This window comes from Rhododendron vialii, chromosome 2a (assembly GCF_030253575.1).
Source record: "Rhododendron vialii isolate Sample 1 chromosome 2a, ASM3025357v1".
In the NCBI taxonomy this organism is placed as follows: domain Eukaryota; kingdom Viridiplantae; phylum Streptophyta; class Magnoliopsida; order Ericales; family Ericaceae; genus Rhododendron; species Rhododendron vialii.
Window position 1 is genome coordinate 43,678,769 of NC_080558.1, and position 71,434 is coordinate 43,750,202.

General features: G+C 38.5%; 4 protein-coding genes and 1 non-coding gene across 8 annotated transcripts in view; 4 read left to right on the forward strand and 1 right to left on the reverse strand.

Moving 5' to 3' along the window:
• The first annotated feature begins 7,667 nt into the window (after positions 1-7,667).
• Positions 7,668-25,153, forward strand: LOC131317577 (uncharacterized). The gene is made up of 19 exons (XM_058347114.1): positions 7,668-7,805; positions 8,401-8,644; positions 8,753-8,785; positions 9,005-9,184; positions 9,801-10,173; positions 10,927-11,004; positions 12,310-12,533; positions 15,792-16,187; positions 16,322-16,396; positions 16,627-16,812; positions 17,123-17,497; positions 18,038-18,103; positions 18,358-18,449; positions 19,424-19,457; positions 20,929-20,966; positions 22,100-22,343; positions 22,455-22,529; positions 24,004-24,189; positions 24,582-25,153. The coding sequence occupies exons 1-19, from the start codon at positions 7,771-7,773 to the stop codon at positions 24,957-24,959; spliced, it is 3,312 nt and encodes a 1,103-aa protein (XP_058203097.1). The 5' UTR covers positions 7,668-7,770; the 3' UTR covers positions 24,960-25,153.
• Positions 25,154-35,039: 9,886 nt separating this feature from the next.
• On the forward strand, positions 35,040-57,915 carry LOC131316961 ((+)-neomenthol dehydrogenase-like). Of its 3 annotated transcripts, none has more exons than XM_058346543.1 (5): positions 35,040-35,310; positions 35,817-36,060; positions 36,209-36,283; positions 36,384-36,566; positions 37,093-37,609. In XM_058346543.1, exons 1-5 carry the CDS (start codon positions 35,276-35,278, stop codon positions 37,468-37,470), a joined length of 915 nt encoding a protein of 304 aa, XP_058202526.1. In that variant the 5' UTR covers positions 35,040-35,275; the 3' UTR covers positions 37,471-37,609. The 3 variants fall into 3 exon arrangements, with proteins under 3 accessions (XP_058202526.1, XP_058202525.1, XP_058202524.1); XM_058346542.1 differs by lacking the exons at positions 35,817-36,060; positions 36,209-36,283; positions 36,384-36,566; positions 37,093-37,609 and adding exons at positions 55,980-56,223; positions 56,364-56,438; positions 56,568-56,750; positions 57,388-57,915 and having other exon boundaries at positions 35,117-35,310; XM_058346541.1 differs by lacking the exons at positions 35,040-35,310; positions 35,817-36,060; positions 36,209-36,283; positions 36,384-36,566; positions 37,093-37,609 and adding exons at positions 55,210-55,401; positions 55,980-56,223; positions 56,364-56,438; positions 56,568-56,750; positions 57,388-57,915.
• Positions 57,916-63,156: 5,241 nt separating this feature from the next.
• LOC131316960 ((+)-neomenthol dehydrogenase-like) lies at positions 63,157-67,471 on the forward strand. The gene is made up of 5 exons (XM_058346540.1): positions 63,157-63,281; positions 65,510-65,753; positions 65,880-65,954; positions 66,082-66,264; positions 66,938-67,471. Exons 1-5 carry the CDS (start codon positions 63,247-63,249, stop codon positions 67,313-67,315), a joined length of 915 nt encoding a protein of 304 aa, XP_058202523.1. The 5' UTR covers positions 63,157-63,246; the 3' UTR covers positions 67,316-67,471.
• Positions 67,472-68,768: 1,297 nt separating this feature from the next.
• LOC131316962 (tetraspanin-10) overlaps positions 68,769-71,434 on the reverse strand; it is a 5,695-nt gene continuing 3,029 nt past the window's right edge. For both annotated transcript variants that reach the window (XM_058346545.1, XM_058346544.1), the window contains 7 exons: positions 70,897-70,944; positions 70,158-70,206; positions 69,971-70,054; positions 69,825-69,892; positions 69,421-69,546; positions 69,255-69,330; positions 68,769-69,178 (listed from right to left, as the gene is read on the reverse strand). In XM_058346545.1, the coding sequence (XP_058202528.1) occupies positions 69,113-69,178; positions 69,255-69,330; positions 69,421-69,546; positions 69,825-69,892; positions 69,971-70,054; positions 70,158-70,206; positions 70,897-70,944 (517 nt within the window). In that variant the 3' untranslated portion in view covers positions 68,769-69,112. The remainder of the gene's footprint in view (positions 69,179-69,254; positions 69,331-69,420; positions 69,547-69,824; positions 69,893-69,970; positions 70,055-70,157; positions 70,207-70,896; positions 70,945-71,434) is intronic.
• Positions 70,411-70,518, forward strand: LOC131318333 (small nucleolar RNA snoR100). Its single transcript, XR_009197656.1, has one exon. It is a non-coding gene; the product is annotated as a small nucleolar RNA snoR100 (small nucleolar RNA).

Genomic DNA, 71,434 nt, shown 5'->3' on the forward strand with positions numbered 1-71,434 from the left:
AACCAACCATGCACCCTACGATATACTTTACGGCCTAAGATATTCAATGACGACTCCATAGTACATTTCTTAATTCTCCAAACATCACATCATGTTATAATGCTTAACAAGTCTATATCGATCATTAATAAAAGCCACAAAATCTACTTCAGTCGACAAAGAGCATAAATAATGCACGAGTATCCTTACCATTCGATTCTACACTTTTCTAAGTTATGACGAGAGCCCAAGGAGATCGATTGGTCAACAAATCTTTCGAGGTACGAACAATCAAGTTTAGAAGCGATTCAAAAGTATTTAAAGCGTGCTAAAAGTGATCGGGGGTCAAACGAGTATGAGAAGAGCAAGACGTGTCAAAACTGTCCAGAAAACAGGGGGGGGGGGGGGGGGGGGGATCAATACCCCAAAATGAGGTATCGATACCTGGACGGTTGCTGTCCAGAAAAGGCTAGGGGATCAATACCCCGTTTTGGGGTATCAATATCCCGGAGTTTTTCAGCGAATTTTCAGACTTCGAAAGACAAAATCCCAACAACAACAACGAATCAAGGCACGATCTAAGCACATAATCACCTCATAAACACATAGAGAGAGTAAGAAATCCCTACCTAGAAGTCGGAAAGCAAACATGAAGAGAGATCGGGCCACTCAAGCTCTAGAACTCAAATCTCGAAATACGCCAAGCACTCTCGCTCCTTGCCGAGCCGAACCCAATGAACAACGAGCTCGTGAACACGCGACGAAGGTAGAATGATGGCTGGTTTTCATGGGTTTTGAGTTTGGGAGTGAGTTTGAGAGTGGAGGAGTGGAGAGAGAGAGAGGGCCGAAGGAGAGGGAGAGAGATCGGGAGAGAGAATGGATTGGGGATTTTAACCCCCCCCCCCCCCCCCCCCCCCCCCCCACACACACACACACACTAAGACACATACTAATCACACTTGCACTCCCTCCACTTTCAATCTTTATTACTTAAGATCCAAATTAAATAATTTCAACAAATTTCACATTTATTCAAAATTTTTAATATTAATACAACTTTTAAGCGATTTTAGAAGATACGGGTCTCTCCAGGTTGACTTTCTATCAAATGGTTTGAAAGATGTCATAAGTAGATCAAACAGTTTAGATTAATGTGTCTGGGGTTCCGCTTCTTAAAATAAGGTCCGACTTTTTTTCCATACGTAATCATAAGATATGTACCGAATTAGGATATGGCTATAAATCATAGGATATGCTGTCATATCGTAGGATTTCGATTCTGTACAACAAGGATACAGGGTGTGATATGTATCATTTATCGTAGGTTTTTAACAAATATATATGCTCTCGGCAGCCAGAATTAGTTCAGTAAGTTTCTTTCCCATTTTTTATTCTTTCTTTTATTCTTCTAATATTTGTTCTTTAATTGCCATAATTGTAAAACAATTTCTTGATTCGATTACCCAAACAAAACAAAAAAAGAAGGGATTTTTACTACTAGGTACAAAAAATAAAAAGTATTTCTCACTAAGTCACCTTCAATTAATGAAACACCAAAACCCTATGAAAGTACTTAAACCCCCAAACTCTGAAAGTGCCTAAACCTTAGGGTACCGTATGAAAGTGTCCAAACTCTAGGGTACTTTATGAAAATGCCTAAACCATAACATATCTTATGAAAATGCCTAAACCCTAGGGTACCTTATGAAAGTGCCTAAATCACTAAAATCCTATGATAAGAAAGTATACCTTAAAACCCTTATGAAAATGCCTAAATCTAAACCTTAGTGCTCTATGAAAGTGCATAAATTTAAATCCTAAGATACCCTAAACCCTAGGGTATCCTAGACCCTAAAATCCTAGGGCACTCTAAAACCCTAGAGTACCCTAAAATTCTATGATATCCTACAACCTTAAGGTACTCTAAGGTTTTAGGATACCCCAAAACCCTCGGGTGTCATAGGATGACACTTTCATTAATGATAAATATATTTTGTAAAAAATGAATCCAATAGTAATTAAGTATTCTATCTTATCTTAATGAAATTTTTTTTTCTGTACCCGGTATTAATAATCCTAAAAAAAATGATTTCTTGATTCTTGATGCAAATTGCCCCCTTGGATTGTGAGTGAGAAAGCCAGACCTGGAAGCACACATGGAAAATTGCAAAATTACACCCACTGAAGGAGTAATTCTTTTTGCCCCCAAAATTTTCAAGTTTCGTTCTTGTTTGTTGAATTTCTCTCTCTCTCTCTCTCTCTCTCTGTGTGTGCGTGTGTGTGTGTGTCGGTGTGGCAGACGGTGGTTGTGGTTTGGAAGGGTGGTGGAGGGTGGACAATGGATAGGTCCGTTCCTGTCTCGGGGTGGTTATTTACTGGCTCTAGGTTTGGGTGACCAAAAATGTGTCATTTTATCCATCTTTCCTCTTTGTCCAATTATCCCTCCCTCTGTACAATGATTTAACTGTTTTATTTTTCACAAGAAACACTAGAATGCCTCATTTGACCACTTATTGTTTGGCTGCAAGGAAGCCAGACAAGTCTGGAACATATCCTCCTAGTACCTTCAACCTTGCCGGGATTGGAGAGCAATGGAGTTTAGATAGTGTTGGTCCTCGTTATCACAGGGACTGCGCACAGCTGGGAAAAATAGTGAATTGCAAGCGCTTGCGGTTGCGGCCTCTATTTGCTGGTTTATTCGGAAAGGGGGAAACGCGGTTCAGTTCGAGCAACAACAGTGGTCTCCGGCCCTTGGTACTTGACAGTAGTTCATCAACAACATTTAAGAAAAGAGTAGTAATGGGAATTGTACACCCAATACTGCACCATTACAAAGGTGGATGCCCGCCCTCCCTCCCTTCGGGGCATCGTCAAATTTAATATGGACGGCGCTATTAGCAAGCAGAATGGTCCAGGAGGTATGGTTCTCGTGGCTCGAAATTCTAAAGGAATGGCTAGTGGAGCTGCTTTGTACTCTGTTCATGGGTCTTTCTCGTCACGGATTATTGAGGCTACGGGTTTCTGGCTTGCCTTGGCTACAGCGCTGGAATGGAATTTCTCTCATGTTATCGTGAAAGGGATGCAAAACAGGTATTTGACGCGATTAACGGGGCATCCAAGTCTGCAGGTTGGGATTCTATTACTCGACTGTGTAAAACTTGCGTCTAAGTTCTCATCTTGTTCTCATTATGTTCCCAGATGGGCCATAATTGAGTGGCTTTCTTTATTAGGCCGTTTGGCTACTAAAGATAAACTTCATACTTAGGGGGTGATCTCTCAAGATGCCTGTGTTTTCTGTGGTTCTGCCCAAGAAACACATGATCATCTTTTCTTTCACTGTGTCTATTTAGCTCAAGTCTGGGATTTCTTTTTACATGAGAATGGGATGCGCAGAGCAGGTCTGGGTGTGCTTGGTGAGGTTAATTGGATGATTCAGAATTGTGCTAATGCTAGCTTCAAAAATTCCGTGCTCAAGCTTTCATTGGCTGCTGTGGTTTATGGAGTATGGAGAGAGAGAAACTGCCGAATCTTCAAAAAGCAGAGAACTAGTCTACGGGACCTTATTGCCAAGATTAGGACAGATTTAAGGGCTAGCTTGCTTGCTTGAGAGGTGTTAAGAGGACTGAGAGAATCGGCTACTTTGCCTTGCTTGGCAGCTCCCCCCTCATGTTTTTGTTCAAGGACAGTGGTTGCCTTCTTTGTCTTGTCTGTTTGTTTTGCTAGTTAGTAACTAGCTGTAATTCAGACTACAAGGTAATACCCTTGGTCTTTGTTGTTGGTTGGTTTTTTCTCTATGGAAACTTAACTTACCCAAAAAAAAAAAGAAAAAAATTTCTCACCTTGTGTCTTTACTTTTGTAAAGCATGATTTTAACAGGGTCTCGCCCATTTGTTGGTGAAGCACTCCCTGTTAGTAGGTAGGAAAGAAAGATGGAGGGAGGGTGTTCCTTCCTGGCTCTCTGCCCTAACTCTTGAGGATTCTCGGGCCATTGTCCTTTCTATGAGTTAATTAAATTGCTACTGCTTCTTTCGGGGAGAAAAATAAAGATATAAAAGAAGTCGATTTCATTTTCGACCTTGCATTACTCAGCAACAAACAGAAAGATTTAGACATTTTGTTTTCCATTTGTGGCTTTCCCTTACGTCGACATAGGGGAATAGCTACAGTTACTTGGAACATTTGGAGCCTGCAATGCAGCCCACATGAGTGTGTGTTACATTGACATACCGGAATAGCTCATCCATTGTAGCATTGAAGTCTTGTGCGAGTGTGACCCTCTTTTCTTTCTCTCTATTATCGCGTGTTTCATTTTCTAAGTTCCATCGGTATTTGGCTCGTGATGATTTTGGTTCCATGGATTTTGGTTCTTGACTTTGAACATAGCGGTTTTGAAATAATGTTGCTCTCCCATCTTCTCCCTTCTTATGTCGAAGTTCTCAATTTCCTTTGCTTTTGTCTTATCATGTTTCCCGGGAAAGAGTTTCACAATAAATGAAAACCTAATTAACGGTGGTTGGAATCTTTAACGCGCGTGGTAATGTTTAAGTTGGATTACAGGAGCTATTCTTGGATGGAAGTCTCAAAATGTTACTTGTGTTTTCAATTCGGTCCGAGACACGGTTGGATTGGAAAAATAAAGAGTTAGGTGGTGTTCCAAATGAATAGTAAAAATAATTTTTAAAAGAAGAAGGTTTTTCAAACTCAAATATAATGGAAATGAAAAATAATTTTTTAATTTTTTTTGTACCGTTTAAAAGATCTCGATGAAATCTATCAAACAAGATCCATATTGGTAGGAAAATTATTTGTGTAAACACATCATTTTTTAGCTTGAAAAATCTTCTTTTTCTAAAAGTTATTTTTACTGTTCATTAAAAATACCACCTTACTCCCAAATATCTCAGTATTATGCATCTGTTTAATTTGGAGGAGTTTCGTATATTCACATGATCAAATCACTCTGTGTGATAGTTGCTCGCTTCCATTTTCATTTTTGTGGGGACATACTCTTTTGAAGTGCATATTTAGTTGGATCCAGATGTAGAATTTTTACTTGTCAATACAAGTTTAGGCACATTGCTAGGTAAGAAAAAGTTGTTGGATTAACTGCTGTAAAACAAGAACGTATTATCTCGGAATCTGCTACTGAAATATAGAACACCAAAATGAAGAACGACGGCTGGGTTGAGTCGCGGATTAGGTCGCTCTCTTTAAGACGTTTCACGGTTCTGCCTAGATTGTGCAAGCAGTTCGTTGAGTACCACGCCGTCCCCAAGATAAAACAGCTCAGAATTCACCACCTCTGCTCGGCTTTCTCTGCACAGAAGAAAATCGAAAAACAAAACACAATTCTACCTATTGCTCAAACTCAACAGAAGATGTTTTTTTTTCTGTATCAAAACCTATTCTGCAACTCTGAATTTATAGGAGTAGGAGGAGCCGGACGCGGGGGGGCTGCTGTCCCCGAGGGACAGCAGCGTGCTGCTGCCCCAATTTTGGGGTCCATCCCGGTCTCGCTCCGATGATCTGAATCGTTCACTTTGTAGAGCTCGTCGAGTAGAATAACTACGCAAAAAATCAGCTTAATTGGATATCATTAAGTACCTGATCGGAGCCCATATAACTCTTAGTCCATGGGTTACAGTGGATTTGATCCAGTGTTTCGGATCCATTCTTTTTAAGATAAAAAGGTTCCGATCAAGTACTTAATGATATTCAATTAAGCTGATTTTTTGCATAGTTGTTCTACTCGACGAGCTCTACGAAGTGAACGTTTCCGATCATCGGATCGAGACTGGAGTGGGCCCCGAATTCGGGGACAGCAGCCCCCCTCCCTCCAGGAGGAGCCACGGTTTTTGGAAAACAAAACAATCAAATCTCGCTAATTATGCACACGTTTTTAATCAATTCGTTAATCAGCAACAAATTAGATCCCACTGATTATGCATACGAATCAGCCAGAACTTTCCATTTAGAAAAGGATTTTTGATTGACTGAATATTTTGTAACAAACAAAAAAATGTGTTTCAGAATTTTAGCAAAAACGTGGGCTTAACTAATACGTGCGCGAGGCTCAAATCCTGGATTTGCATCCCCCCGGCTTGAATAATCCGTGACGCGCACCTGGTTAAATAGTTTCCGAATCAGTTTTCTAAATTGCCGTCCATTTTCTTGAGCGCACGAGACCTCTCCTTGGGTCCTTATTCACAAACTCATTTGTGTGCAAAGTCATTTAGAGTAGATAGAAGTTTTGTGACTTAGGCCCCGTTCCAGAACACCTTATTAAAAAATAAGTACTTATTTCAAATTCAAAAATAATGTAAATAAAAAACATATTTTTTAATTTTTTTTGCACCGTATTAAAAATCTCAATGAGATTTATCAAATAAGATTTATATTGATAGGCAAATTATTTGCGTAAGCACATAATTTTTTGAGCTTAAAATTGTCTTTTTAAAAAATAAGTACTTATTTTCCTTTCCGGAACGGAACCTTAGCAATGTGGGACTAGAGAAAACACAATGTTTTACAAATACAAACCAAAGTTCCAACAGTTCTATATTCACAGTTTCGAATGAGACTTGTTCGAACAGGAGTTTATAACTTGAAGAAGTTCGCCATCTGCTGTTCCAATAGCATTACCCAGAAGCTGCATTTACCTCGTTCAAGTTTATAATCGTTATATATGTGCTCCTTACGACATTAACTTGAAGAAGTTCACCATCTATTGTTCCAATAGCATTACCCAGAAGCTGCATTTACCTCGTTCCAGTTTATAATCGTTATATATGTGCTACTTACGACAACACCTCCTATTTGGAAGGCTATGATTATGAATGTTCCACAGTCTACGACAAGTCCACTTTCCACTGCGTTGTTCACCTGCGTATAATTTCTCCATGTTTATATCGTTTATCAAACAAGTCCACTTTCCACAGTCTCATAAAACAAACCATTTCAAATTTTCCTTCGAAAGCTGAACTAAGCATTTCAAAAGAATAGTTAATTTGCTTTTTTTTTTTTGGGATAAGTAATTTGCTGTTGATTCTTTAATTATTTTCATTCTTAATTCATCTCGTGAAATGTCGAAAATAATAAATAACGTGGAAAAGGGGCAATGAGCAAGAGTTTCCTAGAACTTTTCTAGTTCAAAGGCGACCAAAAATAGACTTTTTGGCTGAGAGAAAAAAAGAAGGGGTCAATTAAGGCTGTTTAGACTAGTTTATGTTGACTTTTGAATTTCCGATTGACCCAAAAACAATAAAATTATGTTGACCTTTTTAGTTTTCTTGAAAGAAGCGAGGCTTTTGCTTAATTGTTTTTTTTTTAACCAAACAATTAAGGTTGTCCTCAGGCTTCGTCCCGAAATTTTTGGGTGCCAAGTGGGTAACACACGGCCATGCTCTCATGATACCCGAACAATCTATTTGAGCCGTCCAAAAATGTGTTGGATGATCTAAATTAAAAACCCTCTCTCCTCTCACTCCACCAGTCTAGCTCTCTCATATTTATCTTTTCAAATCCGAATCGTCCAAAACCGAAATGGATGACCCGAATGTACCATTGCAGCCTTAAAGTAGGAGGGCCACCACAAAATTAAAAGGTTTTATATGGCCCAGTTTCTTAAGTACTCATGGCGTGCGTCTTATTTTTGTCATTTTTTCCCCCATTATGTCATGGCATACGTGACACTTAAACCACCACCAACTATATATATCTCTATGCCTTTCAAACAAAGTACGTATCCTAAACAAAAAACTACTTTCACTTCATACCATAATCACATCTCTAATGGAAGAAACAGGAATCACTCAGTCGACAAAGAGGTACTGTTAATCACTCCTTTAATCCATATTTCACAAAATGGATATATACTCCGTATTAGTGTTATGATACAATTCGATCTTTTCCTTTTTGTTGATTTTAAACACTCTTGGTTTTTTTTTTTTGGATATGAAGAGATAAAGAAGCCATTGCTATTGCCAGAAATACTTGGCACGAAAGTACAAAGAAAGTTGAAAGTTATCGTAGAATGAATATCTAGATTTACTATATTGTATTTTATACTTAATTCATATATTGTTGTAAAGATATCTTGTAATAATTATAATATATTTCATCGCTACGGCACCCGGTGCACTTCCCTAGGGGTTTAAATCTCAGATTTTATATACGAGAAAGCCATGGTGCCCATGGTGTGTACCATACTAATGTTTTGTATTTTCTTGGTTTATATGTTACTTATTTTTTGTGTTCATTTGTTACTTTACCAGGTATAGTCATGAATAGGTGAAATTGAAATTATGCATATTTAAGGTTACGTACAAATCTTTACGGAAAGTCTATGGCTTTGACTAATTAGGACAAGACATTATATATATTAGATTCTCGCTCTTTTACGTATGTTTATTTTGTATGCAGAATTGCCGTTGTAACCGGATCCAACAAAGGAATTGGGCTAGAGATATGTAGACAACTAGCTTCTAATGGTGTTACAGTAATATTAACAGCAAGAGATGAAAATCGGGGTCTTGAAGCTGTACGAAATCTCAAAGCTTCTGGGCTATTTGATATACTTTTCCATCAGCTTGATGTGACAAATCAAACCAGTATTGCTTTCTTGGCTGAGTTCATCAAAACCAAATTCAAGAAGCTTGACATATTGGTATTTCAAAAGCTACTTTTTCATGTCTTTTTTTTCCCATTTATTTCGTACTCTTAGTGCAATATTAATTCAAGAATCGTATCTAATAATCGTAAGATATTGGTGCAGATAAATAATGCAGGAGTTGGTGACTTTGATGCTGTTAGTATCCTCATATATCTTAACAATATTATTTTTTCTTATTTCATTTTATATCAGGCAAAATATAACACTTAATGCATGTGTTATATTGATGGATAAACATTAAGTGTTATATTTATGCGAAAACAGAAATATAACACTTAATGTTTATCAATCGATATTACTTTGAAACTCCGTGGGAAGAGAAAATGATTTAATATTCCGAATTTTATTGTCCAGCTTGTAGGTCCAAATGCAAAAAAGGGCGAAATATTCAAGCAAAGTTTGGAGGGGGCAGAAGCTTGCCTGAGAACAAACTATTATGGGGCAAAGCTTTTGACTGAAGAACTTATCCCACTGCTTCAACAATCAGACTCTCCCAAAATAGTTAATGTTTCTTCCTCCTTTGGAAAATTGCAGGTATAAAATTACTTACACTCGATAGATCGAAAAAGTAACACAATTGGATCACATAATTTTATTTTATTTTATCTATTTTCTCTTAGTTCTATCCCTCAACAACTATGGATGAAATAGATGTTTTCCTAGCTTGTTAGCTAATGTTTTCATTTTCACTAACCTGTTTCCATTTTGCGGAAAATAGATAAACTTGTTAAGCGAATTAGTATTTTGACAAACAGTATATGCAATATTTTAATTTGAAAACAACCCACTTTCCAAATCTAGCAAAAAGGGATTTCCAGATTCTCAAAGTCTGTTTTCTCTAAAAAATAAAAAATAAAAAAATATCAAGACTAAGAGTGTTGTCCGGATCTGGATTCATAAAAATTGAAGATCTCGATCAACACCATAGTACTGAAGTTGAGACCGTTGCGCATCCATTCCGATGACACTTTTGTACCGATGACACTTTTGTAATCGATCTGAATCATCCATGTGTCTTGTGGTATTTGCTGAATAAAGCATCTGTATATGTACTGACTTTTCCGTAACATGTTTTCCAAAGAAACCGCGCACACTAAACAGGGATCTTGCTTGTTTTATTCCAATAACGTTTGACTAAATTGCGTTGCAGTATGTTTCAAACGAAAAGGCTAAGGAAACGCTAAGCGAAATTGATGGCCTCACAGTAGAGAAGGTGGATGAGGTGGTTAAGTGGTATTATGAGGATTTGAGGGAAGATTTGCTGGAAACAAAAGGGTGGCCTCTCGAGTTTTCTGCTTACAAAGTGTCCAAAGCAGCTCTCATTGGCTACACTCGGGTTATGGCAAAGAATTATCCCAAGATTGCCATAAATGCGGTGTGTCCTGGTTACGTGAAAACAGACCTCAACTATAACACTGGGATCTATACTGTTGAGCAAGGTGCTAAAGGACAGGTGATGCTGGCTTTGCTTCCTCATGGTGGGCCCTCTGGCTTGTTTTATAGTCAGACGGAAGTATCAACTTTTTGAATGAAGGAATGCAATTGAGCTTAGGTGGTTTATATATTCACTTTTTTTTTTTTTTTGTAGCCGTGCAAAGAGAGCAAAGAATAAAGTTTGTAACTAGCTATACTCATCTGTGCAGTACATCCTTCGTATCCTTTTGTTAATTAGTCTCTTTTTAAAACCCGTGCATATAATCAAACAATAAATGATTTTCCATGCCTTTTTTTCAATTTTTTTTTTGCATAACTGATTAAATGATCTAATGTGCCTTTTCTGATTGGTGTAAAAAAAGAAAAGAAGAGATTTTGAAAAATTAGCCCAAGAAAATTCACCTTTTTTGTTCGAGAAAATGCACGTTTTTTAAAATGGATCAACGATAGAAAATGTAGGGACTTGGGAGTATATGTGTTGAATGAGAAAATAAAGTATCTCTTACATGAATTGTAGGTAATTGTAATAAGATTGTGGGCAATCAAAATCCTACGAGCATTATGTGAAGTTCACATAATGGACCTAAGATTAATTTTTTATAACTTTAACTTGTAATTAATTTTTTTGTGTCAACATAAGTCTCCTCTAGATGATTGAATTTTATAAGCCTTAACATAGGTGTTTAAGCACATCCAACTAATAAGTGATACATCACAAAGTAGCGACTCCAAAGAAGTAGAGGCCAACACTTTAGGTGGGTGAAAAAGGAGTGTCTGACACCTTTTTTTCATTATACCCTTAGCTTCCAAATCATAAGAATCTCATTAAAATGGTTTCTTAGTTTCTAAAATCAAGTGGCAACTCCAAAAATTTAAGATACGCCGCAATGGGTATCTCTTGAGCATGGTTGCCGCAATAGGTACGTACGTAGCATGAGTTCTCATAAAGGATGGACCGAATACAATAGAGAAAAATGTTGTGTGGGTCCTGCACCTCCACGGGAGATTTCAAATATCACGTGGTGGAGCGTCTCCAACGGGAGACTTTAAATCTCATTTGGCCAAGCACAAGCACGTTTGAAGCCACTACGGAGCATCTCCAGCCACGGAGGTTAAATGTGACACGACATGCTAAGTGGATGAATTGGCATTTAAACTAACTTCAACCCATATGTTAATTGCTTATATAGGTGTAATTTAACATCTCCTTTCTCATGTCAACTTTGACATGTGATGTTAATTGTTTTTTTTTTTTCCATTACTTTATTCCCCAAAACTTAAATTAAATTGGAAACATACCTAAATAAGAAATTGGGCATGAGATTTTGAAAATTCTATAGTATCAAATTGCCACATAAGCCTTTAAAATGATTTGACATTTTTACTTTTGACCTCTTTGGTTGGAGATGCTCAGCTCCAACTCAGTCGCCGTTTGGAAGGCTAAAATTCAATGTGGATTAATTTGGCATGACCTTCACTCATGCCATTTTTTTTTAAGACAGTGTCAAATCTCTTAATGTTAGAAAAAGTGACCATTTAAGAACAAAACCTTGAAAAAATATTGAAATGAAGCTAAGGTCGGGGAAAGAGGACTTGTAGGATGTCAAATTTGGAGATGTTATTTTGCGGCATAACCATTCTAAAATGTTGAAAATCGTATATAAAAGTTGGAGTGAATATTAAAGGCCAATTACAGATGGTATCCTAGAACTTTGGATTCTCTAGTTAAGAACCAAAAAGACTTTTTAGCCGGGGGAAAACCTTTTTGGAGACAAAACGTGAAAGCCTGTTTGTGCTATTTTAGTTAATTATATGTTGACTTTTTGAGTTATGTGAAAGAAGTAACGAAATGTTGTGCGGGAGATGAGAAAACGAGGGAAGTAGAGAGGGAGAAGGGGTTGAAATCGACCCAGCAAGGTTAAAGTATTTTGCCAAGAGCAGCTAGGTACTGTAGCATCACGCCAATCTGCCAACTGTGAAGCGAGTCTGCTGGGTTTGCCGTTTTTGTGCTTTAGCTAGCTATTATAGCTAAAAAAACTCCAATTGCTTAGGTAGTTGAAGATGCTCTAAGGTGGCGTTTTGTTAAGTTGTTATTTTGAGTTACTTTTGGCTAGCCGGATCTTACAGACTAGCATGCCTGCTCATCCTTCTTTGACTCAATATTTGAAAGTGGTGTTGATTGGGTTGTGCCTACAACTATAGGTTTCGATTCCTAGTCCATTAAGATTCCGATCCTGATCTTGATCTTGATGCTTGCCCATCTTCTTCCCCATTCCATTCCCCACGGAAATCATTGAAAATCGATTTGGAAAGCATCCAATCCCAAAGGGGCGTTTGTATACGGGGAGGAATCCAGTGCTTATGCCGGGCTTGCAGAGACGAAAGCTTGTGCCTCTTCAAACTACTAGAAAAATGGGCAGACTACAAGGAGAGTGAACGAGAGAAGAAAGTTAGAGAAGAATCAGAATCAATCTCCTCTAATTCATATGCTTTTTTAAAGCTAATTTCTTTAGCCATACCAAACAAAATCAAACGATCGATAAAAAAACTGCCCAAACCCGACCAGAGCTTTATAGGGTTGGGCTCGGGGTTGCCGTTGAAGCCTTAAAGCAGGAGGCCCACTACAATTAAAAAAGCATAGTCTAGCCCATCCCAAAACGATAATTAATGGAACAGTCCAGGCCCATACTTGATATGGCCCCATTCTAGCTTTTTTGCTTAGAATTAGCAAAAAAAACAGTGGGAAGACCATTTGAATAGTCATGGCATACGATGTCATTCTCATGCATGAGTACTTCACAAGCTAATCCAATTATCAAATTCAAAGTGGATTCGACTCCGGAAACGGTTTGATGACCCTTGTCAGACATGGTCATTGTTATTCAAATAGAGTTCCACTTGTTGAGCCGAGAGTTGCACTTGGATATGGACAGGCCGTTTGATTCACGAGAAGTATTACCGCAAGTGGGTTTCGATCGCGCCAGAACTTGGAGGGATAACATGCGTGTTGGGCTAATCCGAGCCGTCAATGAACGGCTCAGATTGCATTTGAGATCTGATCGGTTGAGATGCAATCTGAGCCGTCATCAATTACCAAGCATGGACGACGGCTCGAATTCGGCAATAGACGGCTCGAATTGGCCCAACATACATATTGTGCCTAAAGGGACAACAGGCACCCCAAGTTCGGCCATTTGATTCGCTCTCCACCTTGGTTTTAAAATATGTAGTGAACACAAGCAATTTCTCATAGTAGATGCATTAGCGAGAGAGAGGATTTGTCCCCGTAATAAATTACTAAGTCCTAGGCAGCATTATGTCATGGCATACGATGGAGTAGAAAATTTTAAAAAACTCAAACACCCTTTTTTTTCTGTCAACAATTAAGAAGGGCTGTTGATTTTGCCACTCTATTTTTTGTTAACGTCACTCCTCTGCAAGTGTATTTTTAGTGAAAAAACTAAAAATACACTTACAGAGGAATGATGTTAACAAAAAAGAGAGTGACGAAATCATTTTCTTAAGAAGATATATTAATAATTGTCTAAGTCCTAGGCAGCATTATGTCATGGCATACGACGGAGTAGAAAATTTTAAAAAATCAAACACCCTTCTTCTTCTTTTTTTTTCTGTCAACAATTAAGCCTAGGTGAGTTTGGTAGGTGAAATTACCCTCTTGTCCTCCCTAAAAAAAAAACAATTAAGAAGATATATTAATAATTGTCTAAGTCCTAGGCAGCATTATGTCATGGCATACGATGGAGTAGAAAATTTAAAAAAACTCAAACACCCTTTTTTTTCTGTCAACAATTAAGAAGATAGTATATTAATAATTGTCTAACGGCACTTAAATAACGAGTTTCTTATAAATATCTAAGAGAATGCCAAACTAATCATCAAACACCTATATGTAGGTCAAAGGCCGAAAATCAGAGCAACTAAACCAACATATCATCTAAACCAGTAGATTAAGTAACGAAACTATTCCTCTCTGGACACCATAATCACATCCAATGGAAGAAGCAGGGATCAGTACTCAACAAACAAAGAGGTAGGTGTGGTGTTTACTCTTTTGAATCTTAAATTCTTGGATTATATACATCTTCGATTTTTATTTCATTCCTACTTTTGTTCTTCTACGCATGTACGGGACATTGTAGTCACTCGTCCCCAGAAACGACAAAGCCTATTTGAGGCCGGTGCCGTTCCGGATGCGCAGTAAAAAGAACTTTAGGAAATGGAAGGTTTTTCGAACTCACATATGATGAAAATGAAAAATAATTTTTCGAATTTTTTTGTATTATTTAAAAGATCTTAATGAGATCTATCAAATAAGATCCATATGAGTAGGAAATTTTTTTGCGTAAATACATAATTTTTGAGTTTGAAAACCTTCATTTTCCTAAAGTTCCTTTTACTGTTCATTCGGAACACCCTAGAATGGCAAACTTGAGGCGACAAACACTTGCAATTTTATTGTACAGTCACTTGCTTCTCTTTTTTTTTTCTTTTTTTGACATCATTAGGGCACTTGGACACATAATTTTTTTGTGAACAAGTAAATTGTTCTTTCTTTTTGCATAGGCTATGGATATTGAAATTGAGTAGTGCTATTGGTACCGACGGTACCATAGGGAAAATGTACCGACGGCCACCGGACGGCCGTCTCCGGCCACCGGACGGCCGATCCGAGCCGTCCAAAAATTTTAAAAAATAAAACCGAGTGGGCCTACGCGGGAATCAATGGCATCCGAGGTGTGTAGAGTACTTGATCCGAGCACCCCTTTTTCGTGTATATACACGTATATACAAATATACACGAAAAATGGGTGCTCGGATCAAGTACCCTACACACCTCGGATGCCATTGATTCTCGCGTAAGCCCACTCGATTTTATTTTTTAAAATTTTTGGACGGCTCGGATCGGCCGTCCGGTGGCCGGAGACGGCCGTCCGGCGGCCGTCGGTACATTTTCCCTATGGTACCCGTCGGTACCAATAGGATTTCTGATTGAAATTTTATGTTACGATATTTTCGAAAAATTGTACTTTATAGATCTTCTAGCCTGGGCATGACTTTTAGGCATCTAGAGACTAATAATATGGAACATTAACCCATATTTTTGGTGTGAGAATCCCTATTATTTTCTAAGGTTTTCAAAAATCTAAAAAGAAATTACACAATAAGTAGCAAAATAGGATGGATCGGGAAGGCCATATTTAGGAGTGGCATGACCCACATGATGTTTTTCTTGGCTGTTGAAGTGTATGAATGTGGAGTGTTGGATCTCATTTTTTTCTACGTTCTTGATGGAGTGGTTTTGGTTGAGCTATATATGTACAACAGTACAAGTTCATCTGGGCTCACGAAATAATTTTGAACTGAACAAGGCTATAATTAGTTTATTTTTCCAGGCGCCTCGCATATTTTGATTCTAGATGGGGCTCGATCTACATGATACCGAGATGATTCGGGAACGACATCCCATATGATTAATCTGATATGTCGTGCACTAAGATATGAATTTATATTCCGTTGCTGTGCGAGTTATTCTTCTGCTATATTTTATAACTTCCATGTAATTTGTGGTTTCATGTTTGGGGCTGATTTAATGCCGGCCGAATTCGAGAATGGAACAATCATTTCATTCAACATGCATTTTGTATATATTTGGAAAATTTATGGCTTATTATTTAAAATCTTTTAGAGACTTACTTATTTTTTGCGGCATTGTAAGAATTTGACTACGTCTAGCCAGGACATCTTTAAAGTCGTAGGGCTTGTCCGATTAGGGTACAACCACGGTATGTTGGATTCCCTTCTTGGCTTATACATGCTTGTTTTTACTTTGTCTTTCAGGGTTGCTATTGTTACTGGATCCAACAAAGGAATTGGGCTTGAAATTTGCCAACAGTTAGCTTCTAATGGGATAACGGTGATATTAACAGCAAGAGATGAAAATCGGGGTCTTGAAGCCGTGCGAAATCTCAAAGCTTATGGGCTATCTGACATACTCTTTCATCAACTTGACGTCACAAACCAAGCCAGTGTTGCTTCCTTGGCTGAGTTCATCAAAACCAAATTCAACAAGCTCGACATATTGGTAATTTTAAAGGCTGGATTCATTAGTTTCTTTTTCATTTTTTTTTTCGGAATTGTACACAATGTGTCTGCTGAGTCATAAACCTAGTTTTTTCTCTGGCTTGGAAATGGAATAATCGAGAAACATGGGTGCAGGTGAATAATGCAGGAATTGGTGGAACTGTAATTGATCCAGAGGCTCGAAAGGGTATAAAAATTGGGATCCATCACGTAAGTTTCTCTATCTTGACAACAATATTATCTTTTCTTATTTCGAAATAAAGGGGCATGCAAAACATGACCCTATATGCTGTTTTTCTTTATCGGCAAAATTTTTTTTTTCAATAAACTCGACAAGGGTACATCGAGGGAAAAAGTACAAGCATCCGCTACAAGATATAGTTGAAACTACGTGGGCGAAACAAATTAAAATGGTTTACTATTTCCAGTTTTGATGCCAGCTTGTAGGTGGTCCAGATTCGAAACTAAAGAAAGAAATGTTCAAGAAAGATCTTGGAGTGGCGGAAGCTTGTCTGAAAACAAATTATTATGGAGTCAAGCTTGTGACGGAAGAGCTTATTCCACTTCTTCAACTATCGGACTCTCCTAGAATAGTCAATATCTCCTCCTCCATGGGACAATTGAAGGTACAAAATTACCCTATCTAGAAATAAATCACTCGGGACCTGAGGTGTGAACCTTGTTGGGATGTCAGGTTTTCCCCGTAGTGATGCCATTTTGTGCTTGTGTCCCTTTTAATCATTTTAACAACTTTCAACGATTAATAAATTCCTTTTACCGATCAAAAAAAAAAAAAAATCACTTTCCAAAACCAGCAAAAAAGACTTTCCAAATTCCCAAAAACTTGTGTTTTCAATAAAAAAAATTGAAAATATAAACATGGGCTATAGCTTGTCTACTTCTTCTAACACCAATTCATCAATTGTTCTATTTCAGCTTATTTCCCACGAAAATGCTAAGAAGGAGCTGACCAATGTTGATGGCCTCACAGTAGAGAAAGTGGATGAGTTGGTTGAGGAGTTTCTTGAGGATTATAAGGAGGATTTGGTTGAAACAAAAGGATGGCCCGCCAATTTTGCTCCTTACATCGTGTCCAAGGCAGCACTCAATGGCTACACAAGGGTTATGGCAAGGAATTACCCTCATATTCCCATAAATGCGGTGTGCCCTGGTTATGTGAAAACAGACCTTAACTATAATAGCGGCATATTGACTGTAGAACAGGGTGCAAAAGGGCCTATGATGTTGGCTTTGTTTTCTGGTCATGGGCCCTCTGGCTTGTTTTATAGTCAGATGAAAGTATCAACTTTTTGAATGTATTTGAGCTTAGGAAGTTAACATAATCATATATTCACCTTCATGTATCCAAGAACAGAGTGCCAAGAATAAAGCTTGTAACTATATATTCATCTATGAAATGCTCGAAACACATACTAGTACATCTTTTCAAGCGAAACAATATCTATTCTCACGACTATTTGTTTGAAGATTTTCGGCACCGATTTATACATCTATTTGAGATCTACCAATTACTTTGTTGCATCCAAATACGGTGAAGTCCATGACTCCATAACAACAAAAAAAATCCAAAACTAAGCTACAAAAACGGTGAAGTCCATAACAACTACAAAACCAAGCAGGAGTATCAATGCAACACATCAGAAATATAGTCTGACCCATCTTGGAGGGCAGATACGGCTATAAGACGCTCCTTTTCAACTCGACCTTGTAATCTTCTCCATAATATATATAATCTTCTCCATAATACTGTTAACTTTTTTAGGCCTTCAAACCTTTCTAAATACTCCAAGTCTAGGTCAACGTATCTGCCGCCTTTGTAGTTAAAAACAGACTGAGGACAGGGGTGGTGGCGGGAAGTCTCATCTTCTTGGGAGGGAGGTCCTGCAGTCTGAGAAGGTCTTTAACACTCATGTGAAAAAAAAATTATGTGGGAGAATCAAAATCAATACACATCAGAAAAATACTTACCTTCTGCCATAATGTTTAAGTCTTGAGAAGTTCGGAAACCATTTCAATCTTGCACCAATATGCTCCACTAACACAAACTCTTACTAATTGATTTCAAAGAGCAATGGGTAGGATTTTCAATCTAATCTATATAAATGTTTTTCATACATGTAACTCGATGGTAATCACATGCCTTTATATAGATAGATCAGGATCCTTTTCCAACGGATACAACTTTTCATACTTCCTTTCATCAAAGAAGTAATAAAGCATCTTACAACCTTACACTTGAATGGTCAGTAAATCCATTCATGGATAGTCACTATATCTATTTATGAATAGTTACCAATTATTTAGACAATGTTTCATATAAATCTAATACCCATGTTTTAATTATAAACATAAATACTATAAAATACAAATAAGATTGATGTGGCATGTGAGCCACATAAATAAATTCTAACATTCTTCCACTTGGCTCACTTGACAAATCAACCAAAAACCTGCTGGATAAAAAATACTAAGTATTGTATATGACAATACAACAACTGCCCAAATAACGGTCTATAGTAGAAAGATTGAGCACGAATCATGGCGGTTATGCTATATAAGTAAGCATTTCCTTCCATGTATTACAATGGACAAATCTCTCAAAATTTTATGTGGTATCACCTGTAAATCATGACTAACTAATAGTCACTTAATTAGGGTCCGCTTTATGTATCCCAACGGATAACTGTATACGTACGTCATACCTTATGTGCATATGTACGTTTTTATTCTCTAAGAACACTTATAGTGTGACAAAACTTTAATTGAGTATCAATATGAGAGAAAACAAATATGAAATGGGCTAAAATCCATGTATTCATTACATGACATTCACACTTTTGCCAGCAATAACTAGCTCAATACTTTATGCTCAATGGTCACGAATTGTGTTTATGAACACTTTTTCTCCCCTAATGAGATACTTTACGTCGATATTTTTTATTCGGCTTTCATCTTTATTTTAGAGAACAAAAAGTAGCCAAAGTAAACTTAATAATGGTTTCAACATAACATCGACAACTTGAGATCCATATTGCATGCTAGGCTAGTTTCATTGCTCCCACTAAATCTGCCATTCATAATAAACATCACTATGAATTAGATGTTAACACTGTGACAAGAGATTTATAGCTTAACCTCAGTCAATTACTCTTGATTAGCATGCATATACATATAGTTCTTGGTTCTTTATAAGTACCTCACAATCTTTATTTGTAGCTTTCTATACCATGTTTACTTGGATATTGATCCCGTAATTCCTTAGCCAATATCCATATAGTCCAGAAAAATGCTTTTACTCCTACTAACTTTAAGAAGCATATCTTTGTCTCTACTTATAAACAAAAGGCTTTTTCACAACTTTTTTCATGATGCTACCCAAAGTCAAAACTTTATTAATTTGATCTTCAATTGATCTCACTTTGAACATTAAGCCAAAAGGAATTAAACTTTAGAAGGCTATCTTTTTGCAAATTTCTTTTGGATGCCATCTGAAACTTTATTGGATCTTCATAACTCCCATTAATTTTGAGGAGTATACCTTTGTCTCTACTTATAAACAAACGGCTTTTTCAAAACTTTTTTCACGATGCTACCCAAAGTCAAAACTTTATTGGATCTTCAATTGATCTCACTTTGAACATTAAGCCTAAAGGAATTACTTAACTTTTGCCATGGTGTTTAAGTCTTGAGAAGTCCGGAAACTGTTTTGATCTTGAACCAATATGTTTCACAAACACAATGACATGAAAGTTTGCTCTAATACCAAATGAAAAAAAAAAACTATGTTGGAGAATCAAAATCAATACGCAGCGGAAAAATACTTACCTTCTGCCATGATGTTTAAGTCTTGAGAAGTTCGGAAACCATTTCAATCTTGCACCAATATGCTCCACCAACACAAACTCTCACTAATTGATTTCAGAGAGCAATGGGTCGGATTTCCAATCTAATCTATATAAATGTTTTTCACACATGTAACTCGATGGTAATCACATGCCTTTATATAGATAGATCGGGATCATTTTCCAACGGACACAATCCTTCATACTTCCTTCCATCAAAGACATAATAAAACGCCTATTCATTAATAGTTGCAACCTTTTTTTTTTGATCGACAAAAGATGAATTTTTATTAAAATCGGGGAAAAGGGGAAGGTAATCCAACAAAGAATTAGATGAACATCACAAGGGCAAAGCTCAAAACACCCAAAGGTCTACAGGGCCCACAACAAAACTCATTCATGGATAGTCACCATATCAATTTCTCATACTAGTAAATGCATTAAAGATCAAGGTGAGATGAGATTATATTGTTTTGTCAAAAAATGCATTAAAGATGAAACCATGCTTGGTGAGATGGATTACTCATGCCCCCTTCCGGGGAGATCAAGGTTCGAGTCTCACGAAGGGCTATAGATAACCTCTAATCGCGAGCCCCTCATTGACTAACTTCTCACTAACCCTCCAACTATAAAATATGACCAAAAAAAAATTCATTAAAGATAGAGGATTTGACTGTAATAAATTACTAAGTCCTAGGCCGCATTATGTCATGGCATGCGATGGAGTAGAAAATATAAGAAAAATCAAACACTCTGCGTACACCTATATGTAAGTCAAATTAAGGCGGCCGGAAATCAGAACAAAACCAACAAACATATCATCTAAACCAGCAGACTATAAGTACCAAAACAATTCCTCTCTGGAGACCATAATCACATCCAATGGAACAAGCAGGGATCGCTCAATCAACAAAGAGGTAGGTGATATGTGAACTGTGTTGCTGTTTTGAATCTAAATTCTCGGATTATATACATCTTTGATTCTTATTTCATTCCTACTTCTCTGTTCTTTTGCGTACGGGACATTGTAGTCACTCGTTCCAAGAAACGACGAAGCTTATTTGAGGCCTCATTAGTGTAGAATTTTGCAAACTTGAGGCCACAAACACTTGCAATTTTATTTGTGGTCGCTACAAAAGAGTATTGCTACAAACACAATTTTAAAACATGACTCTGGACACAATTGCGTTCGGAGCCGTTCAAAGGCCATTCACTCCGTCGTCATAAGAAAATTAAGTTCTAGCCTCTCTGCGTACATTTGCCTTCTTTCTTTTTCCTTTTTGACATCATTAGGGCACTTGGACACAAATTTTTCTGGGCTTCCGAATAAGTAAATTGTTCCTTCTTTTTGCATAGGCTATGGATATTGAAATTATATGCTCGAGATTTTCGAAAAGTTGTACTTTATAGATCTTCTGGACATGACTTTTAGGCATCTCTAGACTAACAATATGTAAACCACCTATATTTTGGGTGTGAAAATTCCTATTACTTTTCAAGGTTTTCAAAAAATCTAAAAAACTTACATAGCAAAATAGGATAGAGGGAAGGCCATATTTAAGAGTGGCATGACCCACATGATATGTCCGATTAGGGTATATGCATGTTTATTTTTTTGGTTGGCGCATATACATGTTTAGATTCTAGATGGGGCTCGACATGATACCGAGATGATTTGGGAACGAGATCCCATATAATTACTTTGATGTGTGGTTGACTAAGATAATTCCATTGCTTTGAGTTATTCTTTTGCCGTATTGTATTTATACTTTCTATGTAATTTGTGGTTTTAGGTTCTGGACGGATTTAGTAGTGGCCAAATTCACAATCAGTTCATTCGAGGCATTTTGCATATATTTGGAAAGTTTATCATTCATGGCCCATCATTTAAAATCTTTTAGGGACTTACTTATTTTTGCGGCATTGTAAGAATTTGAAGTTGGGCCAAGACATCTTTGAAGTCATAGGGTTTGTCCGATTAGGATACGACCATTGTATGTTGGATTCCCTTCTTGGCTTATACACATGTTTGTTTTTACATTGTCTTCAGGGTTGCTATTGTTACCGGATCCAACAAAGGAATTGGGCTTGAAATATGCAGACAGTTAGCTTCAAATGGGGTGACTGTGATATTAACAGCAAGAGATGAGAACCGGGGTCTTGAAGCCGTGCAAAATCTCAAAGCTTCTGGACTATCTGATATACTTTTTCATCAACTTGACGTCACAAACCAAGCCAGTGTTGCTTCCTTGGCAGAGTTCATCAAAACCAAATTCAACAAGCTCAACATATTGGTAATTCCAAAGGCTGGAGCAGTTACTTTTGGTGTATTTTTTTTTTCTTTCGGAATTATACCTAATCTTTCTCTGGCTTGGAAATTGAATAATCGACAAACATGGGTGCAGGTGAATAATGCAGGAATTAATGGAACTGTAATTGACCCAGAGTTTCGAAAGGATATAAAAATTGGGATCGAGGAAGTAAGTTTCTCCATCTTGACAACAATATTATCTTATCTTATTTCGAAATAGCATCCGGCTTTTCTGCGTCGATTGCAAAAAAGAGTGTACGGTCCAACTTGGACCGTTTATACTGACAATTAATGGTTCAGATATGTTGATTCTTTTACCGGTAAAAGTTTATAATATTATTGTGATGACCCGAATGTTTACATTGCCTCAAAATTAATACATCTCCAATAATTACAAGTCCTCAAGATAAATATACATGGTGGATCCTAAAAACCTCCAAAATGCTTCATATTTTATGAACAACCTCTATAAAGCTTAATCTTTCAAATACTCAAACCCCACTAACTTTTCTCTGCACTTGAAAAATATAAAACGCTCGGGTAGTATATGCAATACAAGGACAATAACATGGCTAGCAATAAGAATATGCTCAATAAACGAGGATAACAAATTAAGTAGGATTCTGAACGCTTTTCATTTGTAGCCTCATACCCTGCTCGTTTCGATAACATGCCAAGCACTACCCAGGTCAAAACTCTGTATTGGGTACATGGGCCCCATAAATATACTGGACTCCCCGTGAGACAGTCCATCGTACATCTTTCATAACTCTATGACCCGGTGGGCTTAAACATATACCAATCTGTTCCATGGTTTTCCGCCAAATACTTTTTGTGTCACGAAACAAGAAGTAACAATAACTGAATCAATAAACTTAATTAGAGATCAAATGAGTACAAATATGAGAGAATCAAAGAACACTCTTTGTAAAGAGATTTAGCTAGGAATGTATTGCACACTACCCGGTACCTTAAATTACGACCGTGACCGACAAATATCCTTGTCTCACCATTATGAGGACCATCCTAAAAGTATAATCTCTCTGATCCGAGACATCAAGGTCTGAAGTGTATAAAAAGCCTTCAATAACTCAAGAAGAACTCCACGGCCATTTTGGCCTGACCTTAGAGAAGAAGGGGTCTGAATGTCTTAAATTCCATTGTGACTAGTGCTCTCTAATTATAAGTAAGACTAATTCATGAACGTATAAAAACACAAGCTGTCGACGCCCATTTCTTTTATTTAATCACAAGACCCAATTATGGTATACACTTGACCACATACCCTAACATGTACACCTAGCATCCTTATTGCCACATGTCTGCCTCCAAGTTTGACACTCACACCAAGCTACTCTCACCACAACCGAATGCCTTCTTTTACTTACTTTTTTTTTATTTTTAATTTGTCTAAAGTAAAATTAATATTTAGGAAAATACGGGATGCTACAAATTTGGACCATTGAAAATGCTAACCGACGGTTTCAATCACTTGAATTGCTCATCTGCAATCCAAACAAGCCATTTCCTACGAAATAAAGGGGCATGCAAACATGACCCTCTATGCTGTTAATAATCAACATTACTTGAAACTATGGGGCCAAAACAAAATGGTTTACTATAAATTCCAGTTTTGATGCCAGCTTGTAGGTGGTCCAAATTCGAAACTGAAGCCAGAAATGTTCAAGAAAGATTTTGGAGTGGCTGAAGCTTGTCTGAAAACAAATTATTATGGAGTCAAGCTTGTGACAGAAGAGCTTATTCCACTTCTTCAACTATCGGACTCTCCTAGAATAGTCAATATCTCCTCCTCCATGGGACAATTGAAGGTACAAAATTACCCTATCGAAAAAACATAAACAATTAAACTGACATGAATAGGAGAAGTTTTTTGGTGCAATTAAACAATTAAACACTTGTATTAAAAAACTTATCTAGAAATAAATCACTCGGGACCTGAGGTGCCAACCTCGTTGGGATGGCAAGTTTTTCCTTGTAGTGATGCCATTTTGTGCTTGTGTCCCTTTTAATAGTTTTAACAACTTTCAATGATTAATAAATTCTTTTTACCGATAAAAAAAAAAATCACTTTCCAAAACCAGCAAAAAAGACTTTCCAAATTCCCAAAAACTTGTGTTTTCAATAAAAAATTGAAAATATAAACATGGGCTATGGCTTGTCTACTTCTTCTAACACCAATTCATCAATTGTTCTATTTCAGCTTATGTCCCACGAAAATGCGAAGAAGGAGCTGACCAATGTTGATGGCCTCACAGTAGAGAAAGTGGATGAGTTGGTTGAGGAGTTTCTTGAGGATTATAAGGAGGATTTGGTTGAAACAAAAGGATGGCCCGCCAATTTTGCTCCTTACATCGTGTCCAAGGCAGCACTCAATGGCTACACAAGGGTTATGGCAAGGAATTACCCTCATATTCCCATAAATGCGGTGTGCCCTGGTTATGTGAAAACAGACATCAACCTTAATTGTGGCATATTGACGGTAGAACAGGGTGCAAAAGGGCCTGTGATGTTGGCTTTGGTTCCTGGTCCTGGGCCCTCTGGCTTGTTTTATAGTCAGATGGAAATATCAACTTTTTGAAGCTTGTTTTATAGTCAGATGGAAGTATCAGCTTCTTGAATAAAAGAATGTATTTGAGCTTAGGAAGTTAACATCATTATATATTCACCTTTCATGTATCCATGCCAGGAACAGAGCGCCAAGAATAAAGCTTGTAACTATTCATCTATGAAATGCTCGAAACACATACTAGTACATCTTTTCAAGCAAAACAATATCTATTCTCGCGACTCTTTGTTTGAAGATTTTTGGCACCGATTTATACATCTATTTGAGATCTACCAAGTCCTTTGTTGCATCCAAATACGGTGAAGTCCATAACAACAAACAAAATCCAAAACTAAGCTACAAAATAACTTGAAACGGTGAAGTCCATAACAATTACAAAACCAAGCAGGAGTAACAATGCAACACATCAGAAATATAGTCTGACCCATATTGGAGGGCAAATATGGCTAAAAGACTCTCCTTTGTAGCAATGCATCCAAGCTCCAGCTTCGACAAATATATGGAAAATAATGTCCTCAGTTCTCTCCAATGTAACTTCAATTCGCTCAAGTACTTCAAACGCTCTCCAATGTAACTTCAATTCGCTCAAGCACTTCAAACGCAATATCTCTACGTTCCACTACTCCCCTTGAAGTTTCTGAATTTTTCCTAGATCACGTAGTTTCCCTCCTCTAATGCGGAGTTTCCTTAGTTCCTTAAGTTTTCCAGGTGTCAATCAATCGGATAGAGAATACTGAAGGTCTAGTAGTTTCTTTCTGCAGTCTCGGAGGAAGTGCATGTAGCAAAGTGAAATGCTTCTGCGATGTCTTCAATTCGACCTTGTAATCTTCTCCATAATGCTGTTAACTTTTTTAGGCCTTCAAACCTTTCTAAATACTCCAAGTCCAGGTCAACGTATCTGCCGCCTTTGTAGTTAAAAATAGACCGAGGACGGGGGCGGGAAGTCTCGTCTTCTTGGGAGGGAGGTCCTGCAGTCTGAGAAGGTCTTTAACACTTATGGAGATGTTAAGTTTTGTGAGGACTGCAGAAGTTGAGAAAGAGTGAGGGTGAGAGAAAGTATCTAGACATACACATTTCTAGAGAGGGTGAGAGAGAGTATTTGACAATGTCCACATCTCCGGCCTCGACGTCCCCACCAGCTACTAACACCACTTCACCGCCACCATCGGCAACGAACACTACCCCTCCGCCGCCGCCGGCGACTCCCTCGCCATCAACCTCTCCCTCGTCGCGGTCACCGGCCACCACTCCGTCGCCACTGCCAATGACGACTTCCAATTCTTCGGCTTCTCCGCCTCCTCCGGCAAGTCCTCTTCCGCCGCCGCCGAATGCGTCGGTGGGGCTTATTGTTGGGATAGTTGTTGGAGGTGTCTTTAAGTCTTGTGATATCGGGCGCTGTGTAGGTATGCTTCAGAAAGAAGAAGAGGAGACAAAGACAGAGAGTCGTTACTGCCGGAAGAAAAAAATAGAGAATGAGACTATGGCCCACCACCACTTAGGCCCAAAGGTGGTACACGATCTCCGATTTCTCGCTCTTCTTGTTATGGATTCAATTTCGCCCGATTGCTCTCGTTTTATTTCATGTATGATTCGTTCTTGAAAGTACAATTGAGCAAAATGTTACTAGGTCTATAATTAAATTGTATAATTCTAATAAGTGGCGGACACAGTATTTGTAACTTAGCTGAGCCCGCACCATATGTATTTCTACATTATCACAAGAGGCATACATCATAAGCGTAGTACTGCACGAAAAAAAACATAGAAAAAGGCACGAGCATGAAAAAAGTACAGGCACAGAACGACATGAGTACACACACTGTTTCTCTCTCTCTATAAACAGCTATGGCGGCTTCCCTCATGACCTGCTCCCTGTCCGAACTCGCCCAATACTTGGGCCGAAACACAAACGATGTTGCCTTCTACATCTACTCCTAGGTCACCACCATATCCTACAAGTTCACCGATGCTGCCTACGTCATCGACTCCACCTACCTCCATTTCTCTGCGGCCTACCTTGTGTTCTCAATGCAGCTTGTCTTTGCCATGCTGTGCGCCGGCTCTGTCCACGTAAAGAACACGATCAACATTTTAATTACAAATATCCTCGATGCTACTATCAGAGCTATCTCCTTCTACTGTTTTGGCTTCGCGTTTGCATTCGGCTTGCCGTGCAACGGCTTCAACGACCACCACCACTTCCCACTCAAATCCGTCCCTTCCCCTCTGGTCGACTACAGCTTTTCTTGCATCGGTTGGCATTTGTCATTGCCGCGGCCGGTCTTACGAGCGGCTTGAACTCAGTCCATGGCTTACCTTATTTACTAGTCATTTTTTACGAGATTCATTTACCCTGTGGCTACGCACTGGTTTTGGTCGCCTGATTGGTGGGGTAGTGCGTTGAATACACATCGACTCATTTGCTATTCTGGTCCGGAGTTATTTATTTTATTGGGTCGAGTGTTGTGCACATGGTGGGTGGAATTGCAGGAATGAGTATTATAGTCTCTACAAACGTTATAGTGTCGGCCCCATTTATATTATCCAAATTCTAGTTCATGGAGCTGCAAAACTTAACGGGTAGTGAAAGAGACTTCGACGAACTCAAAAAGGCCATCGCAAAGCTGAAGTTTCAGATCTCTTTGACCACCAACAAACACGTACAGGGTGCCTTGCAGGGCCTTGCACTACAGGATTTCCCAATCCTCATAATCACGTATTTGTTCTCCTATCAAACAAGAAATCCTTCGGCACTCCTATGTCAATCTCATGAATTCATTGGACACAGTGGGTTCAAGCTACCATAGATAGTACATTCTGCGGAGGTGTTACTAATAGTCATTCGAGTTTTTCGAGAAGCATGTCTGCCTGTTATTTCAGAAGACGACCTTGTCAATAGTGACGGTGAGTCTACGGTTTGTTACGAGACGTGGGGATTTAAAGTATTCAAGGTTGATTTAAGCAAAGTAGAGGAATGTGTCGAGAAAACAAGCTTAGGCGACAATGCCCTGTTCTTGGGTGACAATTCTTCCGTCTCTGTTGACACCACTAGATTTCAAGGGATTAAATCTAACTCTATCTATTACACCAACAATCTGCAGTGAGGAGCAGGCATGTGTATCTACGACATGGAAGATGGAAGTCACAGTCCTTGCTACGAAGGGGAGTCTTTTGGTCTTACTTGTCCAGCTATGTCGGTTAACCCATCATCTTTCTAATATGCTACACTGCTACTTCTGTTGTTTTTCTGTTTGGTTTTAGGGATGAGCACCATGTTGTTTTGATTTATCCTTGATCTACAATGTTTAAACTACAACTATATATATTTCTTAAAAGAAGCGTCAGATTATCATTTGTCCCATTATTTGTTCAACATTAGCATACTTATCAGTAAGAAAGGGAAACTAGGCACGGAAACATGTTATTGAAACTGGATTGAACTCCTTAACCCACGAAGAAGTTCCCACAGCAGCGGGAAATGGGTCAAGAACTGATTGTTCCTACAACACCCGAAGAAGTTCCTGCGAAAGTAGGAAGTGGAACGTAAGACTTGATGGAAGCTTTAGCACAAGAGTCTTCATCTCCTCTGGCGGAGGGATGGGGACGGGAAGCCATCGGGGTAGACCTCATGTGGTCGACATTGAAGTTGGAACAGCGGGGGGTGGTTTGGTCGATGTTGCTGTCGATCTCGCTCCTTTGGTGGCGGAGGAAGTGGACGGGAGAGGTGGTGGGAAGGGGTGGCGAGCTGACTGAACATGGATGTGGTTGTACTGGCAGTTTTGCTTGATGCATTTCTTGGTTGTATCGTGCCAGTTTCGGAGTGCCATGGCCACTCTTTGGTTGACCGGCTTCATTGTTGAACCCATCTATTGAAAATGAGATGGTAAATTAAATAAACTAAAGCTTTTTTTGACATTAACCCTTAGTTGAAGCACTTGATTCGTGTGGATATCCTGTTCAATGCATGGAAGTGCTTTATTTTCTATCCGAAAATTGCATGTATATTGCACATATATCGCATGTATAATTGCACGTATGTTGCGCGTATGCAGTGGACTAACTTTTTATGACGAAGGAGTATATTACAATTTTTCTCGATGCGGTTTCAAATTTTGAAATTGCTAATAATACTCATTATCAACAGTCAATTGCCTAGATCAAATTTTGAAACTGCTAATAATACTCTCATTATCAACAGTCAGTTACCTAGAAAATAAGAAGTGAGAATCGATAGGTAAAATAATACTTAAAAAGTGAGAACCAAAATTTATACTCCCTCTATCCCTTTTTAAATGTCTCGCTTCATAACTCTAAGTTATTAAGAAAATATCGTCATTACACATTTCACATCAACTTTTACCTTCATTTTTCCTATTTACCCTTTATGAAGATATTATCATTACACTTTTATTCACCAACTTTTCAAAATGGAATATACTTTTAGGGGCAAAATGAAAATGTACCAACTTTTACCCACTAACTTTACAAAATCGACACTTATTAAGGGACAACCCAAAATGAAATATTGGACTTTAAAAATGGGACGGAAGGAGTAATGATTTTCACACTCCCCTTATTGAGTAAAAGGTTGAGTAAAGGGTAAGATAGTAAATTCAAGTGAATAAAGATTTAAAAAAAAAGTGTGTGAATTGCAAAAATTGTAGTATGAAAATCAATTCCCGAAAGAAAATATGGATTGAAATTGAAAAAAAAGATCAAATTAGACGAACACAAAAACAATGACACAACATTTTTTTTTATTTGTTTCATGTTTACTGATTTTTTCTTTCGATCTGTTTACATCCGTTTTTGGCACCAAATCTTGGGTCAACATCGGAAGGCCATTTAATTATTATTTGATTAAATTGGGCCAAAAATAGACATGTATTGGGTTAAAATTAATGGGCCAAGATAATATTTATGGGGCCCGATTAATTTTAATTTAATTCGGCCACGAGCTAAAAGCATTTTGGGCTTATTTGCTTAAACGAATTATGAAGGCTCATAACCCATGGGGATATGTTGATAATCCAGAAGGTTCCTTTAATTTGGAAGATTAATTCATTGGTGGTTATAGATTAATGGCCATGTGATAATAGGCCATGATCTGTTAGTTTCCACGAAAAGGGGAAATGGAGAAAGCCCACTATCTTTGATAACTACCCATGATTGGAAGAAAACATGTGCATCTGATAGCCAACTTCCCATAACCGCCACTTTGGAGGGAAAAGTGGCAACATGGGACACTTGGCGTCACGAGGAGAGGCCAGCAAATTACTCTTGCATGCAGAAACGTGGAAGTCTTTGTCTATAAATAGAAGAACTCAAGAAGAAAAAAGTGTCCACACACCAATCAAGCTCAACGCTTAAACCAAAGCCTTCCCAGCGAAGCAATTATCTCATTTCTCTCCCATTTCTATCTCTCTTGTACTCCAACTTTATTATTATTACATAATAAAGTTATTCATATCTCTCTTGTATCCCCAACTTTGTTATTACGATATAATAAAGTTATTCTACGATGTTCTCTACTTTTTCTCACACGGTTGGGAAATTATAAGTCCACTATCGTTGTGGCAAAACCACGAACCTCTTTGTGGCCTCACCCTTTGGGTCACACGCAGTCGCAGTACATACGAAGTCAGATCGAGGCGCACTCACGCCTTCCATACGTTGGACGACGACAAGTCCTGGCACGCCCGCACTCACACCGCACACGCGCCATTGGATTTTCCGCTCACGCCTACCTGGCGGAAAAGTGGGAAACATCTTTTGGCACGCCCGGTGGGACCCCAATCGTTTCAAAGGGTATCACGCCGATTCATTGACATGTCAATTCAATACATTGAATTGGATGTTGAAATTCGGCGTCTTAATGAAGAAATTTGTTGGCGCGATGATAAAGTCGACGAGCTTGAAGACGAAATCTACCACCTTGATTGTGAGAGGTGTCGACTCAAACCTACACGGGATTGGTTTCATGATGCACTAAACTCCTACAATGATGCAATTCGAAGGCTTGAAGACGAAGTTGACAAGCTTGAAAACGAAGATCGCCAATTACGTCATGAGGTAAACCGTCTCTTTAGTGCCAAGTCACATGGCTATTCACATATCATGTCTTCAAACCTGCCCGAACAGCATAAATCCCAAAATGGTGGGCTTGATGATCCTTCTGCTCAGACCTTTGGGGGTCAAATTGAAGAAAATATAAGCACTCAGTCCTGTACCGTTGCATCCAACGAAGAACTCTCACAGGAGTTCATAGATCCCTTGCATGCATCTTTGCGTGAGATTGAAGAATGGGTAATCAACTCCAAAAACACCATCGAATATATGAAGTCAACTCCTACGCCACCACCGTCATCACAATTTAGCACTTTAGGCCAAACTTTAGGCCTAAATGTGTCTAAACAAGTTTCTAGCAAGCACTTCAGGCCTTCAGGTTTCTCTCAGTCCTTAACTACTGAAAGCCCTGCACTTGGGGGGCAAGGACTTGAACTCGGGGGGCAAGAGTCTCAACAAGCTCCCAACAAGCACATTAGACCTCCAGGTTTCTCTTGGCCCTTAGCTTCCAAAAATCCTACACTCGGGGGGCAAGAAGGCCAAGGACTTGAACTCGGGGGCCAAAGTTCTCAGCTAAGTCCTTTGAAGATTCCCGAACAGTGGTAAGGTCTGGATGATAAACATCAAAATGATCAAGGCAACAGTCTCAGATCTGAGCACAACAGACAACATTCAGGAGTTTTCCAAAAACTTTTGGATGGCAAGCTCTTTGCATGCCTAAAGGAGCAAAGAGATAGGTTTGCTTCAACGCAAGAGGAACATGATCTTAGACCTGGGAGGAGCGAGCACATGCAAAGTCCTATTTTGAGGCAAGATCAACCCATTCTCTTCTCTCAAAAGCTTTCTCAAGTGTCTGAAGAGTTACCACATCCAGATTCAGTCCTGAGCAGTGAGCAGGTAACAGATACAAATCAAGAACGATCCAGACCTGCCATCAGCCCTATGGGCAGGACTGAATTACAAGTTGCACCCATTCCAGAACAACAGGAATTGAATGAAGAGGAGGAAAGTGGCGACATTTCAGGGCTTGATCACGATTCATTTGTACTCGGAGATCCCCATCCTCCCCCGGTTCATGAAGGCCTTTTTGGCATTGCCCAAATTGCCAAAAGGTATTATAAGCGTAGGCCAATTTTAGGCCTTAAATGTGCAGAATTGCGCCCACGTTGGATTTGTGGGGCACATCAAAAGCGAGTGTTGTTTACTTGGCTTACACAAAAACGCCAAAGTGGTGTCAAGAAGGGCTAAGAACAAAGAAAAGTCCTTCATGGGCCGAACTAGCACCTTTAAAATGTTTGGCCATGGCCTATTAGTCCTTGAATAGGCCCTATCAGAGTTTTGCTAGGCCTTTTCAGAAAGGTGGAGGCCTTTTTATTTCATTAAGCATGCCTGAAAGTTCAAACCAGAGGTTCAGACCTTCAAATATATTTTCAGTCCTTCCCAGGCCTTTTCATCGTTCTATTGTTTCCTTACAACCAGGCCTGGACGCAGGACTTTATTGGTGTAAACAGGCTTTTGCTACCGGCTCAAAGGCCCTTTAAGCCTTTTGTCTGGGCCTGAACCACTATTATAAGCATTCCATGCAAGAGTTCAAGCCTTTCAACATACTTTGAGTCCTTTTTAGGCCTTTCATGGGTTTATGGTTTCTCTGCAACAATGCCTGGACACAAGCCCTATCTACAGGTGCAAGACCCTTTGAGCTCTTTGTCTAGGCCCGAGCCAATATTATAGGCAATTCAAACAGAAGTTCAGACCTTTCCCGTAGGACTGAATCACAATTATGAGCACTCAAAGTGGAGGTTCAGTCCTTCCAATATGAGGTTCAGTCCTTGCCAGGCCTTTTTTATGGTTCAATCGTTTTTCTACGATTAGACCTGAACACAGGCCTTTGTTGGTGGAAATAGGCCTGATAAAAGGTGCGAGTATCATCAAATCATTCTAAGAAGCTCTGAAGGATGAAAATTGAGTCATTTATTTCTAAGAGAGGCCTTTGAAAGGCCTGTCCAAAGACAACTGGTAGACTCCTTCCAAGGTCTGAATTCAGAGAATTATGTCAAAGGTCTGAAGAGAACATGGAAACTGCCTAATGCCTACTAAGTCCATAGGCAAGGCAAACAAAAGAAGGTATGCTACAACAAAGGGCTGATTGGATGCCAAAAACAGTTTTCTTTTTTATACATGCCTTGATCCTAAAAGTAAAGAATCAAGGCATGGGGGGCATTGTTTACACCCGTTTTTGGCACCAAATCTTGGGTCAACACTGGAAGGCCATTTAATTATTATTTGATTAAATTGGGCCAAAAATAGAGATGTATTGGGTTAAAATTAATGGGCCAAGATAATATTTATGGGGCCCGATTAATTTTAATTTAATTCAGCCACGAGCTAAAAGCATTTTGGGCTTATTTGCTTAAACGAATTATGAAGGCTCATAACCCATGGGGATATGTTGATAATCCAGAAGGTTCCTTTAATTTGGAAGATTAATTCATTGGTGGTTGTAGATTAATGGCCACGTGATAATAGGCCATGATCTGTTAGTTTTCATGAAAAGGGGAAATGGAGAAAGCCCACTATCTTTGATAACTACCCATGATTGGAAGAAAATATGTGCATCTGATAGCCAACTTCCCATAACCGCCACTTTGGAGGAAAAAGTGGCAACATGGGACACTTGGCGTCACGAGGAGAGGCCAGCAAATTACTCTTGCATGCAGAAACGTGGAAGTCTTTGTCTATAAATAGAAGAACTTAAGAAGAAAAAAGTGTCCACACACCAATCACGCTCAACGCTTAAACCAAAGCCTTTTCAGCGAAGCAATTATCTCATTTCTCTCCCATTTCTATCTCTCTTGTACCCCAACTTTATTATTACTACATAATAAAGTTATTCATATCTCTCTTGTATCCCCAACTTTGTTATTACGATATAATAAAGTTATTTTACGATGTTCTCTACTTTTTCTCACACGGTTGGGAAATTATAAGTCCACTATCGTTGTGGCAAAACCACGAACCTCTTTGTGGCCTCACCCTTTGGGTCACACGCAGTCGCAGTACATACGAAGTCAGATCGAGGCGCACTCACGCCTTCCATACGTTGGACGACGACAAGTCCTGGCACGCCCGCACTCACACCGCACATGCGCCATTGGATTTTCCGCTCTCGCCTACCTAGCGGAAAAGTGGAAAACACGATCATAAACTTTTAACTTTATAAATTTTACTTGGCGAAGTGAATGATCGATTCAAAAAAATTGAAAGCGAAGCTAACAAAAATTTTAAAAGACAGCTTCGGCTTTGCAGGCGGAATACGTTGCTGCGGTCGAAGCATTAACATGGTGTTTTCAACATGGTTTTCGGCCATGTTAAGGTTTTACAGTAACAGATTGCGTAACTTTGATGCATGATTTACGAATAGGAAATGCGTAGAGTGGCAACTTATGGTAGTTTTTCACGCATCTTATTTCCATTGTTCATCAGTTATCGCGGTTATTTCCAAGAGGCTCATCCTCTTGCGATCGCGGCTACAAATGTTTTGCGCGATTCAGTTTTTTCGTATATATATTGGTGTTTGCTTCTACGAAAAAATTGGAAAACCTCAATTTCTCTGATATTTAATGTATGCTGGGATGCTCTAAGAATTACCAAAAGCCAATTTCTTTAGCCATTCCAAACAAAGCCAACCTCCAGAAAAATGTCTCTTGTTTCCGAAAGAGAATTTTGTTTTCCATTGGATCTTTGTATATCAACGGGGGTTAGCGGGATATTAATATGTTAGTCGGTTCAGAGGTTGTCCGTAGCCCTGAACCCCAAACCCGCCCCTCGTGGGGCTCGAACAATAGTTTGCCTTGTTGAAAAACTGCCCGAAAGCCGACCCAAAATTTCTCGGGCTGGGCTCGGGGTGCAATCCAGTGGCATTGCAGCCTCAATGAAGGAGGCCCAGTACAACAAAAACATAGTCCAGTCCAGCCCAAAATGATTATGGATCAAACAGACCGGGCCGGCCTACGAAAAAAGTGGAGTGAAATTAAACTAAAATGTGAAAGTTTAGACATGTCATAGCTTACGTCTTCTTTTGTTCGAGCTGACTGAAAATGAACGCATCCTTATGTCATTGCATACGATGAACTAGAGCCCAGAAACCAGAAATCAAACTTACTACTACGTAGTATATATATCATTGTATACCAACACCTGAAAATCAGAAGTGGCCTTATTACCCAAACTATTACTCTGCACGTACGCCATAATCGCATCCAATGGAAGCAGCAGGGATCACTCAGTCGACGAAGAAGTAAGTTATGGCATATGACACTGTTATATATTCACTCTTTTGCATCTGAACCTTTCAAATTATATATACATCTTCAGTTCTTGTTCCAAGCTGAATCTTTTTTCTTATGTATATGTTGAGAATGAAACTTGTAATATGTTCCCTCCATCTCAATTTCATCGTCCACTTTCAGTAGATATCTTAAAAGAAAAAAGTCTGTTGCTTACCCTTTTCATTTTTAGATGATTTCGAAATTTTGGTTTGAAAACATTTATTGATATCTTTTAATTGGTAAAATACAATAACTATTAACTCGATTACAAGGCACAGCTACTGGAAAAAGACTATTAAAGGGGATGGAGTAAGTACTTTAACCATTGAACTATTCCCCCGCAATTTGAACCTATACTTTTCATTTCAAAGTCCATGAGTTTGTTTTTTTGAAGAAAAATAAACGTAGACTCTAACTAATTTGCTCAGCCCAGTATCTTAGGCTAGCTCTCACTCTTCTTCACATTTGTCGTCAGGGTTGCGGTTGTGACTGGATCCAACAAAGGAATTGGGCTAGAGATATGCAGACAATTAGCTTCTAATGGAGTTATCGTGATATTAACAGCAAGAGATGAGAATCAGGGTCTTGAAGCCGTGCAAAATCTCAAAGCTTGTGGACAATCAGACATACTTTTTCATCAGCTTAATGTGACGAGCCAAACCAGTATTGCTTCCTTAGCAGAGTTCATCAAAACCAAATTCAAGAAGCTTGACATATTGGTAATTTCAAAGTTGGAGTTTTTTTTTTTAACTGTTATGTATTTCTGTATTTTTTTGGGTTTTCGGACAATGTGGTATATAAACACTCTGTCATAAGCCTTCTTCTCTTAAGTTTCGAAATGAAAATAATCCGAATACAACAATGCAGGTGAATAATGCAGGAGTTTCTGGAACCACGATTACTCCAGAGGTTCGAAGGGGGCTAAGATTAGGGATCGATTATGTAATTTTCTACATCTTAACAATACTATCTATTAATCAATACTGATTAGAAACTGTGGGGGACGCAGAAGATGATTTACCATTCCCAATTTGGATGACAGATTGCAGGTCCAGAAGCTAAGAAACTAAGAGAAGTTTTGAATGAAAGTTGGGAAGTGGCAGAAGCTTGTCTGAGAACAAACTACTACGGAGTAAAGCTTGTGACCGAAGAGCTTATTCCACTTCTTCAACTATCAGACTCGCCTAGAATAGTCAATGTTTCCTCCACTCGCGGACAACTGCAGGTACAAAAGACTCACCCCATACCAGACCAGAAAATAAATCAAATAGACATGAATAGAGTTGTTTCTTTCTTTTTCAGCACATTCAATGATAATTAGTCCTATTCTTGTGGATAAGATGGGGACATTGTGCTGTCTTCTTCGCTAATAACGGTCGCATTTTCTACAAGCTGTTTCCATTATCCAAAAATCACATTAGACTTGTTTATCTTGTCTTTCCAAAAAATTGTATTTGAAACGTTGAGAGTTCGTACAATGAATTGATACGCCTTTGCCTGCTCAAGGCCCAATCCTTCATGGAGAAAGGGTAATATTCTGACATGTCCTACCAAAAAGTTAGTAAAGAACCCACTATTTCAAAAACAAAAAAAACATAAAATTAATGAAAAATTGTTTGCTCGCCGAAAATGAAGACTGTAAGAGTGTTTTGTAGCATTTCAAGTGCTTTTTGATTGTGAAAACTAAACAGTACAGGTTGCTAAGCCTTGTCTGCTTTTGTATAACAATGTTTCGTCAAATTGTGTTTCAGCTTATTTCAAACGAAAAGGCTAAGAAGGAGCTAACTGATATTGAAAGCCTCACAGTAGAGAAAGTGGATGAGTTGGTTCAGGAATTTGCTAAGGATTTCAAGGAGGATACACCGGAATCCAGAGGATGGCCCATCAATTTTTCTCCTTACATAGTATCCAAAGCAGCTCTCAATGGCTACACAAGGGTTCTGGCAAAGAACTATCCTAACATGGCCATAAATGCAGTGAGTCCTGGTTTTGTGAAAACAAACCTAAACCATAACACTGGAATCTTGACTGTAGAACAAGGTGCAGAAGGGCCTGTGATGCTGGCTTTGGCTCCTGATGGTGGGCCTTCTGGATTGTTCTATGATCAAATGGAAGTCTCAACATTTTGAATGGAGGAATGTAACAGAGCTTAGGAAGTTGATCTGTTGATCACTTTTACATTTCCATGAAAGAAAGCAAATATCTTATGCTTGTAGCTACTGATATATGTAATAGATGTTTTTGAATAAGAAAATAAGGCGTCTCCTACATCGCTTGTGTGTTCATCAAAGTAAACCTTGTAAGTCGATCACTCAAAAATCAAGAATTTTTTGCTCCAAGTAGGTCGGTTTCGGCTTTTTTTGGCCATATTGGTTAACAAAAGAAAGTTGTGGTGCATGTAGAACAGGATTTTAGAGTAGTGGGGTAAAAGACTACAGGTTTGAGGCGGAGCCAAATGCTGTTGGGGAAGTTTTGGTTCTGTCGGTTTTCCCCTAAAAGTTCATGAACTTGGGGCAGAGCCATTTTGGGCTGGGGCGATACTCTGCTTGAGTCTCCCTGCAGGTTTACTTCCCTCATTCCCATCCTACCAGTGGTAAATAAAAAGAAGCACAAAGTTTCTACTGGCCTAAAATTTCAACATTGGTTGGTTAGGCGTAATGGAATTTCAAGTGCGCAGTTGTTTCAGAGGACAACAAAGGCAAAGGGATTGAGCTACGTCGTCTAGCATCTAACGAAATCCTGGTCATATTGAGAGCAAGAGATGAAAGGAAAGGGTATCAAACCTATTGAATAGCAGGCTTCTGGGCTATCAAATGTGGTGTTTCAGCAACTTGATGCCAAAGATCCTTCTAGCATTGCTTCACCGGCAGTACTTTTGGAAACTCGTTTCAGAACTTGTGAGAAACAAAATCGCCTCCCTGGCTGAATCCTTTTCTAGTATATGAGAGAAATATGAGAGAAACACAGACAGCCAAACAGTATTAACATGAGAGATGGTAGGTATAGCCTTTTCTAGTATGAGAGAAATACAGACAACCAAACAATATTAACACGAGAGATAGTATGCCGATCAAAAAAACAAAAAATGAGAGATAGTATGCAGGTCAACAATGCCGCGGAAAGCACACTTGTTGTAGACTATGAAACATTCAGATTCAAAGCCTTCAAACTTGGAGGTGGTTTTTGTTAAGTATTTATAACTTCTCGGTCCTTGCTCTATGTCAAGTAGTGCATACCTCCTGTATAAATTTGGACGTCAATGCAGCTTCTGAGGAGTGCTAAGTGGAAAAGCAGATTGAGAACTTTTTCAAGTTAATTCCCATCCCAGCTAGTCTTGCAGCGCTAGAAGATCACCATTTTTCGTCCATCCTATATGAATAGTATATAACAAAAAATAAAGAAAACAAATCTAGCGGTGGCGAAACTATATTGTTGGGGATAAATTTTTTTGTTATACATGTAATAATTGCAATTTCTAAAACTCTTGTCGCGGCGGCTTCCACAACTAGACCCCCGGTTCCATCCTTGCCTCATAGCCTCTTGTGCCATTTTCTTACTTGCTTCATGTTGGTAGAGACATTTTTTGTAGTTCTATTTTGAAAGTTGATGTTTAGGACATTCTGCAAGTTGGGTTTCCCTTGCCCATTTCATTCATTATTAGTTATTACTATACATGTTTTCATTGTCTTTTTGCCAATGGATTGTAATAGTTAAATTAAGTTTACCGACAAAAAACTAAATGCCGCAATAAACCACAGGGCGTGGTGCAGGCAGATAATACTGTTAAGGAAATAGAATCCCACATTGCTTGGGAGTGGAATGGGTGATCACTTAATAACATCTGGGACCTCTCCACTCATTGCCAATTGGTTTTGAGATGGATATAAAGTTTCTACATGATATCAGAGCGGGGCCCGTTCCACCTCACATTTTAAAAAATTAACAATCCACACCCCACGATGACAGACCAGCAAAAAGGCTGCACGATGATAGGACCCCAAAGTGGCCACACGTGACAGACCTAAAATGCGGCTGCACGTGAGGGGGGATGTTAAGGAAATAGAATCCCACATTGCTTGGGAGTGGAATGAGTGATCACTTAATAACATCTGGGACCTCTCCACTCATTGCCAATTGGTTTTGAGATGGATATAAAGTTTCTATATGGTATCAGAGCGGGGCCCGTTCCACCCCACATTTTAAAAACAAATTAACAATCCACACTCCACGATGACAGACCAGTACAAAGGCTGCACGATGATAGGACCCAAAAAGTGGCCACACGTGACAGACCTCAAATGCGGCTGCACGTGAGGGGGGATGTTAAGGAAATAGAATCCCACATTGCTTGGGAGTGGAATGGGTGATCACTTAATAACATCTGGTAAATAGAATCCCACATTGCTTGAGAGTGGAATGAGTGATCACTTAATAACATCTGGGACCTCTCCACTCATTGCCAATTAGTTTTGAGATGGACATAAAGTTTCTACATGGTATCAGAGCGGGGCCCGTTCCACCCCACATTTTAAAAATTAACAATCCACACCCCACGATGACAGACCAGCAAAAAGGCTGCACGATGATAGGACCCAAAAGTGGCCACACGTGACAGACCTCAAATGCGGCTGCACGTGAGGGGCCGGGGGATGTTAAGGAAATAGAATCCCACATTGCTTGAGAGTGGAATGGGTGATCACTTAATAACATCTGGGACCTCTCCACTCATTGCCAATTGGTTTTGAGATGGATATAAAGTTTCTACAAATACACCATAGAATGAAAGTTCCCTTGCGGGATCATTGAGCCAGCTCATTGTCTAGCTAAGACAGCGTTGGATACTTAATTTGTTCGATTCTCAATTAGAAGGAGCAGACGTGACTTCGTTTCATTAATTTCTTCCTTCTACACCCCTTTTGCATTCCAAACTTAGAGGAAATTAGTGTTGTATAGTTGTGAGTAGGATGAAATTAGTGTTGTATAGTTGTGAGTAGGATGAAATTAGTGTCGGAAAAATTGGCTTATTTTTGTTTTTATTAAAAAAATGAATTTCGATATGAATTTTTAACTTTTTAGATTTCATTCGTCATGACGAAGCAATAATTCTCAAAAAATCGACGAAAAACTAACAAATGCGAAAACAAATTGAATAAAGACAAAAAAAAAATACTCCTAAATCATTTGGCTTATAATGCCAAACTAGGCCTTAGTATGATTATTATCCTTGTGATTTAAACCTAAGTCAACCACAAAGACTAGATGTTACGGCCTAGAATTTTTATTTATTTAATTAGTTATATTGCTGTTATTAATTGGTGTTATGTTTGGGTCCCAATTAATTATTTTGTGCGCGCTATGGATATTGTTGACACAATTGTAATATTTGGGGTATGAGATTGATTTTGGATAAAATAAGTGGTACCGATTGGTAATTTTATTAATTGTGTTACGTTCTATCTTAGTCGAATTAACTATAATATAGGGAGTAGTGGGTAATTGTAGAAAGTTAGGAGATGTTTTCACGGTATAGGGTTTTTATTTGGAGAGAACGTCTGAGATAAGAAGTTGAAAGAACTTTGTGTGAGAAAAGGAGAAGCCGCAAGGACGCTTGACTTCGCGCGGCTGGTTTGTGATCGGGTAAGAGATTTTTGACCCCTTTATTCCTGTACCTTTTTCTATTGTTTGTCGCCCGTGGATTGGGGTAAGGCTGGACTTTTGGAAGGTACAAGACAATGGTATTATTGTGAGGTTAATTGGGTTTTTGCCGTTCCTAATTATTCTTTGTCGTTCACGGGTTTGACACCAATGGTTTTCCTTCTAATCCTATTTGACTGAATGGAGCGGTGGTAGATATTGTGGGAGATGTGGGTGTGAGCAGGTGTCAAGATTTGTGCTTAGGGTGATGGTGATGTGTCGTGTGCATGGAGGGTGGTTCGGGTGAATTAAATTTCACGTGGAATTGGAGGCATGAATTGGGCTTTGTAGTTTTGGTGTTAACTGAAGGGTAGTAATTAGGATTAGGCTAGTTTTCTATTTATTTTATGGTACTAGTAGGCAGTTTTCTGTATTACGTAGTGTATATTTGAATAGATGGTCATTTCATGATTTATTATCTTGTTCAGGTTAGCCTCTTTTTGCGTTGTTCGATTGCTTTAGCTTTGGACTCAGGTGAGTAGTTAAGTATGTTATGTATTTTCGAAAAATTCCTGTGTCCCTTAAAAGTATTTCCTTTAGAAATTTATATGAATGTTATTCGGAGACTCAAAACTATTTATAAGTTGTTCTATAAATTGGCATGCGATGAATTTTCTGAAATCAATTGTTAATATTCTTTTTGGTGAGAACTTGGTGGATATTAATGGGAACATTTATTTCGGAAGTCCAGGGAACTTATTCCTTCTCGTGTTGGTGACCCTGGCCATTGGGGAAAAGACCGTGTTAGGCCGGTGACCCTAATGCTCAACGGCTTTCTTTTGCCGGATGGTCTTAGGGAAAAGTACCACGGGCTGCCAACCCTGGTGACTCTAAGTTCGATATTGGATCCAATTTTGATGAGATTTATTTTGGCCATGGTACTGTTTGATTGTGGTTCCCCATTGTTGATGAGTTATTATTGTGATCACCACTAAGAATGTTCATTGGTTAAAGGTTTTATTGATTAATTTATTATTCTGCTGGACACCTCGTATGCCAAATTATGATTTAATGGTAAATACTTTAATCCCCGCTTTCAACTTTATTTATTATAGATACTTGCTATTCACTGAGCTTGTCAGCTGACGGATTTATTCCAACTTCTCTTTCAGGCAAGTTAGGGAGTTAGGCAAGGACTCTGGCGGCACCTCGGGGATTCCTTTGTTTGACCTCCTTAGGGTGTATCATTCTAATTTTATTTTAATAAACGCTTCCGCATTGAAAACAATTGTCAGATAACAAATTCTTTTTCTTTTTTATTTTTATTGTTGGACCACTGGATATTGTTTGGTTCATGGGATGGTTGTACCCCATTTTTATGATTGAGACACATTTGGCTTTTGATTTGATTAATAACAAAAAAAGCGATCATTTGATTTTCAGTTACTTTGATTTATTCAGGCTGCGTGTTCCATGGATTAGTCTCATGGTTCACGGCCGGTCACTTCTCATTTTTGGGGTGTGACACTAGTCCAATCCAATCCCTTGTGGTCCATTTTTTCAAAAGGAATACATTTCAAACCTCATAAATCAAGGGCATGGATGGGACAATCTCTTGGCTGCTATGTCGCATTAGGATGCATGGTGTGGCACAAAAGTACCACAAGATTTCCCATAATAGTAACATATTTGGATTGAAAGTTTCTACATTTATGTTTTTATGCTCAATTATTATCCTAGCACTACTCTTTAATCCAAAGACTCTTTTTTAAATAACCGAAAGTCTAGGACAGCTTGCACGCACCTCGACTAATATTGAGGCGCTGAAGTTACCGACTGGACAAACTTTCCAGTGGCCCTAAGATTGGAATGTTTGGCCTTTGAGGATTCGAACACACGACCTCCTAGAGGATAAAAACTTATTATAGCTCTCTTGTGCCCACCTGTTCAAACCCCTTGGGGTTTTAATCCAACAGTACTCTTTGAAACCATACGTTTGTGTATCCTACTCCTAGGAACACGACCATTGTGCCAAACCCCAAAGTCTGAATGCATACTGATATTTTTTTTTCCAATGTTGTATACATTAGCGGAGGTTAGTGGGGAGTTAATAAGTTAGTTCTCAAGGAATCCAAAGACTGTCCATACTCCATAGTCCTAAACCCTAACCAACCATCTCTCATGGAGCTCGAACCCAAGCTTCTACTAAAAAAGGCGATGAGTGATGCCAACTGAGCTAATGCACAGGGAACTTGGTAGAGCAAATATCTCAGGATATTTGGAGTCAGAGAATATTACCCCCAACATTTGCAAGTTGCACCAACTAGTGCTTGGAATTTGAGTTTAAATTGTATCCGGATGAGCCGGTCATAGTGGGTTGTCCGGATAACCAATCTTACACTGCCACGTCACCTAAAACCACAAAAATTGTGGGCCAAGAGCTGTGCTACTTGCACATGTATTTTTACACAGATTTTTCACATACATTTTTATGGAGCTCACCTCAAGTCCCACCAATATGATCTGAACCGTTCATTACTTTTAAAATAATTTTTTAAGAGTTTTTGAAAAAAAATCAACTTGATAGGATATCGGTAATGGCTTTTTCAGAAATCATAGGGTGAAACAGTCTGATTCGCCCTGCAATTTCTGAAAAAGCCCTTAACGATATCCTATCGAGTTGATTTTTTCCAGAAACTCTTAAAAAATTATTTTAAAAATAATGAATGGTTCAGATCATATTTGTGGGATCCGAGGTGGGCCTCATTAAAGTGTATGTACAAGATCTATGTAAAAATGTATGTATCTCTAGATTTATTGATTTAAGAGCCAAATGCCAACCTAACCATGGTCTGTACCCTTTTCTTTTTCATGAACGGGTATTCTGTTCTCTCTCCCTGTCTCTCTGTATCCGGTTACACAATGTCGGAAAATAGGTCCCTCTGCTCACCACCGAATCCTTCATAGTTTGTCGTTAAATTGAAGCATCCATAGTTCAGAATGAGAATTACCCCTCGGTTGCAATCTGGATTTGAATCAATCACTTCGTGTAGATTAAAATAGCTTCTAATGCTCCGCTTCAAAAAAAAAAAAAAAGTCTTCATTTTTTAAGAAGACAATTTCAAACTCAAAAATTATGGACTTATTAAAATCTAAAAATATGCAATATGGATCTTATTTGAAAGATCTCGATAAGATCTTTTATAGGACGCAAAAAAAAATTGAAAAATTATTTTTCATTTACATTATTTTTGAATTTAAAAATATGAAATAAGCTGTTTATTTTTTAAGAAGATTTCTGAAACGGAGCCTAATTTTGTCATATATAGTAGTTTGGGTTTCTTTGTTTCCTCTTAATTGCTCAGTGATTACCAATTTACCGGAGTATCTTTAATCTTCAACAACTTTTGCATGTTAGCTTTTGCGGTTGGATTTTTTTATTGGAGATCAAAATAAAGTAGAAAAAGGAAAATTTATAATCAGAGACCTCTGAATTGGGTTTTGATTGTTCCATTAGTTTGAGTATTAGATCCAAAAATAGAAGAAGATAATGCTTCGGATGTTTCTGAAGACTAGATACAATGGAAATTGGGTGATTTTCAACCGAAGAGGGAAGATTTCTTCTCGGTTTTTGGTAGACGAACAGTCTTGTCTTCTCTAGAAGATTTTTGGTCTAAAAAAGAAAGAAATTCTAAAATCAGCTAAATTGGCTGACAATAATAAGTGTGTGAATGTGTATTAAATGGTGCAAAAAATACACAGAAATACGTGTTTTTCTTGTCTTCTAGTGTACTAATCATCAGCCCAGTGGGCTGACAATAGCAAGACCGAAGAAGAAAATGGTATAACCATGGTTAGGTTAGACTTTTGGTCTAGTCGAACAGCCTTGTCGTCTGTGATTTTAGGTGATGTGGCAGTGTGAGATTGGTTATCTGGACAACCAACTATGACCGGCTCATCCGGATTAAACTCTTGGAAATTGGAAAGGACGAGAGATTAGTCGGACGGACCCACAAAAATCTGATAGGGCGAATGCTGCACGCCAAGAATTCGAATCCCGAAAGTGCTACAGGCACATCACTAAATGCCACATCCAGCCACATCAGCTGATGTGGCATCCCATTTAAAAAAAAAAAAAAAACAGAAATCAAAATCGGCTTTCATCTCCGTCTTCTTCCGCGCCCAAAATTGAGAGGGAGAGAGAGAGAGTAGACGGCTACCCAGACCAACCGGCCAAAACCACCACCACCACCACCACCACCACCGGCGACCTCCGCCTCCATCGCCACTACCGACGACCTCCATCGCCATCAGCGGCTCCCCTTCCCTCCCCTCCACCGACGGCGACCAGCAGCAACAGCAATTTCCGCCTCCGCGACCACCGACGAGACCACGCACCTCCAACGTCCCTATACACCCGTACTCTCTCTCTCTCTCTCTCTCTCTCTATATATATATATATATATATATATATATATATATATATCAGCCACAACCCTAAAAAAAATTTCGATTTCACTCTGGTTAGGGTTAGGTCTGAACTGAAATTGAGGGTTTCACTCTGAAATGGGGGATTTCACTCTGATTAGAGTTATGTTTCTTTGCTTGCTTAGGTGGTTATATTTGCAGTAAGTTGTGGGATTTTTGTTCGTAACTTCAAGCAGTTTTGATTTTCAGAGAGACCCACTGAGGATTTTGTAAGAAACTTTGTATGAGCAAGTACCTGGTAGTGAAAGTTTTGAATTTTGTTGGGGAATATTGTGGAATAAAACAATGAGACAATTTCTTAGTCTCCCACTGGGAACGTAAATATTGTTTGAAGAAGATAAGTTTAATTGAACTACCTATGGTTGGTTACAAGAATTTATTTAGAGCCTTGTTCTTTACTGAATTCTTGCAAATTTTCCAGATCTCTTTTTCTTCCACTGGGTTTTCATTTTTTTACTAAAAATCACACCACTCCATAGTTCCAGAGCCAATGCATCCATATGTTTCATTTGCAATGCCATAGACAACATCCTTTATATCCACTTCTTGCTAACATATTGTCTGGGCGATCCATTGCCATCCATATGTTTTGTGGTGGTGATGGTGGCGGAAGTCGCCGGTATTATTGGCCAGTTGGTCTGGACTGAGGACTTTGTTGCCTCTCTTTCTTGCTCTCTTTTTGTTTTGGCGGAAGAAGATGGCGCGGAAGAAGCGAGGAAGTCGATTTTGATTTCTGTGTTTTTTATTTTAAATGAGATGTGATAAGCACTCAGTATTGTAGATATTTGGTGCGACTAGTCCCGTTTTGCGTTGTTTTATCTCGCGTTTATTTAGCTTTTATAGTGATATTGCACGTAAGGTGTGTTTTTGTGTATTTCAGGCAATTTGTATAAATAAGGTGCGTTTGATCGTCAAGGAAAGCTCCGGGTGCAACCAAGTACTCAAGGGTATGTGCCACCCCATTGTGGTGCTCGAAAGATGGTTTAGAGGTTGCTCGGGTCACCTAAGGGTTAAGGGAATTGAAGAAGAAGTGAGGATTTTACTAAAGCTACTCATCTTCCGACGTGCTGAGGGTAGAATTGTCATAACTTTTGATGTACAAATTACTTTTGATCCAAACCACTTGGGTTAGAAAGTAGACTCGACGAGCTTTCCAACGGTCCAAAGAACGCCTAAATCTGAGTTCGGGAGTGTCCGGAGCGAGCCTGCGAAGTTGCTCAAAAAATCTGTCAAGTATGAACCGGTACTGGGAAATTCCCAGTACCGGTTCATAAAGTCCAGAGATCAGTTTTTCTAGTATTTTTGAAGGCCTTGTACCGGTACTGGGATTTGCCCAGTACCGGTTCATACTGGAGAAATATCCACGTTTTTGCTACTTTTTCAACCTTTCATTTATAGAAAGTTTCTACTTATGGAATGTTTTTGGAATATTTTGGGGACTTTTTAGTCCTTTGTAACTTAACTTTAGGGCCCTATAAATAGACTTATATGCCATATATGGAAAGAATGGCCATTTTAGTTAGATTTAGGCCTAAGTCTTTCTTTTTTCCTAGAGAACTCCATTGTTGTTCTTCAAGCTTTTGTGTTAATTTCTTCAAGAACTCAAGTAAGTATTTGTCTTATGTTAATTTCTCGTTTATTAATGTTGTAGCTACGCTTCGGATCCTTGCATAAATCAAGTTTATTTTCGTTTTCTTCGGTTAAATCTTTCGCTCCATTTTCTTACCATGTCTAGTCTTTTAGCTATGTGCGAGTAGTCTTTTGGCTAAGTCTTGGGCTAATCTATCCTAAAGATCTAGGCGGTTATTTGGTTCTCGAAACTTCGGGCTTAAAATCATGGTTTTCGAAATTGGATTAATCTAGCCATTTTGGTCTAAGTGAGGGGTGTTAACTCCTTGGTATGAAATTTAGTCAAGCGGTCTTGGCAAGCGACGTACCGAGGGCTCGTGGCCTCCTACGTGTTAGATACATTAGCAAAAATAGGTTTGTTTAGTTCCGTTTAATCACATCTTTTGATAAACGTAGTCATTAAAGTTAAATCTTCCGGGCGTGAGCACGCGGTCGTGACCCTCGCTTGAGTTATAATCGAGAACCGGTAGCGGCCTTTGTCAAGAGATGGACGATCCCTAGACTTGCCTCTTTTAAGTTAATTAAGCTCATTTCTAGTCTTTTCCTTAGTTTTCACTTTTAAAGCAAAATCAAGTTGGCCGTCTTGAACGCCGCACTCTACCATATAAACCTACAATCCAAACTAGCTATATTTCGATTCTCTGTGGGTACGATCCCGGACTTCCGGATATTATGCTATCGACGACCTAGCCCTACGCTTGGGGTGTTTCAACCTTATTGGAAGGCGAGGTTCGGAGGCTAAGCATTTTTGGCGCCGTTGCCGGGGAATTCTTAATATAGCTTATTTGGAGGTTCGACAAACCACTGTAAGTATTCCGTTTATTTTTTTTTCTTTGTGTAATTTGAACTCGATTTAGTGGATACCTCTAACCGAGCCACCAATTCGACTTGAGGTATAACGAAACTAGATTGAGCATCAATTGCCTTTTCTTTTATTGTCCATATACCGTGGCGGTGGCATAACCCCACAGAACTGTTTTGAGAAAAGAGGTGGCGGCATAGCCCTTCTAGCCTGTTTACTTTTTGTCTTATTTATCTACTAGAATGGCTGCGACAAATTGGGAAATACCCCATAAGACTTTGCGGGATTACCTTTGTCCCAATCAAGTTATCACACCTCACAAGACTTTGCGGGATTACCTTTGTCCAAATCAAATTTTCACACCCCCTTACATAGCCACTCATTATACCAATGTTTTTAAAAGTTGTATGACCATTACCAATTGGTTTGATCTCAAGAACCAAATTCAAACTTTTGCTGAAAGAGAGAATGAGTCGTTTTATGCATGTTGGGGAAGATACAAAGATTTGCTCATTGCGGTCCCGAATCATGGCTTTGAAAATTTTCAAATTGCTAACTGTTTTTATGATGGACTTTCTCAAAAGAGTCAGCGATTCTTAGACATGATGTGCGATGGCAAACTTTTTGAAAAAGAACCCGCTCAAGCCTTAGATTTCTTTGATCGTATGGCTGCAATTTTACAATCTTGAGTTTATGCTCAACATTGCCAAAAGTCCAACTCAAATGTCATAGAAGAGGACATTGACCCGCTTATCTCTGTTGAGGATGTTAGCTTAGATTCTAATAACTCCTCAGAGTCTGATTGGGGTGGTGAGCCAAATGTTGAGCCTGATATCCAGTGTTCTCCCCCTATGGATCCCCCTCTGTGTGACGATCCGGGGGAGAAATTTCTCATTGTTGAGAAAACGAATGCGGAGGTGGACTTCTTGAATGCTCTACTGAATGAGCAGGATGGAAAGAATGTGTCTAGACCTGAGCGTTTGTCTCCTTCCTTTGATGAGATACCTTCCATAGAAATTTTGAACCATCCAATACTCTCAGGTCTAGACGATGCCACCCCTCCTATTGTGTCTCCACCAGTGCAAGAGCTTTTAAAAGTCGAATCGATTGATTTTGTTGGTGTTGATGAATTTGATTTAGTTTATCATCCTTGCATTGTGGATTTTGTCAACTCGTTGAAAATCAATCTATTATGGAATGCGCACTTGGTTGAAATTAAATTTCTCAAAGAACTTCGGCACTTGCTTTACTCGAAGTATCTATTTTTGTGGCATGGTCGGATTCAATTTTTGAAGCAGAGTGTGGAGTGGAGTGCTATGTTCATTTTATTAGCTCTTGTTGGCATAATAAATGTTAGGAGCCCGCGTTTGGCTGCACATACATAAACTCTTTCTTTTTCTTTTTTTCTTTGACGGTCTAGTATAGCCACCCGTGTCTTACCTCTCCGGTGCGACATGGGAAGAAAAGTATGACTCGTGAGATTGCGTGAAAATCGGGAGGTGATCTTTGTTGTTTTTCTTTGTATATATGTTTGTTGATGCCCGGATAACACGAGCCGGGCGGTTCTAATGTCATTTGGCTCTTAGTAGGTAGTTCGAGCTTAAGTCTTTTGCAGGGTGTACGTGCTACCACACCAGCCTTGGTGGATTGGATCTAAAGTCGGGGTGAATGAGGCATTCAGGAGCCCTAAGCAAGGGTGCGGCTACGTGTCGCGGTTGTTAGTCCAATAAAGCTTTGGCCATGATCCTGTGTGACTAGCTGTGGTTCCATTGGAAGAGCCGAATGAGTCGACCTTGAAAGCCGTTCGAATGACAAAAGGAGACGCTGATGCAAAAACCTCCAACTTGGTCGAGGTATATGGGGGTTGACATTCCCCCGGAGGTACAATCTTTTGTTCTTTCCTCTCAATAGTGTTGTTCTTCATGCTATGAGGACATAGCATCGTTTAAGTTGGGGGGAGGGTTATATATGTGCCATATATATGTTATGAGACTTGTCTTATTTTTCTGCTTTTGATAAATTTTCAAAATGTTTGTGCAATCTTCCCTTGTTGGAAGTGATTTCGTATGTTAGATACTTTAATTATGCTCAATTGTGTCAATATGGAAGAGTCGTGTATCCCATCGAATTTGCTTATGTGTTTGAATCCATGTCACATGCATATACATGAATATTGATGAACAAGTTGAGCCTAAAAGTAAAGTCAAGTTGTGTGCATCGCTAGAGTTGAGATTCGTTTCTTAAGCATCCCATGCTTTTTGTTCTCATTTCTGCACTTGCGTAAATAATATCTTTTGTTCATATTTGAGTAGTGTATATATCTTTTATGCATCTTATTGGAGTTGTTAGCGTACTTAGGAAATGATTCAAGGCATTTTTGTTTGATTAAACCACATAAGAGTAACATTGTCCTTGTTTTGAACCGTAGTCCGAGTCTCTTCCGTTGTTTAAACCTAGGTAACCGGATGTTTGAAGGGTTGTGTGTCAATAGTTTTCAAAGATTCAAGGAGGTTTGGGGGTGGTGCATGTGAATGTGATAGAAGTGATTGGAATGTAAAAAGGCGAAGAATTGGTACATGATTCCCTATCTCTCCTTTCCCACTACAAAAGCTAAGGCCCCAAATTTTCATCTCCCTTTCCAAAGTCCTCAAAATTGGCCCCTCAATCTCTCTTACTTCAAATTTCATTTCAAATGACCTTATTCTTCAAAGAAAAATCAAAGAAATGCTATGAAAGAGCAAATCATATTCAAAAGAGGGTTGAATACTTTGATGAGAGGATTGATGTGACTACCGAGCTAGCTTACATTCCGAATGAGAAAGAGTCCGATAGAAAGGGGGAGCTCAATGCTCAATACCGTGAAGAGCCGGATGAGGATGAAGATTATGTGCGGTGGAGTCGGTGGTAATAGTTTTTCTTTATTTCTTTTTTTTTTTTTGTAACTTTGTTTGGTGTTTGCCCGTTATGAGGCAATGCCTTGGTAGTTTAGGGTCGGTAGTGGCCAAGGGTAGATGAACCATGCAAGTATATGGCCACTACATTTTTGTAGTCCCTTTCTCTTTGTATCCAAGGTCGTTATAAGCTAATAAAGTCCTCCGTTGATCTTTTGTAAGCTAATTAACTCCAATTGATGCATGGTCAATATCTATTATTACTTAAGTTGTGATTGTCCTAGCCGTTCCACACTTGTCAATAATTAGCTTTCCTTTTGTTCTAAGCGCCCTTTTAATAGCATGCGTAGCTTTTTGTCTCTGGCTATCGCATTTACTCGCTAGCGCTTGTCATGGGATGTATCTTGTATCTCACTGTGTGAAAAGTCGAATAAGAGCGTATCCTTGTGAGTTTTCGAGTCGAAACTCGTTGTGGTGCACACATGCTTGACTACTCTAATATGGCATAATTTGTTCATCCTAGTTCATGGCATGTTTGTGCGTGGATTGCACGTGATCGGATTTGAAGGAATGTTTTTGGACCCTTGCCTAATTGAAATAGTTGAGCATAGTTTTTGTGTCTTGAATTTCTTGGAGATTGCTTAGCTTAGTTTAATACATTTTGATTTAGTTTGCTAGGGACTAGCAAAATTCAAGTTGGGGGGTGTGATAAGCACCCAATATTATAGATATTTGGTGCGACTAGTCCCGTTTTGCGTTGTTTTATCTCGCGTTTATTTAGCTTTTATAGTGATATTGCACGTAAGGTGTGTTATTGTGTATTTCAGGCAATTTGTATAAATAAGGTGCGTTTGATCGTCAAGGAAAGCTCCGGGTGCAACCAAGTACTCAAGGGTATGTGCCACCCCATTGTGGTGCTCGAAAGATGGTTTAGAGGTTGCTCGGGTCGCCCAAGGGTTAAGGGATTTGAAGAAGAAGTGAGGATTTTACTAAAGCTACTCATCTTCCGACGTGCTGAGGGTAGAATTGTCATAACTTTTGATGTACAAATTACTTTTGATCCAAACCACTTGGGTTAGAAAGTAGACTCGACGAGCTTTCCAACGGTCCAAAGAACGCCTAAATCTGAGTTCGGGAGTGTCCGGAGCGAGCCTGCGAAGTTGCTCAAAAAATCTGTCAAGTATGAACCGGTACTGGGAAATTCCCAGTACCGGTTCATAAAGTCCAGAGATCAGTTTTTCCAGTATTTTTGAAGGCCTTGTACCGGTACTGGGATTTGCCCAGTACCGGTTCATACTGGAGAAATATCCACGTTTTTGCTACTTTTTCAACCTTTCATTTATGGAAAGTTTCTACTTATGGAATGTTTTTGGAATATTTTGGGGACTTTTTAGTCCTTTGTAACTTAACTTTAGAGCCCTATAAATAGGCTTATATGCCATATATGGAAATAATGGCCATTTTAGTTAGATTTAGGCCTAAGTCTTTCTTTTTTCCTAGAGAACTCCATTGTTGTTCTTCAAGCTTTTGTGTTAATTTCTTCAAGAACTCAAGTAAGTATTTGTCTTATGTTAATTTCTCGTTTATTAATGTTGTAGCTACGCTTCGGATCCTTGCATAAATCAAGTTTATTTTCGTTTTCTTCGGTTAAATCTTTCGCTCCATTTTCTTACCATGTCTAGTCTTTTAGCTATGTGCGAGTAGTCTTTTGGCTAAGTCTTGGGCTAATCTATCCCAAAGATCTAGGCGGTTATTTGGTTCTCGAAACTTCGGGCTTAAAATCATGGTTTTCGGAATTGGATTAATCTAGCCATTTTGGTCTAAGTGAGGGGTGTTAACTCCTTGGCATGAAATTTAGTCAAGCGGTCTTGGCAAGCGACGTACCGAGGGCTCGTGGCCTCCTACGTGTTAGATGCATTAGCAAAAATATGTTTGTTTAGTTCCGTTTAATCACATCTTTTGATAAACGTAGTCATTAAAGTTAAATCTTCCGGGCGTGAGCACGCGGTCGTGACCCTCGCTTGAGTTATAATCGAGAACCGGTAGCGGCCTTTGTCAAGGGATGGACGATCCCTAGACTTGCCTCTTTTAAGTTAATTAAGCTCATTTCTAGTCTTTTCCTTAGTTTTCACTTTTAAAGCAAAATCAAGTTGGCCGTCTTGAACGCCGCACTCTACCATATAAACCTACAATCCAAACTAGCTATATTTCGATTCTCTGTGGGTACGATCCCGGACTTCCGGATATTATGTTATCGACGACCTAGCCCTACGCTTGGGGTGTTTCAACCTTATTGGAAGGCGAGGTTCGGAGGCTAAGCAGGATGCCACCTCAGCTGATGTGGCTGGGTGTGGCACTTAAGTGCTGTGCCTGTAGCACTTTCGTTCCAATCCATATGACGTTTTATTACAGGTGATGGGGTCTACTCTCTTATCAAGAATGGAACTCAAGATTTTATTCTAACAGTGACAAAATATATATTAAAAAAATAAAAAGATGAATAACAACATTAATAGTTATCGACTTAAAAAAATTAAAACAACATAACAAAAACTATAGTAAATGATATTTTTGTCATTTGCACAAGAAGTACAAAAAAAGACTAATTTTAATTTTTTAGGTTATATAAGTTGTTTTAGAGTTAAAGTGTGAAGTTTTGTTTTCCTTAATTATACCTCATCTTTTATATTATTTCACTTTAGCTTATTGAATTTAGTTTTGGAGTACTTTTTTGGATCTCTTTTTTTGAAAAATAAAAATAGAAGATTTAGAAATAGTATATAACAAAAAATAAAGAAAAAAAAATTTGGCGGCGGCAAAATTATATATGTTGGGGATAATTTTTTTTTTATACATGTAATAATTACAATTTTTAAAATTCTTGTCGTGGCAGCCGCCGCCACTAACCTCTCTTTATTTCATCCATGCATATATAAAAACAAAAATAAAAGCAAAGGTTTTTACTAAACTTGGCCCATGGTTTTGTGCACTAAACTTGTACGATCTGTATTTAGCAAATGTCGTCATCAATCAACCTCACCTTCCAAAAACATTCTGAATTTCAATCCATTAATAACAAGCCCTAATCAATATACCAAGGGTGAGTATAGACTAAATTAATAATTTTGAAATTAAGATTATATGTATTTAGTAGGAGTTAAAGTTTTCAATATTCGTCAATTTTTTTGAAATTAACATCATGTAAAAGAAAATATGGATTGAAAATAAAAAAAAATATCAAATAAAACGAACACAAAAACAATGAAACTACATTTTTTTTATTTGTTTCATTTTTACTGATTTATTCTTTTGATCAAAAACTTTTAACTTTATAGATTCTACTTGGCAGAGTGAATGATTGATTCAAAAAAATTGAAGCGAAGCTAACAAAAATTTTCAACGACAGTATGTAGACATAAAAAAAAGAGAGGTGAAAATACACAGAGTCCCTCTCAACTATCATTTTTTTTTCACCGAAACCCCTTAACATTTGAAATTGTCCATATAGACCCCTCAACTATAACCATTAACCAATCGGTACCCTTCTATCAAAAAGATTATTAAGATGAAGGGGTCCACATGGACTATTTTTATAGATGAGACGGTCAGTGCGGGCGATTTTTTAGAAGTAATAAAATCTTCATTTCCGCTCGCTCCGCTCATAGAGTTGGCCAAATTTTCATTTCATATAGTTGATAGGGTCTGTATGGACATTTTTAAACATTAATGGGTCTCCGTAGAAAAAATGCATAATTGTGGGGGTCTCCGTGTACTTTCACCTAAAAGAAATGCTAAAAGGCCAACCCGGGGTGCAATCCGGTGGCATTGTAGCCTCGGTGAAGGAGGCCCAGCACAACAAAGCATCACGGTTCTAAATATCGTACCGGTTTGATTATCGGTTTTCCTACTGGTACGACAAGTACTGGTACCGGTGAGATACCAGGTATTGTTTCGGATTTATCGATATTAGTTTTATTTTTCTACATAAAAAAATTTATAGTATAATATACACATTTATTAAAAAGAAAAAGTAGTCGGGTACCATCCAGTAACGACCGGTACGTAAAGAAAAAAATAAATTTAAAATAGTCTGATACCGTCCGATATTGACCGGTATTTGCGATACCGTCGGGTATTGGCCGGTACCGTCGGGTATTGGCCGGTACCGTCCGGTATTTGAGCCGGGACGATATTAGAGGTGTATGGTAACGGATTTGGACAATACCGGTACGTACCGGCCAGTACGAAACGGGATTCATAACCTTGCAAAGCATCGTCTAGTCCAGCCCAAAATGATAATGGATCAAACTGACTGACCGGGCTTACGATAAAAGTGGAGTGAAATTGCTAATTAAAAGAAATGTGAAAGTTTAGACATGTCAAAGCTTACGTCTTCTTTTGTTCGAGTTGACAGAAAATTAACGCATCCTTGTGTCATTGCATACGATGAACTAGAGCCCAGAAACCAGAAATCAAACTTACTACTTAGTATATATATATCACTGTATACCAACACCTGAAAATCAGAAGTGGCCTTATTACCCAAACTAATACTCTGCACGTACGCCATAATCGCATCCAATGGACGCAGCAGGGATCACTCAGTCGACGAAGAGGTAAGTTATGGTATATGGCACTGTTATATATTCACTCTTTTGCATCTGAAACGTTCAAATTATACATCTTCAGTTCTTGTTCCAAGCTGAATCTTTTTTCTTATGTATGGGGCTTTGCTGCTATTAATCCGCTCCGTGTAGGCTGACATCTCACATATGTTGAGAATGAAACTTGTAATATGTTCCCTCCATCTCAATTTCATCGTCCCCGTTGCCTAGATATCTAAAAGAAACAGTCTATATTGCTGACCCATTTCTGTTTTAGATGATTTTGAAAATTTGGTCTGAAAAAATTTCTTGGTAATCTTTTTATTGGTGAAAACAATTTTGATATCTAATGCGGTAAAATACAAAAAAGGATTAACTCGATTACAAGGCAGAGCTACTGGAAAAAGACTATTGAGGGGGATGGAGGAAGTACTTAAACCATTGATCTATTCCCTCACAATTTGAACCTATACTTTGCATTTCAAGGTCCATGACTTTGTTTTTGGGAGAAAAATAAACGTAGACTCTAACTAATTTGCACACCCAATCGAGTATGTTAGACTCTCACTCTTCTTCACATTTGTCTTTAGGGTTGCGCTTGTAACTGGATCCAACAAAGGAATTGGGTTGGAGATATGTAGACAATTAGCTTCTAACGGAGTTGTAGTGATATTAACAGCAAGAGATGAGAATAAGGGTCTTGAAGCTGTGCAAAATCTCAAAGCTCGTGGACAATCCGATATACTTTTTCATCAGCTTGATGTGACGAACCAAACTAGTATTGCTTCTTTGGCCGAGTTCATCAAAACCAAATTCAAGAAACTTGACATATTGGTAGTTTTAAAGTTGGAGTTTTTTTACTTTTATTTATTTCCGTATTTTTTCGGTTTTGTGGACAACGTGATATATATGCTATGTCATAAGCCTTCTTCTCATTAGTTTCGAAATGAAATAATCCAGATACAATAATGCAGGTGAATAATGCAGGAGTTGGAACCACGATTGATCCAGCAGTTCAAAAGGGGCTAAATTTGAGGATCTTCGATGATGTAATTTTCTACACTTATTCAACATAAAGGGCATAAAAACATAACCTGTTATGCTAATAATCAAGCAATATTGATCTGAAACTGTGGGGGACACAGATGATGATTTAGCATTCCCAATTTGGATGACAGATTGCAGGTCCAGAAGCTAAAAAACTAAGAGAAGTTTTGAATCAAAGCTGCGAAGCGGCAGAAGCTTGTCTGAGAACAAACTACTATGGAGTAAAGCTTGTGACTGAAGAGCTTATTCCACTTCTTCAACTATCAGACTCTCCGAGAATAGTCAATGTTTCCTCCACTCTCGGACAACTGAAGGTAAAAAAGACTTACCCCATACCAAACCAGAAAATAAATCAAATTGACATGAATAATTAGTCCTATTCTTGTGTATAAGATGGGGACATTGTGCTGGCTTCCTCGCTAATAACTTTTGCATTTTCTACAAGCTGTTTCCATTTTCCAAGAATCACATTACACTTGCTTATCTTATCTTTCCAAAAAATTGTATTTGAAACAACGAGAGTTCGTACAATGAATTGATATGCCTTTGCCTGCTCAAGGCCCAATCCTTCAAGGAGAAATGGTAGAGTCCATACCACATCACTCTAGCCCAATACAAATTTAATGTTGACAGACCCACTCAAAGGTTTAAATTTTGTGAGTAGTGAGTCACCCAACATGTTATTAGCTACCCAACATTTATTTTGTTTATCTGTTATGAGACTTAATATTCTGACATGTCCTACCAGAAAGTTAGTCCGAAAAGAACCCACTTTTCAAAAACAAAAATAAACATTAAGTTTGTGAAAAATAGTTTGCTCGCATTAAATGAAGACTATAGGAGTGTTTTGTAGCATTTCAAGTGCTTTTTGTTTTTGAAAGCTAAACAATACTACCAAACAGGGGCGTTGTCTGCTTTTGCCTAACAATGTTTCGTCAAATTGTGTTTCAGCTTATTTCAAACGAAAAGGCTAAGAAGGAGCTAAGCGACATTGAAAGCCTCACAGTAGAGAAAGTGGATGAGTTGGTTCAGGAATTTGCTAAGGATTTGAAGGAGGATAAGCTGGAAGCCAGAGGATGGCCCATCATTTTTTCTGCTTACATAGTGTCCAAAGCAGCTCTCAATGGCTACACAAGGGTTCTGGCAAAGAACTATCCTAACATGGCCATAAATGCAGTGAGTCCTGGTTATGTGAAAACAGACCTAAACCATAACAACGGGATCTTGACTGTAGAACAAGGTGCAAAAGGGCCTGTGATGTTGGCTTTGGTTGATGATGGTGGGCCATCTGGATTGTTCTATGATCAAATGGAAGTCTCAACTTTTTGAATGGAGGAATGTAATAGAGCTTTGGAACTTCATCTGTTCACTTTTACGTATTCATGAAAGAAAGCAAATATCTTTTGCTTGTAGCTACTGATATATGTAATAGATGTTTTGAATAAGAAAATAAGGCGTCTCCTACATCGCTTGTGTGTTCATCAATGAAAACCTTGTAAGTCGATCACTCAAAAATCAAGAATTTTTGCTCCAAGTAGGTCGGTTTTGACTTTTTTTGGCCATATTGGATAACAAAAGAAAGTTGTGGTGCGAGTAGAACAGGATTTTAGAGTAGTGGGGTAAAAGACTACAGGTTTGAGGCGGAGCCAAATGCTGTTGGGGAAGTTTTGGTTCGTCGGTTTTCCCCTAAAAGTTCATGAACTTGGGGCAGAGCCATTTTGGGCTGGGGCGATACTCTGCTTGAGTCTCCCTGCAGGTTTACTTCCCTCATTCCCATCCTACCAGTGGTAAATAAAAAGAAGCACAAAGTTTCTACTTGCCTAAAATTTCAACATTGGTTGGTTAGGCGTAATGGAATTTCAAGTGCGCAGTTGTTACAGAGGACAACAAAGGCAAAGGGATTGAGCTACGTCGTCTAGCATCTAACGAAATCCTGGTCATATTGAGAGCAAGAGATGAAAGGAAAGGGTATCAAACCTATTGAATACCAGGCTTCTGGGCTATCAAATGTGGTGTTTCAGCAACTTGATGCCAAAGATCCTTCTAGCATTGCTTCACCGGCAGTACTTCTGGAAACTCGTTTCAGAACTTGTGAGAAACATTACCTCCCTGGCTGAATACTTTCCTAGTATTTGAAAGAAACACTGACAGCCAAACAGTATTAACACGAGAGATGGTAGGTATAGCCTTTTCTAGTATGAGAGAAATACAGACAACCAAACAATATTAACACGAGAGATAGTATGCCGATCAAAAAAACCAAAAAAATGAGAGATAATATGCAGGTCGACAATGCTGCGGAAAGCACACTTGTCGTAGACTATGAAACATTCAGATTCAAAGCCTTCAAACTTGGAGGTGGTTTTTGTTAAGTATTTATAACTTCTCGGTCCTTGCTCTATGTCAAGTAGTGCATACCTCCTGTATAAAGTTGGACGTCAATGCAGCTTCTGAGGAGCGGTAAGTGGAAAAGCAGATTGAGAACTTTTTCAAGTTAATTCCCACCCCAACTAGTCTTGCAGAGCTAGAAGACCACCATTTTTCGGGTGAATTACGTCCATCCTGGATACGTCAAAACAAACATTAGGGGTGACATGGGAAACCTGACCCCTGAGGAGGGTGCAGCTAGAGTTTCTGTGATTCTGGAATTGTTGCTGGACGATGGACCTTCGGCACTCTACTTCGATGAAATGTATGTATCACCCTTCAAGTAATTCATAGTTTACATATTCCTGTTTGCGTAGGGAAATCTGAAAGTTGGTGAACTACGACCTTGCAAGTCTTTTGCTTATTTTTTAGAAGAAAACTAAACACCATCTGAATGCATTGAGATTAGAATAACTTCCTTAGTTCCAATATCTTTGCAAGTTGTTGAAGAATGCAAGAACGAATGATGTATCAGCACCACAAGCCCAGAGTCGTGCAATTGCACACAATCTTTTCCTACCGGCAAATGATAAACCCTTTTACACAAATTGTAGTGATTCAGAAAAGACATGCTCCAGCTACGAATTTCTAACGCCATGCTAGATAACAGATGATGGTTATCTCTCTCTTTCTCCAGAACTACAAGCAATTAACAACTCACAGATAGACCGTGTGTGTTACGCCCAAGCATTTTTTCTTAATTATATTGCCATTTTTATAATTGGGTGTTGCGGTCGATCCCAATTAATTATTTTTGCATACACAATGGGTACAATTATCGTTATTATAACTACAAGGGTATGAGCTTATTAACCATAGTAATTTAATTTTTACCTCATTTAGAATTTTAGTTATTTTATTTAACCAGATGGCTATAATTTAGGGTGTGACGTGAGTAGTAAGCGGTTCTAAGAGTAGTACTTAGGGTTCTATACATAAGCTGATGAGGGTTTTGTTTTATATTAGAGTCATTGTTCTTGGGAGAAAAAGAAAGGAGCCAGCTTTGTCGAAGTCGGAGTTGAAGAATTCAGAGGTGGTTTCCTCTGAGGTGAGTTTAGTATCTCCCGTTTCGTTCTCTTTCAACATCTATATAGATTTTAGAGAAGGATCAAATAATTGGCAGTGTGCGGTGGGTATGATTTATGGTGATATGCGGTGGACTTTTAGTCGGTTGGAAATTGTCAAAGAATTGGACATTTGTGAAGTAATTTTGATGTCAACAGTAGTAGAAAGAACCAAATGGATTTGGGCTTTGATCTTCTGCTGTATGAACATGCTCTATGTATTCAATTCATGTGTGGATGGACCAAGTTGTTAATTTAGAAGAATAAAGTGGCGGCAGTTGTTCTTAGAGACAAAATAAATCTTTGGTTGTTCGTAGGTGGATTTTTGTGGTAGTCACGGGTGATTTAGGAATTTAGGAAGGGGCTAAGCTGGGGTAATTAAATAATAGGGGTGTTCCTAATTTGTATTGTTGGCGATATATTTAAATTATACTTATATATTCGAATGTTTTATTTATACAGGGAAGTCCCGTTTTGCGTGATTGAGTTTCATTACTTTTTGGACCCAGGTGAGTGGTTAAACATGTTACGTATTTTTGAACTTCCCCGTGTCCCTTAAATTATTATTTTAGAAAATTAATAATTGAATTGGAAGCATGTATTTGCTTTATTTGGTTCTTGAAATTGGCATGCGGTTTGGTGAAACCATTTATTGTTCGGATAATATTTTTGCTGAGAACTTTGTGGATATTGTTGGAAACATATTTTGGAAGTCCAGAAAAATTAGTCCTCTGTGTGCGGGTGACTCTGACCATTAGGGAAGAGACCGGATTAGGCCGAAACCCTAATGCTCAACGGTTGTTATTGACCGGATCATTCTTAGAGAAAAAGTTCTACGGGCTGCCTACTCGTGGTAACTCTAAAATTCGATTGGATTCAATTTTTGAGAGATTTATTCGCTGGTACTTGGTACTATTTGGTATTGATTGTGGTTCCCCATTGTTCTTGGAGATTATATTGAGATCATCATTAAGATTTATTGGATGAATTGTTTATTGGATTAATTGATTATTTTATTGTTTACTAGTTATATGCCAAATTTATGTTGACATGGTAAATTATTTTGATCCCTATTTTAGAACTATATTTAATATACATGTTTTGTCATTCACTGAGCTCGTTAGCTGACGGATTTATTTCAACTTCTTTTTCAGGCTAGTAAGGGAGTTAGGCGAGGACTCTGGTGGTATCTTAGGGATTTCTTGGATTTGACCTCCATGGAATGTTGTATTTTAGTAATAGGATTTTAATGATCGCTTCCACACTTTGTATTATTGGTGGTAAAATTTTATTGGTTGGTTTATGAAATGGTTGTACCCCATACTCATCGTTTAGATTCGTTTGGCTTGGATATTGTTCAATAATGAAAAATCATTTTTTTTTTGAAGACATTATTTTGTTCTAAGCTCCATATTCCATGAGTTGGTCTTGTAGTACACGGTCGGTCACTTCTCATTTTTGGAATGTGTTAGTGTAATTCAAAAGGAACATATATAGCTAATCTCTGGCTGAGCAAAAACCCGTAGAGAGATTAGGTCCATGGCATCGCACAGCTGCCTCAGCCACTTGAACTACCAATCTACAACACCGGTGGTAGTTCATTTTGCAATCTACTTTGACTGTTAAATTCCTATGCCGGGTGGTAATTTTTTTTGCGCACAATCATTTTTAAGGCTATCAACGAGATCATCCCAAATATAAAAACAAAAATAAAAGAAAAGTTTTTTACTAAACTTGGCCCATGGTTTTGTGCGCTAAACTTGTACGATCTCACCATCGGTCAACCTCACCTCCCAAAAACATTCAATTTCAATCCATTAATAGCAAGCCCTAATGATTGTACCAAGCTAGGGTAGTATAGACCAAATTAATAATTTTAAAATTAAGATTATATGTATTTAGTAGGAGTAAAAGTTTTCACTATTCCTCAATTTTTTTGAAATTAACATCGTCTAAGAGAAAATATGGATTGAAATTAAAAAATATATATCAAATAAGACGAACACAAAAACAATGAAACTACATTTTTTTATTTGTTCATTTTTACTGATTTATTCATTTTTGATCATAAACTTTTAACTTTATAGATTCTACTTGACAGAGTGAATGATTGATTCAAAAAAATTGAAGCGAAGCTAACAAAAATTTTAAAAGACATTATGTAGACATAAAAAAAAAAGAAGAAGGTGAAAATACACAGAGTCCACTTCAACTATCACTTTTTTTTGTCACGGAGAGCCCTTAACATTTGAAATTGTCCATATAGATGAAATTGTCTGTATAGATCCCCTCAACTATAATCGTTAACCAATCGGCACCCTTCTATCAAAAAGATTATCAAGATGAAAGGGTCAGCATGGATAATTTTTATAAATGAGGGGGTCAGTGTGGGCAATTTTTTAGAATTAATAAAATCTTCATTTATGCTCGTTCCGTTCACAGAGTTAGCCAATTTTTCATTTCATATAGTTGATAGGGTTTGTATGAACAATTTTAAACATTAAGGGGTCTCCACTGAAAAAAGGCATAATTGTGGGGGTCTCCGTATACTTTTACCTAAAAGAAATGCTAAAAGGCCATCCCGGGGTGCAATCCGGAGGCATTGCAGCCTCAATGAAGGAGGCCCAACACAACAAAGCATTAAGGTTACGGGCTTGAGTATCGGTTTTCCTATTGGTACAGCACATATTGGTACCGGTGAGATACCATGTACTGTTTCGGATTTATCACTATTAGTTTTATTTTCTACGTAAAAGAATTTATAATATAATATACACATTTATTAAAAAGAAAAAGAAAAAGTAGTCAGGTACCGTCCGATAACGACCAGTACGTAAAAAAAAAAAAAATTTAAAAGTAGTCTGGTTTCGTTCGATATTGACCGGTATTTCTGGTACCATTCGGTATTGGCAGGTACTGTCTGGTATTTGAGCCAGGATGAAATTAAAGGTGTAGGGTATCTGATTTAGACAATACCGGTACGTATCGGCCGTACGAAACGGGATTCATAACCTTGCAAAGCATCGTCTAGTCCAGCCCAAAATGACAATGGATCAAACTGGTTGATCGGGCTTACGATAAAAGTGGAGTGAAATTGCTAATTAAAAGAAATGTGAAAGTTTAGACATGTCATAGCTTACGTCTTCTTGAAAATGAACGCATCCTTATGTCATTGCATACGATGAACTAGAGCCCAGAAACCAGAAATCAAACTTACTACTACTTAGTATATATATATCATTGTATACCAACACCTGAAAATCAGAAGTGGCCTTATTACCCAAACTAATACTCTACACGTACGCCATAATCGCATCCAATGGAAGCAGCAGGGTTCTCTCAGTCGACGAAGAGGTAAGATATGGTATATGACACTGTTATATATTCACTCTTTTGCATCTGAACCATTCAACTTATACATCTTCAATTCTTGTTCCAAGCTGAATCTTTTTTCTTATGTATCCCCGCTATTAATCCGCTCTGTGTAGGCTAACATCTCACATATGTTGAGAATGAAACTTGTAATATGTTCCCTCCATCTCAATTTCATTGTCCACGCTCCCTAGATATCTAAAAGAAACAGTCTATATTGCTGACCCGTTTCTGTTTTAGATGATTTTGAAAATTTGGTCTGAAAAAATTTCTTGATAATCTTTTAGGAGTTTTTAAATATCCATCCTCAAACCTCATCCCACGTAAGTATTCATCCGGGTCATTTTGAACAGTTATGTTTCCATCCCCGCTTTTAAATAATTCCAGAATTACCCTTTTATTATAATATAAAATGACTATTATATATAATATATGTCTATATATAGGAAGGATTTTTGGGACTAAAAAATAATCTTTAGAGTCCTCTAACCTAATTTGAGGATAATCACCCCTAACAAATCCCAAAATTTCCGGCAAAATCCATTTCAAAAAAAGAAAAAAAAACCATTCAAAACCATTTGCACTGTGACAAACCATTCAGGCAAAACCATTTGCAGGTTTTGGAGAGAGCCGAGCGGCGAGAGCGGCCTCTCCGACCGCCGTGCTCCGTGATGCCGTCGACCGCCACCGCCGCATGCTTCCGCTTGAGCGTGGAGTTCCAGTGATTTCTGATCGCGTTGTTCGACCGGCCGTTGAGGAACCTTGCGATGGTGGCCCACTGGTTGCCGAACCGGGAGTAGGCTGGTGCTCCACCTCCTCCGCCGTGAACGGGATCAACTCGTCCTCCACCGCCTTGAACGGCCCACTTGTTGCTAAATCCTCGATAAACGTTGATTTTCCAAAACCAGAGGATCCCGTGGTATCCAACATCTCACCGGAATCCACGTACCCGGTGACCCTTTGCAAAATGGCCCGGAGACCGCCGCCGATCTTCTCTGACACTGTCCCATACGATGAGGAGGTGGCGACATGGGCCCAGTGCTAAAGGGTAAATCATTTTCATGAAGCTTAAGATTTCTTTTTTTGGATCATGATCATGAACATGATTCTCAGTCCTTCTGGGATTTGCTTGGGTGTTTTTCTTCGGCATGGGATTAAGCTTGGGCTTGGGTTGAGTGTCCATTTAGGCACTTGAGTAGACATGTGTGTGTATGAGAGAGAGAGAGAGAGAGAGAGAGAGAGAGAGAGAGAGAGAGAGAGAGGTGGTTGGGAAGGATGGTGGTGGTTTAGGATTTCATGGTTTATTTGCTTTTCTATTGGGATAGTTCACTTTGCAAATAAAATGACATACAAATTTAGTGTATGTATGAAACATGGTGTATATATTGACGTATAGATTTGGTAAACATGGTGTATTTCGTAAACATGGCGTATTAATGTATTTTTGATTAATTGACGTACATATTTGGTGTATTCATAAACATGGTGTATTTATGAAATCATGACTCAGATTTGTATTTTTCTTAAAAATATAGTGTATTCATGAAATCAACCATGTTTTGATATATTCATGAAATTGTAATTATTTTGGTTCGATTCAAGTTAAAATCGACCATGTTTTTTGTGTTATAATTTGAGAGAGAGGAATTGCAGAAAATGGTGCCAAGATTTTAGGGAGAGAGGGATTGGGATGAAATGGGTTTTTGAACGAGATTTATGGGAATTTTAGAAACTAAAATGGAATCTTTTTGAATTTGGTCAAACGGTGACAACTCATTTTTTGGGGAGATTTCTAGAGTTATGTTTCAATCCTTATATATATATAAATAAGGGCACTATTGGGATTATAAAAGATTGGGGATGAAAACATAAGTGGAAAAAAAGTGCCGGATGAAAACTTACGGAGAGTGGCACATGAGGACGATTCTTTAAGTCTCCCTTTTATTGGTGAAAACAATTTTGAAATCTAATGCGGTAAAATACAAAAAAGGATTAACTCGATTACAAGGCAGAGCTACTGGAAAAAGACTATTGAGGGTGATGGAGGAAGTACTTTAACCATTGATCTATTCCCTCATAATTTGAACCAATACTTTGCATTTCAAGGTCCATGACTTTGTTTTTTGGAGAAAAATAAACGTAGACTCTAACTAATTTGCACACCCAATCGAGTATATTAGACTCTCACTCTTCTTCACATTTGTCTTCAGGGTTGCGCTTGTAACTGGATCCAACAAAGGAATTGGGTTAGAGATATGTAGACAATTAGCTTCTAATGGAGTTATGGTGATATTAACAGCAAGAAATGAGAATCAGGGTCTTGAAGCTGTGCAAAATCTCAAAGCTCGTGGACAATCCGATATACTTTTTCATCAGCTTGATGTGACGAACCAAACTAGTATTGCTTCTTTGGCCGAGTTCATCAAAACCAAATTCAAGAAGCTTGACATATTGGTAGTTTTAAAGTTGGAGCTTTTTTACTTTTATTTATTTCCGTATTTTTTCGGTTTTGTGGACAACGTGGTGTATATGCTATGTGATAAGCCATGTTCTCATTAGTTTCGAAATGAAATAATGCAGGTGAATAATGCAGGAGTTTCTGGAACCGCGATTGATCCAGCGGTTCAAAAGGGGCTAAATTTGAGGATCGATAATGTAATTTCTACTCTTATTCAACATAAAGGGCATAAAAACATAACCCGTTATGCTATTAATCAAGCGATATTGATCTGAAACTGTGGGGGTCACAGAGATGATTTAGCATTCCCAATTTGGATGACAGATTGCAGGTCCAGAAGCTAAAAAACTAAGAGAAGTTTTGAATCAAAGCTGTGAAGTGGCAGAAGTTTGTCTGAGAACAAACTACTATGGAGTAAAGCTTGTGACTGAAGAGCTTATTCCACTTCTTCAACTATCAGACTCTCCTCGGATAGTCAATGTTTCCTCCATTCTCGGACAACTGAAGGTACAAAGGACTTACACCCCAATACCAAACCAGAAAATAAATCATTGTGCTGGCTTCTTCGCTAATAACGTTCGCATTTTCTACAAGCTGTTTCAATTTTCCAAAAATCACATTACACTTGCTTATCTTATCTTTCTTCGCTAATAACGTTCGCATTTTCTACAACCTGTTTCCATTTTCCAAAAATCACATTACACTTGCTTATCTTATCTTTCCAAAAAATTGTATTTGAAACGACGACAGTTCGTACAATGAATTGAAATGCCTTTGCTTGCTCAAGCCCCAATCCTTTTGGGAGAAATGGTAGAGTCCATACCACATCATTCTAGCCCAATACAAATTTAATGAATTCAGACCCACTTAAAGGTTTAAATTTTGTGAGTAGTGAGTCACCCAACATGATATTAGCTACCCAACATTTATTTTGTTTATCTGTTATGGGACTTATTATTCTGACATGTCCTACCAGAAAGTTAGTCCGAAAAGAACCCACTTTTCACAAAACAAAAATAAACATTAAGTTTGTGAAAAATAGTTTGCTCGCATGAAATGAAGACTACAGGAGTGTTTTGTAGCATTTCAGGTGCTTTTTGTTTTCGAAAGCTAAACAATACTACCAAACAGGGGCATTCTCTGCTTTTGCCTAACAATGTTTTGTCAAATTGTGTTTCAGCTTATTTCAAACGAAAAGGCTAAGAAGGAGCTAAGCGACATTGAAAGCCTCACAGTAGAGAAAGTGGATGAGTTAGTTCAGGAATTTGCTAAGGATTTCAAGGAGGATAAGCTGGAAGCCAGAGGATGGCCCATCAATTTTTCTGCTTACATAGTGTCCAAAGCAGCTCTCAATGGCTACACAAGGGTTCTGGCAAAGAACTATCCTAACATTGCCATAAACGCAGTGAGTCCTGGTTATGTGAAAACAGACCTAAACCATAACAACGGGATCTTGACTGTAGAACAAGGTGCAAAAGGGCCTGTGATGCTGGCTTTGGTTGATGATGGTGGGTCCTCTGGATTGTTCTATGATCAAATGGAAGTCTCAACTTTTTGAACGGAGGAATGTAATAGAGCTTAGGAAGTTCATCTGTTCACTTTTACGTATTCATGAAAGAAAGCAAATATCTTTTGCTTGTAGCTACTGATATATGTAATAGATGTTTTGAATAAAAAAATAAGGCGTCTCCTACATCGTTTGTGTGTTCATCAATGTAAACCTTGTAAGTCGATCTCTCAAAAATCATGAATTTTTTGCTCCAAGTAGGTCGGTTTCGGCCTTTTTTGGCTGTATTGGTTAACAAAAGAAAGTTGTGGTGCGAGTAAAACAGGATTTTAGAGTAGTGGGGTAAAAGACTACAGGCTTGAGGCGGAGCCAAATGGTGTTGGGGAAGTTTTTGTTTGTTGGTTTTCCCCTAAAAGTTTATGAACTTGGGGCAGAGCCATTTTGGGCTGGGGCGATACTCTGCTTGAGTCTCCCTGCAGCTTTACTATCCTACCAGTTGTAAATAGAAAAAAGCACAAAGTTTCTACTTGCCTAAAATTTCAACATTGCTTGGTTATGTATAATGGATTTTCAAGTGCGCAGTTGTTATAGGGGACCAAAAAGGGTAAGGGATTGAGCTATGTCGTCTAGCATCTAACGAAATCCTGGTCATATTGAGAGCAAGAGATGAAAGGAAAGGGTCTCAAACCTATGAATACCAGGCTTCTGTGCTATCAAATGTAGAGTTTCAGCAACTTGATGTCAAAGATCCTGCTATCATTGCTTCACCGGCAGTACTTCTGGATACTTGTTTCAGAAAAATCTGTCCTTGTGAGAAACAACATCTCCTGCCGGGCTGGCTGTAACCTTTTCTAGTATGAGAGAAATACAGACAACCAAACAGAATTAACACGAGAGATAGTAGGTATAACCATTTCTAGTATGAGAGAAATGCAGACATCCATACAAGATTAACATGAGAGAGAGTATGCCAATCAAAAAAGAAAAAAAACCAGAAATGGTATGCAGGTCGACAATGCTGTGGAAAGTACACTTGTTGTACATTATGAAGCATTCAGATTCAGAGCCTTCAAAATTGGAGGTGGTTTTGTAAGTATTTATACCTTCTTGGTCCTCACTCTATGTCAAGTAGCGCATATCTCTTGTATAAAGTTGGAGGTCAACGCAGCTTCTGAGGAATGTTAGGTGGAAAAGCAGATGGAGAACTTTTCCAAATTAACTCCCATCCCAACTAGTACTGTATTACTAGAAGACCGCCATTTTTCATGTGAATTATGTCCATCCTTGATATGTCAAAACATACTTTAGGTGTGACACGGGAAACCTGACCCCTGAGGAAGGTGCTAGAGTTCCTGTGATGCTGGAATTATTGCTGAGATGTATGTATTACCCTTCAAGTAATACATAGTTTGCATATCCAAACGTTAGTGACCTACAACCTTGTAAGTTGTAAGTCTTTGCTTATATTTAAAGGAAGACTTAAAGGAAGACTACACTATCTAAATGCATTAAAATTACCATGACTTCCTTAGTACCAATATCTTTGCAAGTTGTCAGATAATGCAATGCAAGAACCAATGTTGCACCCCCACTACAAGCACAGAATCATGCAATTCCATACAACTTTTTTCTACTCTCAAATGATAAAACCTTTACACAAATTCTATTGATTCAGAATAGACATGCTCCAGCAATGAATTTCTAACACGGTGCTTGAGAACAGATGATGTTGTCTATCTGTTTCTCCAGAACTACAAACAATTAACAACTCATATAGACCGTGTGATTCATAAGGAACGTAAACTAATCTCTGGCAGAGCGAAAACCCGTGGAGATAGTAGGTCCATGTCAAACTTTAGATCGGTTCCTTGCTGCATTTCGTCTTGCACAGCATCCCACAAAGTATATAATTGACTGTGGAAGCAACATATAAAAATATGGCTCCAGATTATAGTAGTAAGATATTGAACCAGATAAAAGAGTTTCTTACCAAGACAACAAACAGAACCACATTAAAGATTGCAACCACCCTCCATTCAGTTTTCATGTACTGTGCAACTCCTGCCCTGGAACCACGATAAAAGAAAAGGAAAGGGAAATGAAGATGCTGTAAAGGAGGTAAAGGAGGGAGAAGATGGGTGAGTAACATTATTTACTTGCAAGAATCACAACTGTAGCACTTGATTGCCTTGGAATTTTTGTAAAGCTTGCAATCCTTGTTGGAACTGATTGGATGAAAACTCAAGTCGTAGTATGAGGCATTAATAGCTGGATAACCGCACCTAAGGAGTGAGTTCAAACCCACACAAAAAGAAAAAGAAAAGAAAAGAGACAGTTACATGCAGTGTTCATGCTTCCGGAGTACTTTGTTTGAAAGAGGAGCAAGCTACAAGCAGTTTTCATAGACGCAAAACTTTTATCACCGGTACAATTACATATTGAGTTCAATGAATCATACTACTCCAAAAGATTCGCTCTTTGAAGTAACTTGACTAGAAATAAACTTACAAGAGGCAAACTAAAGTCCAATAATTCAGAAGATGAAGGATAAGGAACCTACTCAGATGGTGGTCGACAGCAACCAGCCTCAATGGGGGTTAGTTTTGCCACTTTGTATTCTTTTAGTGTCTGCATGAAAAGGCGAAAACTTCGCCATTATGTGACTTTAACAGACAATATAACAGAACTTAAAGTTGCAAAGTGGACCTTATATTTCTTCGACAGGTTGTTACAGTCATCAGATTTCACAAGACAGCCCCTTAAATGTTCCCAATTATGGGTGTTGTTTAGCTGGAAAAAGGAAGAATGGTTGATGGAGAAAGAACAGCTACATAAGGTACTTTCTTCTTGATACTCTTAAACTGCTAAATACACAAAACTGACCAATTTGCACCTGTTTTAGAAACCATGAACTATAATCTTGAAGTTGATACTCCTTGTACCTGCGCAGACATCAATAGCCACTATTGAGTTAATCCCAGTTCACACATCCAATAAGAAAACATTGAAACGAAATGAAGATAGTCCTTCTAAAATTCGCAAAGCGTGTGAATTCAACCCTTTTTTGTGGCTAAAACTATTCAAATGTTTCTTCCCTAGAATATTCAATTAAATGAGAGCAAGCTGCATTGAAAACTCTGGACTATCAATGAAGGAAGCATGGTAATGTGCACATAAATTGATTTGGGTCTCTAGGCCTGCCCTCTCTGATGCCATCTGGCTTTGATTTGGGGGCATGGTTCTACAACAAAACGTCCCTGTAGCTCCTCGGTTCTTGGAGGTTAGGGGGGCCACTATTTCAGTGGTATTCTAAGAGCAGCCACTTTGTACATATATTGCCAAAGGTTAGGTCTGTCTCCAATCATCCCCGCCCATACCCCCAATGATTGGGGACTAGATGGGTTATGTTATGTTGTTGTTCTGTTGTAAGCTCATTGAAAAGGCAACAAGTGTTCCCTCCCTCAGGGAGAGAGATGGTTTGACGGTTTACTTCTTCACCGTCCTTTTATACTTCTCTCCTCATAGAACTGAAGCTGGTTTCCAAAGGCGTTAGGCATTACAAGGGCTTTGGTATTGAAGAAAATGGAAAAAATTGGCAACGATTCTATCTTTAATATCAATGGCGACCTTACCTCAAACCAGCTACTTTGTGACCAGATCCATTATTGGTTATGATAAACCTACAAAAGTGAGGCAGCAGAAATTGAACAATGCTATCAAATAATACTCAGAGTGTGTATTCAGACAAAAACACAACGCAAGCGCAGGTCTACAATCCACTGGTCAGAACGCACTGATCATTTGTGTAATCTTGAAGTTAATGAATGCTGAAAGAGAACTTGCTTCCATTCACCTGGCAGGCACTAGTCATAATGCACTACTCGCATAAGAAATCCACTTTGAAGTCGAAGTTATTCGTGGATTTACAAAATGAGAGAGATAAATAGAAAAGGAAGGAGTTTACCTGAATGATTCCCTTATTTGTAAAATAAAGCAATCTCAGAGATAAACATATAGATTAGTCGAAGTTATTTGCTTGGAGGGGTGTTAGCATATGTGCACTTATGTCTTGTGTACTTGAACTAATAGTACTTGAGATGTACCCTTTGATTTGTTTATTACAAGCAAACATAATTCAAGAATCATGAAAATAGGTCAACTATGAAAAAG

Excerpts from the sequence above, each read along its gene's own strand:
- LOC131317577 (XM_058347114.1), top strand. The coding sequence starts at position 7,771 with ATGGAAGAAACAGGAATCACTCAGTCGACAAAGAG. Across the intron at positions 16,188-16,321 it reads TCAACAAGCTCGACATATTG|GTGAATAATGCAGGAATTGG; the intron begins GTAATTTTAAAG and ends ACATGGGTGCAG. Across the intron at positions 24,190-24,581 it reads CCTCCATGGGACAATTGAAG|CTTATGTCCCACGAAAATGC; the intron begins GTACAAAATTAC and ends GTTCTATTTCAG.
- LOC131316961 (XM_058346543.1), top strand. The coding sequence starts at position 35,276 with ATGGAAGCAGCAGGGATCACTCAGTCGACGAAGAA. Across the intron at positions 35,311-35,816 it reads ATCACTCAGTCGACGAAGAA|GGTTGCGGTTGTGACTGGAT; the intron begins GTAAGTTATGGC and ends ATTTGTCGTCAG. Across the intron at positions 36,061-36,208 it reads TCAAGAAGCTTGACATATTG|GTGAATAATGCAGGAGTTTC; the intron begins GTAATTTCAAAG and ends ACAACAATGCAG.
- LOC131316960 (XM_058346540.1), top strand. The coding sequence starts at position 63,247 with ATGGAAGCAGCAGGGTTCTCTCAGTCGACGAAGAG. Across the intron at positions 65,754-65,879 it reads TCAAGAAGCTTGACATATTG|GTGAATAATGCAGGAGTTTC; the intron begins GTAGTTTTAAAG and ends GAAATAATGCAG. Across the intron at positions 65,955-66,081 it reads TAAATTTGAGGATCGATAAT|ATTGCAGGTCCAGAAGCTAA; the intron begins GTAATTTCTACT and ends TTTGGATGACAG.